The 71,810-nt window shown below is 40.3% G+C and overlaps 1 protein-coding gene across 6 annotated transcripts; it reads left to right on the plus strand.

The window, feature by feature from the left end:
- Nucleotides 1–18,917: 18,917 nt before the first annotated feature.
- SMAD5 (SMAD family member 5) lies at nucleotides 18,918–47,453 on the plus strand. Of its 6 annotated transcripts, none has more exons than XM_068959599.1 (8): nucleotides 18,963–19,070; nucleotides 29,464–29,554; nucleotides 37,287–37,875; nucleotides 38,993–39,244; nucleotides 40,280–40,399; nucleotides 41,057–41,278; nucleotides 43,882–44,138; nucleotides 45,488–47,453. In XM_068959599.1, the coding sequence occupies exons 3-8, from the start codon at nucleotides 37,473–37,475 to the stop codon at nucleotides 45,629–45,631; spliced, it is 1,398 nt and encodes a 465-aa protein (XP_068815700.1). In that variant the 5' UTR covers nucleotides 18,963–19,070; nucleotides 29,464–29,554; nucleotides 37,287–37,472; the 3' UTR covers nucleotides 45,632–47,453. The 6 variants fall into 6 exon arrangements, with proteins under 6 accessions (XP_009668469.1, XP_068815700.1, XP_068815697.1 ...); XM_068959598.1 differs by lacking the exon at nucleotides 18,963–19,070 and adding an exon at nucleotides 27,612–27,739; XM_009670174.2 differs by lacking the exon at nucleotides 29,464–29,554 and having other exon boundaries at nucleotides 18,918–19,070.
- Nucleotides 47,454–71,810: the final 24,357 nt, after the last annotated feature.

Here is a 71,810-nt window from a genome sequence, read left to right on the forward strand (position 1 = left end):
GGAAGCCCGCGGCGTGGGCCAAACCGCCCCTCGCTTGCCTCCGTGAGCAGGGGTCGGGTCCGCGGGGCGAGCTGCCCTCCGCTGTGGCTCCGCGTCCGGTAGCCTTCCCAATTGCAAATCATCTGAAAGCCACAGCAATCTCTTCGCCGTTGAGCAACGTCGTCGCTACCTAGCGCTGGATAAAGGCCAAGTATTGACAGGAACGCTAGAAAGAGAATTTCCTGTTTTGGGACAAGGGGGGAAAAGATGTGAAAGTCACTGCACATGACAACTGGTTAATTTTCCAACAGCCTGCAGCTATTTTAGTTACCGGCTCTTTTAAGGAGATCAACACTGAGGGCAAATTCCTTCCCGGATAAATCATGCTCATTCCACATGCACAAGAAAGTGGGGAATTTTGCTGTTCAAGTGGCTGCTTTGCATGTTTCTTTGGCTGGCTGTTTGCACACCAGTGCCAGTCTGCGTTCGCTGTAGGAATGACATTTGTCACAGTATTTTCACACTCTGGGTGAGGAGGACAGTTCTAGCCTTGTGGTTTGCCTACAGAATAATTTTTCCTGAGATAACACTTTGAAATGGCATAAGATTTTTTTTAAATCCCTTTAGAGAAAGTGTCAGCCACATGTTTTATGTTATCTTTTGTTTTTTTGTTGGCTCTTTTTTTTTTTTTTTTTTTTGCAAAGGAAGGGGAAGAATAGATTCAGGCCACAAGCTGCTTTTTGCTTCACCTTGACAGATTGCGTCCTAAAAACTGGGCAGCTGCAACCTGCTCTGTCCTGCGGATCTGCTGCAACCTTTGAGCTCCCTGCAAGACAGTGCCGCTACCCTTTGGCAGGGTGGAGGCTTCTCATGAAAAGCAATATTATTGGTGCAGTCACCTCCTTTTCCTAGGGCTTAGCCATTTCTGTTGTCCTTTCTGCTGTGGCATTTGTGTTCACCTGACGCTATTCAGACAGCAGTGCAGTTCCTCCGTTAAGCTGCAAGAAGCTCTCAGAGATCCTGGGAGACCAGAGCAATGCAATGGGGTGGCCCATGGGTGCAGCAGGAGGCAGAGCCCACGAGATGGTGTCAGGCAGGGGGTTGAGCACAGCTGTACCTGGCCGGGGCTCTACCCATCGCCTTCCCACATTTGGTAATGACAGAGGATGGAAAGAGTTGGTCTCTCTTTTCTTTTTAGTGTTTCAAGATCTGATAGCACTTCCCACATTGTGGGAAGAGAAGGGAGGGCCTGAAATCTGGTGGACAGACCTTTCCTTACATGTGCATAGGCAGTTGTAGTTGAGCATGGAAGTTTCTTTCTCTCCCGTTTGTTAGCTGCGTTCATGGAAAATAGTGAATGCCCAACTGCACGCACGTATGCTGCTCCACACCTTGCGCTAGGACCATTCATGAAGAAAGCATTTCTCCACTGAGATGCTCAGCTCACATGAACACCCGAAATATCACTGCTGAATCATTGCCACTGCTGAGTTAGAGTTGCAGGCCATTTTATCTAACGATTCCTCTGCCACTTTTTCAGGGCTGAGCCATGAGCTGAGTATTGGCTCTAAATCAGCCAGGAAAAACTGTAAATTTTCCACATGTGTTACTATGAATCAGGAATACTTTATATTAAACAAAAATTCTAAATGCACTAGTTCTCTCAAATACTACTGACCTATATATGTTCTGCAGTTTTGTACTTCTCAAGGAGACCAAACTTTGTTCTTGGATGCTTCTAAAACTGTGATTAGTTTATAAAATCATGGAAAATTGTGTGAAAGGCACTTGGGTAGATCGTCTGGTCTCTTTCACCATCCCAGAGAGGTAGCTAATTTGACTTTCTAGCCAAAGTAGTGGATTGCATACCTATTACAAATTAGAAATGGTCGTCTTACATTTGTGGGTTAAGCTGAATGCTTCTCTGCGGTAGTGGAAAACATGTGGGGGGGGGATTTTTTTTTTCTACTGTGTTTCAGGAACCCTTATGTTTTGTGTGAATCTTTTGCTTCCAGTTAAGAACACCAACCACAACTTTCTAGTCCTTACTGTGGATAACAGTGTTTCTTAAGAGGAAATGCTGCAGTACTGTTCCTGTGTTTTTCAGTAGCTCTTGAGACCCTTAAGCCAGGCATCATTTTGGTAGCTGGCTCCTGTCTCCTGGGGAAGCTGAATAAAAGGGCTAACTGTCTGAGCGAACGTGCTGGTGCTGGTCTGAATCCTGCCTCGAGTCTCTCTCTCATCTGGTTCCGTTCACCTACGAGGTCTGGAAACGAGCTTGCAATGAGCTCTTCTCTGCTCCTGTGAAAGCACTAGGATTTCCTGCTGTGTGTTGTGCATGCTAAACTTCTTGAGCATGCTCTCCTTTGGACGGCATCTGCTTTTCGCAGTTTCAGCCATGATGCAGCCCTGGTATTGTTTTAGAAGAATCTGAAGGCCATGTGTGTTTGTCCCTTCTGTGGATAATGCAGTTTCTGTTAAGAATCATCATGTGATTTTTGTTTTGATCCTTTTCCCATGTGCTTGGGGTCATCTTTGCTGCAAGCTGCAGATCACGTACAGGGCAGTGAATATTTATTTGCCTGATTTCAAGGAAAGTGTTGACTACAGTTGCAATGAGTTATTATCACTCTGCATGAGTGGGTTTGACAACAAACTGTTTCCTTTGCAAATGATTATTGCTGTGGGTTTGCTTTGTCCACAGCAATGGGAGCTTCAAAAATAAGGCATATAGGTTTCTGTTTCATTTAGGCAATTCTGAAAATTATATTTACATGTGCTCGTAGACTAGCCTTTTGTTTTGTTTTTTCTTGAGTTTCCACGTGTGACTATTTCTCGTGTTTCAAATACCAGCAAGAATATGAGACACTGTATGGGACTGGCAATAGTGTTCCTTGCTGGTGCAAATTGTCTCAAAGATAAGGTTTCCGTTGATGTTCTTCACCACTGTGCCTAGATGGGGAGGCACAGACTAAATCTGTGGTGAACTACTGAGGACGTTCGAGTGGGTGGGCTACAGGGAGCCAATTTTGGGGAAATGCTTCCACGCGTCCACATAATCTCTGTCTTTGTTAGTGAGCCAACCTGAGGACACGCTGTGTGAAAAAATCCCCAGTGACAGTTCACACATGACTAGCTATTTAACTAGTGTCAGCTCATCTTTTTCAATAGAAGTCAGAAAAGCTATCAGTATATGAGAATTACTGATACACTTAACTAAACATTTCCTTCATCAGAATTTCTGATAGGAATCGCGATGGTGATTTTCTCCGAACAAACTGCTGGGCAGGGTGTGGGCGAGGCAAGCCTGTGGGTGGCACTTTCCGTAAGTATTTCTGAAAATCTGCAGCTACAGATGTTTTAAACCCCTTCAAAATCAAGCCCTGAAACCCAGCTCCCATTGTTGTTTGAACTCTTCTGCGCTCTTGACAATCTCCCTGTGTATCTTTGAGCCAAATGTTCCAGTGGAGTATTAGTCTGTTCAAGATTTAGTTCAAAGAGGCTGGAAAGAATTTGTAGTATTGCAAAACAGACAGTGCTAGAGTCCAATCACTGTCCTGCCTGTCTGAAAAGTGTCTGTATATACGCTGCCTATGACTGGCTTAAATCCAAGGATGGTAAATTGGTGACTCAAAGCCTTGGTTAGTCACTACTTGACGGGTAATCCAATAAGATGCCTTGGAGGAGTTCACTAGATATGATGTTCTCCAAACATGGCAATGAAAGAGTAGCTAACACAACTGAGAATTCAACGCATGCCTTAATTTAAGCATGCCTTAATCTTCCTAGCAATGTATTACCATGACAACTCCATCCATATTTCGAGAACAATCACTTTCAGCCATTAAACTATCAAGTATGTACTCTGCGTAAGAAAATAATTCATAAACCGATGAACTAAGTGCCAGGAAAAGATGTGATCAAGCAGTCTTATGATGCTCAAGAGAAACACTGTACTGCCTCAATGTGCATTTGAGTTTATTTTTTGTTAAAAATAGATGAGTATGAATGTAAACTGAACACAGTGAATATTTGAGCTAACTTACAATAAAGGCTGGAGGTGGTGAAATTGCAGCATCAGAGGAAAAACACTGTAGGATCTTACAGGATTTGCTAGTAAGATACTGCTTTTCTTGTGGATCACTGAGTTCTAAAAGTTACACTCAAGCAGCGGTCTGGGTCTTAAGAAAATATAGGGTTTGTAGGTACTTTGTAGCTTATATCCCCCTACTCTTTCTCTATATATTTCAATGACTTGTGGCCAAACGACAGCTGACAAAATGAGCTGTTCATCCCGTTGTTTTCACAGCAGGAAGAAGCTAGGATGCTGCATGGTAATTCACATTTGCAAATTCCACTACTAGATACAAATCAGATTCACAACGGGATTGTATGTGTCATTTCATTGCGCTTACTGGACATGTGTGCGGAGGCCTGGTTGCGGAAGTCTTGGCCCTATAGCTTCAACGAGCCCTGTGTATTCCAGGATGACCTTCTGTTTTAATACTTGCAATTTCAGCATGTTCTTTTGCTCTATCCCAAGTGCAGTGAGACAAGTGGATGGTAAAAACCCAGCTGACGCACAAATGCTGTGGTGGTCTCAAACTTAAAGCCACGTTTGCCATTAACAGCAGTGGGGAATAAACTGCGCCACTGAGCTGAGACACTGAGCCCGTGGTTACTTTGCCTTGCAAGTGCAGAATGAAGTGGCAATGTCTGTAGCCCCTTAAAGCAGGACCTACAAATCACAAGGTAGTTTGCAGTTGGTTTCTCAGAAACATATGCTTTTTATTCAAATATCTGGTGGTCTATGCCCAGAAAGCTTGGGACCACTGAATTAGGGCATGGTGGTCAATCTGACCCCCATTTTATTTATTTATTTATTATGATTAGCAAGAATGAACATGGTAGAATTTCTGATGGCTTTTGTAAGCGCTTCATTTGTAGTCTTTAAGCCAGCTTAAGCTCCAGATTTTTTCAGGGCGTCTTTTTCTCCTCTATCTCAGAGTTTGTGCGTTTGCTGGGAGTGTGACTATGCTGAAGGTGCCAGTTCTGTGCTCTGCCCTGCTGAGGAAAAGAGGTCTGGTGCCACCAGGGGCACGCTGGCAGACCCAGATGTCCCACCACCCATGACTGCCCTTAACAGGGCCAAGGGGCAGGCTGCGCCCCACCTCCCGCGCCCGTGCATTCCTGCCTGTAATCCAGAGCGAGACGAACCACCAGATGTCTGACCTTCTCACCCTCCTGGCAACACTGAATGTCCTTTCCTGTAAACTTCTGTGGTGTTTTATTTCCCTTGCTTTTCCCAGTCTCTCTAACGGCTGGTTATTATCATTGTTAAGCATAAATGGCCTCTTTCACACTCAACAAGGCGAGTGTTCCAATAAATAAGGCATAACTACCGCAAAAGAGTTTGCATGATGATACAGCGAGTGAGTGATTCACAGACAGTATCTTGCAATCTTCAGTTTAATAAGAAAATGGAACGTTATTAACCTATCTCATTTTACAGGTAAGCGGGTATTTCCATTTGTTCGGGTCAAGACTGTACGCCATACTTTACATACTGCAAAGGAAAAAAAGGCAGGCAAGATCCTTTCCTTAGGTTAAGGAATCTATTAGAAGCATAATTATTAAGCAGATTTCAAAAACAGAGCGATGTCAAAGTATTACGATCTCCGTTCAACTCACAGTCCAGACGAGCACTTGCTTTTCTGGAGTGGTGAGTTCAATTGCCTAAAAACAGATCTGATAAAGGTCATTCGAGTTCCTGGGGAGAAAAAAAATATATATTTGACATGGAATAGATAGGTATTCCCCTTACGCTGCACTTTTACCTCATCACACAACACGTCTATACGCTAAAGGCAATCTGAATGCAATTATTACTTTTATTCGCATTAAAGGCTGAAAATAGCTGAACGCAGGTTACAGTTACGGGGATGTAGATATCAGAAAGCCTCTAACCGCGTTGTGTTACGATTAATGATCGAGGTTCATACTGTTTCACGCTGTGATGCCCTCAAATATCACAAACTAAGCAGAGTCAAGCAGGATCATTACATGGAGAGGAGACCGCCAAAGACTGCTCGCGTGTTGGCCGCACTCTTCATTCTAAACCGTCACTGAACGAAAACCTGAGCGCAGCAATAGGTCCATCACATCTCATTTGTTCACACGACCTGAGACTGAGATGTAACAGTCTGATTAAAAAAAAAAAAAAAGGAGGGGGGAAATCGTTCTCCTTTCCCTTAGCCATGTTTTAGTGTGTAGATCCTGCGTTCTCTTGCAGGTTCTACAGGATCTTGCAGGATTGAAAGGTCAAGCTGATACATTGCTCTTTTGTTCGTAACAGCAAAATTGTGCAGCTCCTACATGCTGGGAAACAGCCTCTTTGCTCCACTCTAGAGGGAGCTCTATAGATTCAAGTATAACCATCTCTTTTCCAGCTTCTGTGGAGATGTGACCTGTGATACCCTCAGGTGAAGGGCAAAGAGTACACAGTATTGTCATAGGAAGAAAATACTGATGTGCAGCTTTTTTTTTTTTTTAAGGGGAATTGTAAAAGTAACTCCTGTTTGGGAAAGTGCATCCTATGGAAATGTCAAATATAGCATTCAAGTAATTAGAAGGAAGTTCAATCCAACCTCGCAGAGCTGTAACACTGACAAAAATTGGATCCAGAAAAGAAAGGCGAGACCAAGCACACAGCCCAAGCATCTATGCATTGTTGAGTACAGTGATTTCCTTGTGTGTTTTCTAAAAGTCCCAGTTTCTGAGCATGTTTTTTTTCCCCATTTCAAAAATGTTTTGCAGAGGTATCAGGACGCGTTTAATACTTGAAAAAGGCTTGAGCATCATGGTCATTTAGCAAGATTCACCCCCCCTTCCCTTTCCTTTTGTTAAAGTAGAACGAAGCTGGATGGACTCTTGTTTACAGTCTCTTACAGTGGGCTCTTTTACTGCCAATGCCACAAATGATGTCATTTGTTTAGCAGGAGAGTGACTATTAGAAATGCCAAATGTAATTAGGATCTTTACTTTCAATTGCATTTGCCAAACACTCATGGTGAGAAATGGTTCTTACCTTTTGAACTTTTAGACTACCAATCTACTTTTAGACTACCAATCCAAGCAGTGGGAGCTTTCCCCTCAAAGGGTTGTTGGCAAAGGTTTCAGCCTAGAGGGAAAAGAGATTTCACAAAGCATTTGTGATTCTTTGCATTTGGAAAGTTTATAAGCTTTCAGACAAGAGGGCAGTGACGTCACAGAAAATAACTCCTCTCCTGGGTGAAAAAAATAAAATAAAATAACCTCTTGCGATTGCAAAGCTAGGCTAAGGCTCTTCAGGCCCTGCAAGCTGTACAGGAGAAACAGGGGGGGCCGAGAGCGGCCAGATGCTGCCAGCTGGTTTGGAGCCAACATACTGGGATCCTACTCCACCCATGACACTTAGTGAGAAACAAAGGGTGTAAAGGGTGTGTTACGGACAGGAAGAGGCGTGATTCCTTGCGACTGTACTCCAGCTATTCTCCACTGTCAGAAGCCCCCTGAGGGAGAAGGTGGGAGGAGGCAGGGGGAGGAAGGCCAGTAGCAGATGGCATTAATTTAGCACAGCCTAAAGCTGCTGTACAATGTGCTGCTGCTTGGTCCTAGTTTAGAACCGGCCTTAAAACCTGCAGCCTCACGTTTGCAGGCTGCCCTTTTACCCTTGCTGCAAGAAGAGGAAACCTGGGCATCTGAACCCAGTCCTGAAATTCACCCAGCAAAGCTGCAGCTGACATCGGGAGAAAGGTTGTTAGCACAGAGCGAAGCTCTTGGGGCCCATCCCGTTGCTGGCTGACGTCAATGGAAACCTTTCTTTTGACTTCAATAGACTTTGGATAAGGCCTCTGGTTTATAATTGCAAGCATACATGGCTTCTCTCCTTCCTTCTTCTGACCAGAGATGGTAAAAAAGGAGTACATGACATCTGCTCTTCAAAAGCAATGGCTATTCAAGCACCTTTCTTACTCTAACAAAGGGAGCATGTAACTGGAGTAACATGTATGCAGATAATATTCGATGTACGGTATCTGTTTTATTGTGATTTAGTTTCAGCATATTCAGTATGAAGAACGCTACTCTTAATGGCAACCCCTCGAGAAATTCTCAAGCTGCCTCCTTCTGTCCACCTTTGGTGTTTACAGCCCTCCCCTGTTTTCTGCCACATCTTCAGTAGGGTCTCACTTCTCAGCCTGCTGGTGAATTATTAGCTGTAAAATTCTGGTCTAAGTAAACCCGAAGGGTGGATTTTCTTTATTCACCAACCACCATACTTTTCATGCACGTAACTTGTGGGTCCTGTCTGTTCTTTGCGAAAGTTAACCCAGCAGAAAGCCCACCCTGCGATCCAGCAGCTTTATATCGACGTGAGGAAGTTTAATGAAGAGCCCTTCTGCTCCCTCTGATCCTCAGGCGCCTGCTTCCTGTCCTCCAGCAGCGCCTGCTCTCTGTCCCCTTCCGCCTGTCCACTGGGTCCTCGCGAGCCCTCCCACCACGTCTTTCAGTGATTTTAGTGCAGGTTATTTGAGGGGGTGGGTACACAAATGACGATGTGCTGATGCAGCACCTGTGTTTTGACTATACACTGTTTTTTGCTGCTAGTTTTAATATTCTGTAGATTCCCGTGTGATTATTTTTTCTGTGTTGCCTTCCTTTCATTGCGCTTGTGAATGCAAATTAATTCTGGGATGTTATTAATTGTTCTTCTAGCTGATAAAATGCCTGTGAGGCACGAGGGAGCACTAAGTCTTGTCTGTGTCCTTTCAGTACGAGCTACATGCAGCCAGCAACTTTGGCATGCAGTTTAGTTTTAATAAATGGATCAGGAAAGGGTTGTTGATTTTATTTTTAAAGAAGTGGGGAAAAAAAACATTTTCTCAAAATTTTGAGAAAATTGAGACAAAGGTAATTTTTTTTTTCAAAACCTCTTAAAAAGCGGCTTACTTTGTGCTGCTAAATTTACTGCGTTGCTTTTGCAAACTCCAGACACTGTGTGGTATTCCTTAAAAAGGCAGTCTAGATGCACGATGCAGAGCTTTCCAAATTTTTCTCCTCTTTTTGTGTAAATTTGTTATTATGTTGTGGAAACCTTGCTATTGTTCAGACAAAAGCTTCCTTTCAACCTTTCCCGTTATAGTAAATCTATGAAAATTCAGCTCAAGGACAGATCCAAAATTTTTTTGCTGCATATTTAAAGCTTCCCAGTATTATTTTGGTACAATTGCTTTAGTTTACACAGGTACACTGTTGAATCCACACAGCGCTCTATTTAAATCAGTTTTGAATCTTTTTCTGCTGGGTCAGTTGGAAAATACTGTGTTACCATACCCTAAGGATGGTCTTAGCCAATGGTGAAGAAATATTTCCAACCCAGGTCTAGTTATAAGGGGAATATTGTTAATAAATTTCATCTTTAGGACTTGTAAGTCATCACAGGAATAAAGAGATTTAGAGGGAGGGTTCTGATGTTTCCAATAATTGTGGGGGTTGCGTAAGTCCAGGTTCACCATCTTTTTAACAGAGTAATTGACCGATTCAAATTTTTTCCCCTCTGCTTTTTACTTTAGGATGGGAAGATAGGATTTGAAGCTTTTCATTACCCTGTGCCTAGGTGACGTGGTGTCCGTTCTGTGGGCCAGACTGCAGCTGCCACGGTGCATGTGCTGGGAAGCAAAGCTTTTTTTAGGTTTTTTTTTTTTTCCTTTTAGCATGGCGACACGAGACTGCGGATCCCTGGGGTGCATCGTGCAAAGGGCGCACAACCTACTCCTACTATTCCTACCGGCAAGGCACAAGTCAGCACACTGCTAAGGGCTCTGTACTTCATGACCCTGCTTTGTAAGGCTGCTAGCTACCTTTGGCGCAGCATCCTGGTAGCACGGAGGCTGAGTGAAATGGATGAGTGTTGGATACGGGGCTTTAAGCCGGACAGGTCTGGATGAGGTAAGCAGACCCCTGCACCGACTACTCGTGCCAGAAGTAGCATCAAAGAGAGCAGTCCCAGCAGGGCAGCGATGTCCTTTCCCTGGATGTCGGCAGGAAGTGATGTGGCTGCGTGAGCAGTGAACTCCTTTCCTTTCCAGGAGGTTAGCCCGCGATGCCGTGATGGGGCCACCCTTTGTTCCAGGCATAAAACCTGGTGTAGGACCCGCTTCCTGGAGGGAGGGAGGAAGGAAACAGTAAGGAAGGAAGACGAACAACGCTCTGAGTCATGACCTAATTCTCAGCCTGCCTCTGGGCAGCACGTGTCGTGCTGACCATGAGTGGGTTTTAGGGCAAAGCTACAACAGACACCTCTGATAGGGCCTTCTTATGTATCGCAAAGTGATTACTCCGAGGTTTTTAAGTTAATATTTCAGAATTTAGTGTGCAAACTGTTTTTAAGACGGGTAGCTGGGGAGCAGATTAAAAAAAAAAAAAAAAGGCTATTTTTGAAATTTTATGATGAGCAGAGGACAGTGCATAGGTAAGGAAACCCAATGCCATAAAAGCTGTACTACCGCGCTACAATATTGTGCAGGTCTGATCTACTATCTGAGTTGGTGGCTTTAGCTGATCCCAGAGGGCCAGATGTTCACACCAGACATTACTGTCATAACTGGTATTAGGTAGGGTCTGTGCTTACTATCTCCAGAGAGATTTGAAAAGTTAACCCAAAACAGAGTTGGAGCAAGTCTGAGAAACACAGTCAGGTTGAGAAGACATCGTAGAGCTTTTGTGACTTAGACTCATTTTGCCTTGTGGGTATACAAAATCCTTCCATCAGTAACATACTCATTTTAAAAGAGCCTAGGAGCAGTCGGGAATAATCAGTAACTTCTGGCTTGCATGGCACTGTGAGGAGCTTTCAGAGCAGGAAAATGCCCTCTCCTGTTCTCCCTTGCTGATGCTACATCTTTGACCTCAGTCACAGTCCCTTCAAATCCGTGCTACTTGCAAAGGCTAAATGACCTTCATTCATCTGATTTTGTAAAAGATAGGTCGGGGTCAGAGTTTCATGAAAATGAACCCACTGGAGATGTTCGTTAGCCAAAGGTTTGGTATAGTCCATCAGCTGAATGTGGTGATGAGATGTGTTCTAGTAACACGCTAAACAAAAAGGCAAAACTGTCATGTTCTGATGTTGGAAAAGCGGGGGTTGTTGGCGAGACTTTGAGGACAAAGATTGCCTGTACAGGGGGACCAATGGGGAACGCAGACACTGTGGGTTTTGACACTGGTTTGCCCTTTGCTCTACCCATGTAAAGGCTGACAGATTTGGTGCTCAGAGAAATCACAAAGGAGACAAAATGGTCAAATTTAGAGATGCAATCAATACCCAGGTGAAAACAATGCCAATTTCTGAAAACAAGGGCAGCAAAACACTGAATGAAGGTTAAAAACTCCTTGCTAACTTTTGGCTCTCCAGCCTCAGATCCATGGAAAAAATTTTGATAACTTAATACAGAGATGTTCTTGTTTGTTGCTTCTCTCCAATCTTTCACGGTCATGTGAAAATTAAAACAGATCTTCCTCCTCTAAACAGTCGAGTACAGTGAAAGCAGTTTGTTACAAAACATGTTTAAGAATGTTTAAATAAAAATATGTAGCAAAAAGAAGGAACTCGTCATGATGCATCACTACTCTGACAGGCTGTGAAGTTATTTCACCCTTCAACACAACTGCTGAAACATAATGGAATCCCTACCGAGTGTTTTCATGCCTACCAGCACATAAAAAAAACGCATAACAAAATGCCCAGTGTGCCCCTCACTTTAGTGTGGATGAGTAAGGAGGCCAACAGAAAACAGTGGCACTGTGGGAAATATTTGTGGTGAAGGAAGGAAACAATAACTGAAAGGAAAGTGATAAAAATGGATGATTCTCTCACAACCGTGCACCAGCCAGGGAATCACATTGTGCCCCTTGGGACGGAAGACAATCTGCAAGCAGAGCACCAATATACACGAAGTTTTTTTTTTTGCTCTACCACCACAAAGGACTTTAAAGGCCGGATTTAAAAAAGACCTCCAGTAGGGAAAGGAGGCTCTTTCTGGTCCTTTTGGTTACAAAAAGAACCATTCAGCTTACGAGCAAAACTATGTGAAAGATACTTGGAATGCAGCATTTTAATCTATTCTTTTTACTTCTAATTTACTTACCAATGTACAAAAGTGGGGCACTAAAATGGTGCATTAACATAAGGCAGAATTCTGCTGTCATTAATCAGGCCCTATTCAGAGAGTAAGTGAAAAGACCTCTGCCTGCATAAAAAAACTGTATGATTCGGCCTTTAATATATAATAATCTCAATTAAATTTTACTGAACTCATTGAACTTTATGAACTCAGACTTGTTGCACAGGTACAAATTAAAGGTGAATCGGCTGTAAATGATAATTTGCTCCAAAGACGCTATTAATTCTTACTGCTTTTTTTCTCTGATTTGCAGTGGAGATAGAAAGCGCTTCTGAAGCCTTATGTCGTGTTTGATGTTTAAATGTGAGGAACCTAGGAAGGATCGTCTTGAATTATTGCTACTCACAACAAGGAAGTGACCTTTTGTAGAGGTCCAAAAGCATTTTTGTACTCAGAAGCTGGGATGGTTTAACTTTGTTCTCACTTAACGCTGATGTAGATTTGTAACCATCCAACAGGAACTGATGGTTAGAGCGTTGTAAAACTGGTGGAAACAACTGGATTATCTTTGACTCACCACAGGGTTTTCCATGTCAGGAATTTGAATACCCTGAAATCATTCTGCCCCTGGACATTTCCTTCCAGAAGAAAGGACTAAATACTATACTTAAGGCTTATACATGGCATTATGCTCTTTTCAGTGCAAAGCCTGGGAAACTTAAGAGGAAAGAAAAAAAGGCAAGCAGAGGAAGCAACCAATCAAAAGAAGGACCAAAGGCAATTCATCTTCAACTTAAGAGAAAGGTATTTGTCAGTCAGGTGGAGGGTAGGACCTGGGAGAGCCATTCTATTCAGCATTTTTGTTGCCTATAAATTTTAGAGTTACTAACAGCAGTAAAAGTATTTTGTGCTTGGAGAGAACAACCTGACCATTGCAAGCTTCTAATGATCTCTCCTCGTTATCATTCATCCTTGCTTCTTGCAGCAATACAGGCCTGCAGGGGAGGAAGCCCAGTCTTCTTCCACTTCTCCCAGGCTGGAACCTGGGAACATGTGATGTGTGATGTTGAGAGTGACTGCTTTGCATTCCCTGCGGGGGATATTTTTAAAGATTTCTTATACATGCCTTTGTTTCCTCAAACCAGCTGTTTTCTGTGTGATGGCTGCACGTGGCAGTTCAGGTGCTGGCACCCATGGAGCTCTGGTAACACCCACAGGTGCCTTCCAGTTTTTGCATGGATGAGCAGCTGTTGGCAGTTTCTCAGGTCTCCAAGCTGGTCGTGAAGCGTTCAGACCTTTTTCTAAACTCTTGGTTCTGAAGGTACCAGGTTTCCTGTCTAAAGTTCTCCTAATATCCGTTCAGCATTGTTGTTCTTCCGCTAAGAATATTTTTTCCTGTATTTGAAAATAATTGAAGTAGTGTTCACAAGATAAAAATGGAAGTATGCATTTGATGTATTTTTTTATTTCAAGCCTTCATTAATATCTCTATTTGTAGATGTAGCTGCATAGAAAACAGAAATGCTAATTTTATTGGACTTGCTTTTGGTCTGATTCCAAAAACTCTGAAGGTATTAGTAAATTCTGAAAATCTTCTATTTCAGACTAACTGAAGTAACTATTACGACGCAATGCAATTTTTTCCTTTAAAATTGGGTTTTGGTGAAATTGGCATTATTTTATGTTGGATCTCAATTTCCATCAAAAATATTCTAGCCAGTGGTATAAGCTAGTTGATGTCAAATTTTCAACTATGCTTTAACTTCTTTTTAAAATGATGACTTCTCTGGTGAATGGGTCAAACGTTACTGAAATTGGAAAGTATTTTTCTGAGCAATCTAAGACTTAATAAACCCCCCCCTTTTTTTTGTATTTTATTACTTCAGCGGGGAAAAGGTATTAATTAAAAGTACCATGATACAGAAAACTGCTTTTTGGCTCTGCTTACAACCTGGTTTATTCTTCTTGCAAACAATCAGTCCCACTTAATTAGCGGAGCATATAGTACTTACAATACTCGCTACAATCTAGCATTCCCAGGCCTCATAGCTTTATGTCTGTGAAACACTCGCATATTATGGTTTCACCTCATGGTATAGAATCTCTCTATTCAAGTTTATACATGACGTGGAAAGTCTGAGATTTACTCTGAGGTGTAAAATTAGTCTAATTCCAGTGGAATGAAAGAGATGTGCCAATTTATATCAAGTGAAGCTATGGCCCAGGATGTCTCAAAGACATTTGCTTTTGTCTAGCAAACAAGCAAACAAAGTTCTTCATTTTAATGAAAAATAATGACTGTGTCTGTCTTTGCTAATGTATAGAAGTAGATCAAAGATGGCACAATCTCTGTTTGCAAGGCAGTATTTCACTAACAGATAATTAATATGATAGTATCAGGGAAATTAAAATCTATTCTGGGCCTAGGTGCTTCCCCTCGCGGACTGTAAAACTACTTGGTTTATCATTTAGTGTCTTTAGGCAAAAAGGTTACTGTTATTTGCATGTTCGTCAGTTTGTGCTTGAGAGTAAGAGGTTTACTTAAAAACAAGCCCAGCAAGCTAAATGAAATGCCAATGGTCTTATTATCCTGAGAGAGCAAAGCACTTAAGCCCATGATTAAAATGAAGTTAATTGAATTTAAGCGTGCGCTTAAAGTAAAGCATAGCCATAAATGCTCTGCTGAACCAAAAGGAGATTGTTCTCACGCTTAAAGGTAAGCACATGCTTCGGTATTTTGCTAAAACTGAGGCCGGTAGCCTTCTATCAACAGTTCCAACTATGCCACTAATAAAAACTCGCACCAAAGTCAAGGCTTTTCTAATCAAGTTGTTTCACAGAAGGAAGATCAAGGTGCTGCTTATACAATAAATTGGCAGAGTAGATTCGCAACAAGAACACGAATGTTAAAATGTGGGTGTGATGAGTTATGTAAAAGAAAGGCAGGAAAGAGCTTATTTCAAGTTGAATTGTGTGGCTTTCTCAGAAACACATCCTTGGTAATCTAGAATGAAAACACCTACTTTTCCTACCAAAAAAAAAAAAAAAAGTCAGCATCTGGTATGTAGTCAGAACTTCAGTGTAATTATGACTGCTTTGTTTTTAAACTCGAGAACCTCTGTCCGCACCATCAGGCTACTGTTTGGAATTCAGAATTGGGGGTGGAATAAGCAATTTCAGATTCCGAAATTGCCACTGATACATCTGACTGATTTTGGACACATGGCCTTTTCTAGCTGAACTTAATTTTCTTGGCACTTAAAATAGGAATGATAATGCCTTTTTCTTAAACTGTGTAATAAATAAGTATTATGCAGTGTTTTACTGTCCCTTTGAGCTGGACCAAAGAAACTCGGACAAAATTCTGTCCCATTGGAATCTATAAATTTGTAAAAAAATACCTTGTGAAATAACATTGGTTTTACTAGAAGTTTAGGGAAGGAGGAAAATGGAAAAATGGACAAGTCCAGCTGTAATGTCCCATTTCACCACTGTCAAAACAGAAGTTTTAGAAATGACTTATCAATTAGATGTCCTTATATGTGTTACAGTTTTAACAATAAAAATAGCTTTTTTTTTTGGTCAAAACAAAACTTTTCCATTGCCAAATGACCTCCTTCCCTGCTACTATTTTCCCTTCACAGAAAATAGAAAAAAGCAATGCTTTATTCCTGTTTGGAGTGAAGCTGGGTTCCCCAGTCATAAGTAGAACTTTCCCTTTATTGTGTGGCTGTGCTCTCACTCGAAGAGAGGAAGACCAGGTGCACGTTTCAAAGCGTAGTGTTCTTCATTGTACATAATGATACCAAATTGTGGAGGAAAAAATATTATATGGTTAGTTCTATTAATATCTGCATTGGGATATAACCTTTGCATAGCTGAGCTCCAACATACTGAAGCTTCACTAAATTGAAGCTTCTATTTAAATTACCTTTAATGTGGAGTTCTTAATAATGGTCTCTTAATGTAGATTAGAGTAATTAATGCATTTTTGAGTTACGCCGTGAAAACTCATTATTGACTTTTGGAAGTTTTGCTCCTGAAATATACCGAGAAAGCAAGAAAGCTAGAGTAAACAAAAACTATTTCAGAGTTGCCATGACCACGAACAGTTTTATTCCTATTAACAGATGGGTTTATATGTGTAATTTAAAAACACGTAGCAATATTTGTAGAATAGTGGAGAGGTAGAACTGGAGTTACACACAATTTGAACAAAAAACAGGTCAGAATGTGTGATATTTTAGACAATAACATATGACTGCAGTAAGATGTTAGCTAGAGGATGAAATGCAGTTATCAAAAGAGTATATGAAGAGCATAAGTATGACCATACAGGGACAGATGAAAGGTTTGTCTAGCTCAGTATCCTGTCCAGCAGCCATCAACCGTGGATGCCCAGAGGAAAAATATGAGTACAGAGAAAACAATAATTTCACAGAATACTCTCATAGCAGTTTGCAATTTAGGGACTTCCAGAGCCAGAGGTTGGTGTCTTTGTATTTAGTGGCCTTTAATTGATTTTTCTTTCATGAATTTGCCTTGTCACCATTTCTGGGTTTTGAACTCATGCAAACTTTTAGAACTCATCATGTTCTGTGGCTGAGATCTGCACCCTTATTACACTTGGTGTGGAGAACAACCTCGTTTGGCTTCTGAAAAGCCTGCAGCTAAGTTTCTTTTCACCTTCTCCAGAACTGGGAAGGAGACTAAATATTCTCTTATCCTCTCTGTTCCACTTTTGCTTTATAAAGATGTCTATGGTATCCCTTCTCTGTTGGTTCTTTTGCAGACTGAACAGACTATTTACAAGACATTCCTTGTACGGGATCCATTCAATGCTTTGGATCACTTTTTTGCCATTGTCCATACCTCTGCTAGTTTTAGCACTTCTATTTGAAATGGAGGACCAGTACTTTGCGTGGAATTGGAGATGCAGGTGCACTATGAATTCATAGTGTCATAATGATGTTCTTTTTTTTTATTTGCTATTTCTTTCCTAGTAATTCCTGGCATTCAATGCACTTACTGGCTATCGAAAATGCACTCAGTGCTTGCATAGGACGATTATAAAATCTTGTTCCTGAGTAATAATAGATTAGAACACATCACCTTGGATGTGACTGTAGTCCCATGTGAATAACTTTACATTGATATTTACACTGAATTTCATCTTCCATTTTGTTTCCCGCTCAGTATGGTGAACTCCTTCTTCAGTTCTTCATATTCATGTCATCTTTACTATCCTAGACTACTCAGTTATACACAGATTTTGTCAGCTTGGCATTTACTCCCTTCTCCAGATCGCTCAGGAGTACGTTGAGCAGCACCAACACGAGCATGCCTGCCTGTGAAATTCCACTTCCCTCTGCTGTGAAAACCAGTTACTGTTACTCTTTGCTTTTCTTCTTTTGACATATTCTTAGGAGAGCATCACCTCCTTTCCCTGGCAGATTAACTTCCCTGAGAAAGGTGGGAGACACTGTCACCAGTCTTTCAGAAGACCAAGTAGAATACATCAGCGAGAATGTATCTTCCTTACATGTCGGCTGAATCCTTCAACGAAACCCAATAGTGATCTGTTAAGTCTGACTTTTTTTTTCACGAGCCGTGCCGATCCTTCTCCATCGTGCACGTTATGAGGGATGTCAGAACCTTGCTTTTTACCGTCGGCTCCACTACAGCTACATAATTGGAGATCTGGAAAGGGAACTCTAGTTTAAAATGGGAGGGAGAAACAAGGTTTCTTAAGAACAAGAGTTTGAGAGAGTTAAGCCAATCATTTAGCGCCTGCCATCTTCATGAAGATGAATGGCTAATCATTGGTCATAATCATTATTTTCATAATGAATAGTTTGATTCTGCAAGCACCTAATTGCATAAATTTTATTTTCTGTTCCAAGTGTTTCTTCTAGGGTGTGTAGCTGTCAGATTGTTCCTATTAACTGGACTTTGAAACCTCTGTGAGCTCTGTCGTCAACAAGAATAACCAGCTACTATTGTGTTTAGCTCAGTATATTCACAGAGAGAATAAGCTGTCTTTTACAGATATCTAGTCTGATTTTTAAATGTTATTCTTTTTTGGCCATTCTTTGTGCCATTTGTGCACAGAGTGGTAAGGTACAAATTTAGAAGGCCTGGTATGAAGATCATTCATCCTTTCTGATTGTATTTTTTATATGAACAGTGCCAGTATCCATATTTAAATTGGACCATTTTGAGGTGTGTGTATGTGCATACATATACCATCTGAGCACATTAAATGTATGTATACATTTATTTGTCTTTTTACATATTATACACACACACACACACACACACACACACATGCATATATATTCATTTCATGCCTTCAGACTGTAAAAATCTTTGTAATCTTTTTGTGCAGAGAGATCTAATACACAAGAGTCGATACGTTGTGATGGTGGTTGTTCCCATTTTGCAAACAAGAAGAGATACACTAGATAAATTATTCACTGAAAAGGAATGGGTGAGTTCGGGTAAAGGTATGATTTATACCGGTAAAGTGCTTTTTATATGGCTTGTATGAAAGACATAGTATAAAAGATGGCTGCATTGCATTGGATTTAAGAGCGTTATTTCAGGATGAAGGAAGGAAACAAAAATAGACTTGACACACAAGTATTCCAGAAAGTTTCTAAAGTGGGAATTTGAATTCTCTTTCTGCGGCGCGCACACACACAGAGATCTCTCTCAGCTCGCCTGCTTCGGCTTTTTTTTTTTTGCTGTATTTGTTATCTGATACCTCGGTTCTCCCAACAGGCAGGGGGATACTTTGCTCCGGGCTCCACCCCTAGCCTCTCTGTCGCCAGTATGAGAGAAAAAGAGAGAGAAATAGAAATCACTTGGAGGGGAACTAGAGAAAAAATAAAGGGTCCCGAAAATGGAGCTGCAGTAATTTTCTGGAAGGTAAAGATGTGTTCATTTGTTATTGTTTTTCTACGATAGCATGCCTGCCGCTTACTTTGCTAAGCTTTGACGTACGTTTCGGGGCAGAGGGAAAGCGATTTGCTGAGATGGCGTCACTTTATAAAAAGTTTGCAGATTTTACTGAGTTTTTTTGTTTGTTTTCTTTTGTTTATGGGGAGTTTGTGCTATTAATATAGCTGGAAAATGTGGCTGAGATCTAAATATAAGCCTGTGAAAACAGAATCCCTGAGCTAGTGACACTGATGGCAGATACTATTGTTAACTTTTGTGATTCCAATTAAGTCCTGAAATGATAAGGATTTTTTAATAACTGTCCAGACAGCAGGAATTCGGTACAACTACACTGGTGCACTTGGAATAAGGCAGGTTAGGGAGAGAGTTTTTCACTCACCCCTTCCACATCTAAATAGATAAAGACAAACAAGGAATTTGTGCTGAAGTACAGACTGATATGAACATTAAAGAACAACACTTTTCAGCTTTAAGAGTTCTCTCTCAGTTGGGTAAGCAAGCCACGGAGCGTGTATTACTCCATATGTTTAGCTCGCTCTCAACATAACATTCCAAAGTAGAAAACGTGTTACAAAATAATACCTGCTTAATGACAGCTGAAGGAATAGGCCCGTTCTCCAAAGTATCTAAAATTGCCTTGAGAATCCTAAATGTCATTCCCAAGATGTGGTGAACTGTAATTAGGGCTGTGAACTATTTTAGTGACAGTGCCTCACATGGGGCCCATCTAAACAGAGCAAAAAGTCTGGGAACTTTTAACTTGTCCTTGACTATGTCAAATACGAAAGCGGTTTAGACAATAACAGCAATCCCAATTGATTTCAGATTTGCAAAAATGTAACCAAAATTGACAATGTTGTCTCCTTTTTCATTTCCCCACTTGTATTTCTTTTCAAAACCCATGTAACAGAGCAATGCTTAGAGAGTGAGAGCAAGCCCATCAGCAGTATCCCAGTGAATGAAAAGAAATATCATTTTTGATTATTTTCATGAGAAATAACTCAAAAATTATTTAGTGATTTTCTCATCTTATTCTCTTCTCCCGCAAGGGTTTGAATTCTCTTTTAGCAAATGATCCAATTCCATGGCGACATAACAAAAAACAAAGAAAGGAGGAAAAAAAAAAAGACTTCCGTGAAGCATATCTTTAGTGTGAACAGAAGCAATTAGCTTGCAACATGCTGTCCAAAAACTGCATGTGCAAAATTGTGCCCAAAAGCAGTTTCATTTTACTGTAGACATTGTGCTTGTATATGCAGATCTTGATACTATAGAGGAAATATATTTAACTCAATTATTTGGTTATTAGGGTGGCAAAAAAACTTGTGTCCCTAAGCGTGGCATGAAGTTTACATACAAGCTGTAAAGGCCTAGTATCATATAACTTAGGGACTTTGGTAGAAACACACTCAGAAGGAGAAAGTCAGGTCCTGTCAGCTCTTATATGAGAAAGCTTTAATACTCGATGTATTGCCATCACTAACTGTTTCATGTTGTGCAATCCTCAGGTGCTAAAATGCTATTAGATTGTTGTCTTGTGAATAATTGTGAGTATAAGGCTATCTACTAAAATCTGATTTGTTACTCACACACTACATTCATCTGCCATGTCTTCTGTCAAGAAGCAGATAAACTCAGTGTCCTTTCCATTGGTCTAAGCCAAAAGTATCTGCATAATGAAAGGAAAGAGATTTTAGCTATAAGTATTGTTCAGAGATATGTAATGGGATGAATTTTCTTTACTGTATTAATTGCTGTAACAAATCACTAGTATTTCTCTTTTTTCTTTCCTTCCATTTCTTTCCAAAGGAAATGCTGTAGGATGTGTTTATTGCTTCATTTATAAGATTAAAATACTGATTTTCCCCCTTCTGTATATCCATTTTAGAGTATTTCTGTTTATTGCTTTCAGGTTTCTCCACAGAGTAGGTGTAACTGGGAGAAGAATTTGGCCCATTATGTGAGCTAAATTTTCAGTGCTTCCACTATTTAGAGCTCCGCTGTGCTAAAAATAGTTTTCCTGTGGTTTTGGCCATGGAGTGACAAATACAAGTTTTCAGTGCGTACTTATTGTGGATGTTAGTCCTAACTCTATGGCTACAAGAAATGGAATTCCAACTCATGACCGTGTCAACAGATGATTATGTTGAATGTGAGGCTGCATGTTAGATCTTCTTACTGTCCCAAACAGAGAATGTGTCCCACCCAAATGCCGATCACCTTCAAAACAGAGCATGCTCATAAGGAGGCACTTGGGCTTGGGGACGAAGAGCCTTGGGAGATCGACAGTCTGTGCAGGCAATAACTTTGAAGGCTGTGCACAGGAGGCTCCCAGTCTTGTGGGCTCTTGGGGAAAGGCTCTTGGCTTGCCTTTCCCTCCTCTGATCTGCAAACAATGTAGAATATCGAACAAGCGGTGGGGAAGTGAGTAAATCCTTAAAAAAGAAAATAAAACACAATTTTGTTCAAGGCTAATTTTGAGCAGAGTTCACATAAAAGAAAAAACTCCTAATGATCACATGGTAACGATAAGTGGGAGGATGTTAACTGTGATGTTAGACTGATTCTCTTCCTGTATGACCTTTTCTATCCCATCTCTTTTACAATGCAGCTTACCTGTTGTCTACAGGGTTTTGCTCTGATTGTTCCCAACAGCTTTTAGGAGGCAGGGGCTATTTTCGTCTGAGCTTAGCATTCGGTGTCACTCCCCAGAAAGTGTTCTTAGAATGTAAGGTCATGTTATGGGACTAGCTGAAAATCACTGATTTAGAAGAATGGAAGTGAGAGTACTACATGTTTCTGTACTACTGAAGCGATGGTGCCTGCAAGCTGGAGGATGCTCTGGAAAAATAGCAACGTTGGTGGAATATTCAAAGGAATTCTGTGTTATTTTTGGTTTTCTTTTTTAGTGTTTCCTCTGTGAGAACAGTGTATTATTTTGTATTAATCCACTGGGACATTTTTTCCATTCCTCCAGGAAGGTCTCCATCCCTCCTATACCTCCTCTGATATTGCTCTGATCAGAATCTTTTCACAGGTTTTAATGAAAGAGGGTTTACACTCTGATATGGACTTTGCAACAGTTTTCAGGTTCTCAGAAAAATAATTCCCTTATTTATTATATATCGGAATTTTCCTATAGCATCCTTCTCCCTTCCTAGGATTTTGATTTTTTTGTCTGTGCATTAGACATTAGCGTCTTTTGTATTCTGTCAAATGGGACATACCATCTCTAATATATTAATTTTTTTTATTCTATAGAGTGTGAAAAGATAGGGTTGAGCTGAACTGGTAAAACCTTTACATAATGTCTTTGTTTACAAGATCTTCATAGATTATATCAGTATTTAGTTACCTGTTTGACCTCATTTATTCTTGCAGCCTATTAAGAAAAGTTTGCAGCTTTAAACTTATTTGGAAGTATTCCTTTGGCTTGCCTTTCCCTCCTCTGATTTGCAATTTCATTTTAACGTCTTATATCTGTAGCTTCAGGACATGAGTATTCTTCCCCCTCTTCTGTACTGCTATGTGAGCTGTGAGTAATATAAGATATCCAGAAGTGTGGCTACAAAAATAATAGGGTATATTATTTATTCTCCTAGAATTCAAAGGCTGTGAGCCAGAGAGTGTATCATCGTAGTAAACCACATGACCAGGAACCTTGTAGATAAACACTTTAATATATTTCCTCCAGACACTAAACAATCTTTTTCATTCGGATTTAACTGTCTTACATGTGTGATGTGGTGTACATAATACACTTGTATTGCTTTCTTGTTGTGAGGCAGCCACTTATCATCTATTGTGCTTGTTCTCATCATGCTGTAAATTGCGGGGTTATTTAAGAAGACCAAACGGCCAGAATGAATGCCACCTCTTTTTCCACTTGCTGAACTCTACTCAAAAGTAACATTGTTTTTCTGCCTCAAAAATACATGTAAAGGTATGTATAGTATGTTAGCCCCTCCTTAGCCTTTCCCACCCTGAAACTTTTCAAATAGGGATGGCATGTTCCTCTTCTCACTGCCAAAAAAAAAAAAAAAAATCCTTTCTCAGCGTTTCCCCCTTCCCCCATTTCTTCTCAGCTAACAGCTGTGAAAGTGTAACTTTCATGAGATATCCTATCCATTTCCCCCAATTCTGTTTTTAAGCTGGATTTGGTTTAAATATGCAAGCCATCTCCCACACTACAGGAATTTTTTAAACATGCTTGTAAAGTGGCTTTGCAAGTGTTTAATGTGGGTACAAACATGGTAACTGTTTTTATTCTATTTTTTAAAAAAAATTTTCCCCTTACCAGCAATTTAGAAAGTTGATAGGGAATTCAGGTGAACAGTACGGTCTTTTTAGAAGTCACAGGAAGGCCAAAGTTTCATAATAAAGCAACTTTTTTCAAGACTATTTCCTTATAATTCAAACAATCTATTTAATTTTCAAACTATTCATTTCCAGCTAAACAAAAATCTCATTAAGAAATGCAGGGATCATATTCAAAATCTGGAGAGAAAATCAAAATAGTATAATGTGAGATATGTATATTGCTTGTCAACCATTTAAGGTCCAAAACAGTGGTAATTTTTCTGTTGATTGCTCTGTACTTTGGTTAGACTGTACGGTTCTAGCTATCTCCAACATAAAGTAAACTTCAGCAATAGCATAGGTTTATGAGAAGACGGTTTTCTTTCTTCACTGCCGTAACACTGTGTGCAGAGGAATCCGAGATAGGTAGTTGTGCTCTAGTTGACTTTTCAAGGCAGGACCAAATGTATAAACAGATGTGCATTGACTCTGCAGAATCGGAACACACAATACTTAAAATATTCAGGTAACTGGAAGGTTTTCTATTTATTTTTCTTTAGATAATCACAGTTGCATGCCTACATTTTGAAAAATCTAGGCCTGTTTGTAAAAGAGGATTGATTTCTGTTCACTATGCTCAGGATGACTTGAGTCTACTGGTTGCAAGCTTTTTATTGAACTTGTTGTGCTATTACAGTGGATCTACTGAAGCATGGCACTAGAGAGCAGCTCTGTTTTAAGTGATGGAAAACAAGCATGAACTAGACAGTTGTGTAAGTGGTGTCAATTTTTTTGTGACCTTAAGGATGTACAGACCTGAATCATCAGGTATCACATGCCATTTACTCTGTCCTTTACTCTATCCCATTGACTAGAAGGAGATGTCTTGGTGTGTACATTTGGTCTTTGGACATTCAACGTAAGACAAAGAATAAGTTTGTAACAAAACAGCCAAAAAGAGGAAAACTATTTTTCATCTGGAAGATAATATTCATTATTTCCCTGCACCAAAATAGGCTGCATATTGTGCTTTTTGAGGACTGGTGTGTTGCAAACAGACATAGCTATCTTGTCTGTAGTTTTAAATCGAGAACTTTGTACAAATTAGAGTTTTGTTATCCCTTGTCCTCTGCCATATACTTGCATAAACACCTTTAGCTTTATTCATCATTAGATCTCTAACACCTCTGTAGGAAGAAGCACATAGTACCTCTGGGTTGCAGCTTCATTTGACAACACACAACTGTTTTGTAACTTCTCAATACAGGAACATTTTGTTTCGTAAGAGACATGATGGTTGGCACATGAACAACACCTGAAATGCCTGCTGCCAATTTGTTGTTTGTTACTTGGTTTATTAATTAAGCTACACAAAAGATTTGGAAAAATACCAACAGGTTTTTTTTGTCCCATATTTTGGACTGCCTGGCCAAAGTAAAACAATTGCTGGTGCAGAGGTGCATAGGAGTCCCCAAAGGGTGTTAGCTCCGTTCTTTGACTAAACTACACCAAAGCCTTGCTCTTTCACAATTGTCATAAACCTAGTACAGATTCACTGCTGGCTGGGCTGCTAATTGACCTCTGTATAGATCTGATCACACTACACTGGTGTTGAAAACTTCTGTTTACAATAAAAGTAATCAAGGGACACACAGTTTTGAGCCAGAAGCAAATTTCTCCAACGTTCAAACATATCTGAAATGAAAACTTCAGTTTGGCACGATGGGTATTTTGCCTGTTTCTACAAGTTTTATGTTGCTTTTTCTTGTTTTGTTTTTCATAGTTGTTTCAACCTTAATTTACGCAAATAAAACATGGTTTCTTTTGGCTTAATTATATATATATATATATATGTGTGTGTGTGTGTGTGTGTATATATACACACACACACTTATCATTATTTTCCATTAGATTTCCCTGTTTCTAATTTTTTTCCAAAAATGAAATTTAATAGTTTCAATTGGTGTGCCAGACACAATTGGTATGCCCGATTTTTAACTGCTGCAAGTCGGTATCGTTATCTATCTTACAATAGAGATACGTATTTTTTGGAAACGATGATTTGGCCCAGTATATCTGTTCCCACATGGTATTTCTGGCAGAGGAAGAAACTCTTCTGTAGATATTTCCATAGTGGATCAGACTAGGATTCAGTTTAGTTCAGTGGTGTGTCTGAAAAGGGCTACTGCCAGCCGCCTCAGAGGAAGACACCTTTTGGATTATGAAATGATCAGGCTGTAGAGAAAGTTTCCTCTTATTTTGTGGGCTGAAGCGTGAAATACTTTCCCCTTATTGTGGATGTTCTTGTTACCCATGTAAAAATAACTTTTTTCATTGCTATCAGAGTTCTGGCCTCAGCTGTACCTCGCGGTGAGGAATTCCACCGGCTTCTGAACTAAGGGAACATTCATTTCCTTTGAGTTTTAAATTTGCCACCATCCAGTTTACTTCACAGCAGAGCCTAGTCAGACGTAGCATTCATTATTCTAAATTATGTTGTCTTTTGTAAGGGAAATAAGACTTTTTTCAGTTCTTCCTTATTATGAGATGCTTTTACATGGTCAAGTTACTCTAGTTATTAATTTCAGCAGAAGTATACACATTCTTCAAGTTTAGCTGAAATTTATGGAGTTCTAAATGTTGTATATTTAGGCAACTTTCAAAAACAAGGGCATTCTAATGTCAAGTCATGAAACTATATTCAAGGCTGGAAACCTGAATCTTCTTTAATTTACCTTCCTATCAATTGATTTACATATTGAAAAAGAAAAGACATGAAATGAACAATCATGAGTGCAGCATGCTTAATCAAGATTAGGCATTGTTGTGGCATGCAGGAGGCGGTTTTGGCCTAATACTTCTGTGCATACGCTTTTATGTCTTTCCAGCAGTAGCTTGGAGGAAACTAACAGTCACTTCCAATCCATGGCATAAGGATGGCTGCGAGGAAAGCACAAGTTTGTCCCATACTAGTATTAGCTCAGTATGAAAATCGTAACGCGGACGACCCGCTGGAGAATTGCTCCTTCCTAACTGTTTTTTGGAAGCTTTTCCAAGTAACAGAAAATAAGAATCAGTTGTCCCCAGGATGTTAGCTGTACCTCAGCACGGCAGATAAAAACCACCCGCCACAGACACACCACCACCACAGAACCAACCCCGTAATCGCCAGCTGGGGGCACACTGGGGCCCTACTGGGCTTTTCCATCCAGGCGCCATTACAGCGCTTGCGCCCGCCAGGGCCCCGAAGCCCCACGAGCAGGGAGGGATTCCTCAGGGAAAGCAAAGCTCTTTTTAACTTCTCCATCTTGTGGTGGATTAATTCGCCGTCAAAAAAGCCGCACTGCCCCGCCCCGACTCCGATTTGCCACAGGGGCTGGTGGGGGGAAGGGGGGGGACTCCTCCAAGGCGGGCCGGCGGCGCGGCCCCCCCCCCATCCCGTCCCCTCCCCCCTCTCCACAGCCCAGCGCGCCTCTTCCCGCCCGGGCCGCTTCCTCCCGGCCGCGCGGGCACGGGACGGCGCGCATGCGCATTGCGTCGGGGGGCGCGCGCGCTCCCACCCCCTCCCGCCCCGGCCTCGCCGCCTCCTGGCGCGTACATCCGGGTCCCGGCGCGCTGGCCCCGCCGCCGCCGTCGCCGCGCCGTTGTCCCCCTCGGCGGGCTGCGAATAAAGTTTTGTTGAGAGCGGGCGGCTGCGGCCCGGCCGGCGCCTCGAGCCTAGCGGACGGCCCGCGCGCGGTGCCCGCCAGCGGCGGGGGAGGCCGCCTCGCCTCGCCTGGCTGCGCCGTGCCGCGTCGGGTGGGTCGGGGAGCGCGGCGGCGGCGGGAGGCTGCGCGGCGGGGCCGGTGCGCGGCGGGGGAGGGGGCGCGAGGCCGCTGCTGCCGCCGCTGCGGTTTGGCTTTTCCCTGAGGGGAAAGTTCCGGGGCCTTTCTTGGAAACTTTTTTTTTTGGTCTTTTTTTTTTTTTTTGCCTTTTCTTCCCTTTTCTGCCTTCCCTCCCCTGGAGGAGGGGGCGAGGCCCCTCCCGCCGCCGCGCGGGTGGCTGGCACGGGCCGCGCGAGGTGAGTCACGGCTCGGCGGTGACAGCGTTTCGGTGGTTCGGGCCTGGCGGCGGCGGCCGGGCCGGGCCGGGCCGCGCGGGGCAGCGCGGAGGCCTCCCGCGGGCGGCGGGGCCGGAGCGCGGCTCGGCGCGGGGGAGGGGGCCGGGGCCGCGGCCGCGGCTGCGGCGCCGCCGCGCTGCCACCGTGTAACGCGGGCTCGGCGGGACGGTGCTGTTAAAACATGCTGCGTGCTGGTAAAAATAGGTCTGTGCACGTAACCGTAGAAGCCGCCTGAATGGTAATAAGAGTTTTCTTGTTGCCTTTTTTTTTTTTTTTTGGCGAGGAGGAACTCAGCTGCTCTTGCACGGCCCGTGGCCTAAACAAACGAAAAGGGGAGAGTAATAAATCCACATGTTTCGAGGACGCTGATAAAGAGGCGCTTTCTTGCGGACGTAGTGTTAGGGCACGCTTGTCCGTCTTGGCCTTTCTTGTCTCCATCCAGTAGTGACAGCTGCTTGAGAACAGATGGACCACTGAGCTGGTTTTAGAATGGCAATTTTTGTTTTCTGTGGCTTGTAAACTTAATAGAGGGAATATAGTCCTGTGGTTAGAGCACAAGACTAGAAATCAAGTGATCCATGTTCTGTTCCAGCTGTGGAGTTTCTGGTGTGCTTTTTAATCTAATTAACTGAATGTATTTCTCTGTAAAATGAGGTAGGGAAGAACTGATTTCCCAAGGTTCATTAATGGTTGTTAAATCTTGAGGTGGAATCTCTGTGATTTTAGAGACATTATTTAGCAAATAACTTAGGCTAGCTACTTTAACAAAACCTCCCAGGAATAACTGTCAAAATTTGCATTAGCTTATAAGTTTTATCTTCTCATGGGAAATTAGATCTGCATAGTGTGTTGGTTATAGATAAAATCTCTTACTGGTTTTCATGTCTTTATTGATTTCAGACAGCTCTTCTTCTAAGGATGGGTTTAAAAGACTGAAAGTTGAAACAAGTGTTGTTCTGTACAAAGTTTTCTGTAATTGAGATGTACCCTGAAGATCCTTCTGACTTTCTGAAGGACTCTAGAATTTGACTGAAGAGAAGGAGAGGGGAAAAAACAGTACAAATGTACTTCCCGGTTATGTGCAAATGCTTTTCAAAAGCCATAGTACTTTACGAAGTTGGTGTCTGGTGGCAGCAGAAGTTAATAGAAGAAGCAAATAACTTAGTTGAAGATGTTTTATAATTAGCATGCTGTAATTTTTGAGAGCGTACCGTCTGTGTTGGGTGCTGCTGGATTTATTGTCTTAATCCTTACTGTTTGATAGTGATTGACTCTTACCTCTGATAGTAAAATTGTGTTCACTTGGCCAGGAAATTGCTGTTAAGTGTTCTATGGCATTTACTTTTGAAAAAAATATTGTTTCTGTTTATTGGGGCACCTGCCTTTGTGAAACACTTCTCCGTTCAAGTATGGAGAAAATACACTTTAGTGAGGGAGGAATTATCTTTTTTTTCTGAAAAGAAAACTTTCTTCTTAGTAAAAGCCCAGGAGATGCTCAAGATAAACAATCAGGATGGAGATGAGAGATGGAAAAGGAAAAAGAAATGCTTCCTGTGCTTTTCTTTCTCTTGATGGCAACAAAGGGGGGTGATGCTATGATGCTCCGTGCAGCTATGCTAGATTTTTTTGTTTGATCGATCTTTGGAATTTTAATACATGATCAGACCTGATGGAGCTGTTACTGTGGACCCCATACTTCTCCATTCTTGTTCTGAAGTCAGATTCTTAAACTCGCAACTTGACTGGATGATCTCCCTTTTAAGTTCTCCTTTAAAGCTCTCATAGTAGAGTATTACCTGTGTCTGAGGAAATTCCATCTCACGATAGAATACAGATGCTTCATTAAATGTAGTATACGTTTCCACACTTGTCTGAATAGTCTTTGTAAATTATGTTGTAATCTTAAATATTCCAGAGGACTTTTTTAATTGCAAGAAGATGTTCTCTGTATTTTCTTCACAGTTGTCTGAAGGAAAATCTAAGAAGTCTTTTGTTTTGTTGCTCTTGGCTGAATTACATACCTGCAGAAATGCTGCTTCTATGGCAATTTTATGTAAGTCCCCATTTCTTCTTTCCCCACCAGTTTAAAGTTTCATGTTGATTAAAAAGCAGGTTTCTCTTCATGTCCGTGATAGCTTCATCAAAATATTTTAATATGTTAATGTTTGTTTTTAAAAGACCTTTATATAATCTTTTGTGGCAGCAAGTTCAGCTCACCGAAAACAGGAGAGCAGCTCATACTCAGAATTCAAAGGTATTTATTCTTGTGCGAGCTGAGGTGTTTCATGGCTAACACTGATAAACAACTCATTGAAAACAAGCAGAACAGTAATGTAATATTTTTGCAGATATCATTAGTCTTGATGTAGGTTGCTACATTGCTTTCTGGAAACACTTTTAGCTCTGTTCCTGTGACCACGTAGAAGAGTTTGGCTAGGACTTCGGTGCGCTTGACCAGTGTGGGCTGGCAAGGTGCAGAATGCCGTCTGCCAAGTCTGTATCCCTACTGACCTACCACCAAGGTATAGCCTGCCAGGACTGTCATCCTTGACAGAGAATCTTTGTCAGAATAGCTGCTACTGATCCACCAGCTATGAGGTAGTGTCTCTGAATTCTGGGTCAGTGGATGTCACAAACTGACAAATTTAGAATACTTTGCCATTCATTCATTCTGTGCAAGGGAAAAAAAGGCTTAGTGAATTACTATTGTCAGTGTTCCTTCCAAACTCTGTAGCTTTTATAAAGTTGTCACAGTTTTAATGTAAGGGGAATGTTTGTATGTGTACACACATATATGTGTACTTTTTTTTCCTTGCCCTTCTCTTTTAAAGCTTTATGAAAGTCTGTACAGTCCTTGCTTTCAGGTTACACTTTTTCTTGCCAGTTCACGTTTTAATGGCCATCCTTAGGATCTTATTCTTTAATGATTGTCTTTCACGTGAGCAGCTTAATTTTTGGAAGACTTTATCTACTTTTTAATTTTTTAATGTATTTTAAGGCTTGTGAAAAATAGAGGCTTGACAAAGTGAAGGATGTCCTCAATGTTCTCAGTTTTCCTGCAGGTGTAGGGTTGAGATACAATTACGTAACCTTTGCTATATCTTTATTTTGATGGATTCCCGTTGTCCGTGAGGGCAGTTCATTCTAACCGTCCAGTTGCTTGTCCATATCCTCTGAACTGTCACTGGAAGCATAGGTTTTTGGTTTTGTTCAGTGAAATTGGCTGATGTTGTATGTAATTTAAATGCCAGTTCATATCCATTTCTTAATCAATCTGCTGTGGTTTGAGAAGGTACTGAGGTTTTAGGACTGATGTTCAGAAGTGCTAAGTAGAGTTGATAGCATTTTTCAGCTTAAAACTTTTGCTGATAAATGCCAATTTGTTTGAAATAGTGTGAGGAAAATGCCCAGTTCTGACAAAATGCTTATGGAAGAGAGATTTTGGTTCTTGGGTGAAATTTGTAGTTTTTGAGAGCTTCTAAAAAGCTAATCACTCAGTAATTAGAGTAGTTGCAGAGACAAGGGACATGTGAACATGGTATTTTCATGTTTTAAGTGGATGTCTTAAGAAGTAAGTAGATGGTAGCTTTTTTTTGAAGTTTGATTTTCCCCCCCCCCTCCCCTCCCCCATATCACAGACAAACTGAGTTTGTCATGACGCAGAACAAATCCAAAATTATTTTTGTTCTTTGGTCACGCTTTTTGCTGAGCTCTTCTTGGCAGTAGTTGGAAGTGAGGATCCTCTTGAAAGAGGATTGGAGCTCTATTAGTGAGCTTCTGGGACCTCTTTCATAAATCATTACCACTTGTGTGTGTGTGTGTCTGTTGTTTTTTTTTTTTTTCTTGTGACTCTTGCAAAGACTCTTTAAGAAAAAACAGAGGCATTGCTTTTGCATCGTTAAACTTCTATGGCTAGCTGAGTTATATAGCTTTTGTGATAACAGTTCTTCCTGTAGGATGTCTTACTTGCTTCTTGTGCTTGGCCTCAAAGTTTTTGTTATGTTTCTTTTAAGAGAGTGCTAGTTAGATACTTCTCAGATAACAGAGTTATATACTTAATTTTTTTAACTGTTTTAGATGACGCACAGATGCGGAAGTAAAAAGAACAAGTATTACATTGGAAAGCAGGGTTTGAAGTTTTTAAAAACTTTTTTTTGTTATTTGAAGAGCAGTTCCAGTTGGTAAAATTTTTGAAGATGTTAGTCTTTTTTTTCCCTGTTCTTATATGCATGTATTATTTAGTCAGAATGCTTTGCTTCAAGCATGCCTGTAAGGCAACGTAAAGAAATACAGTGCTAGTGTAAAAGCAGCTATTGCAGGTTTCAGTCAACTTGGTGTCCATTTAGATATCCAGCCCTATTTTGATGAAACTGCCCTGAATTGCTAATTGATATCCTGCAGCAGGTCTCCTTTCATCTTTTACTTACCTTAAGGGGAGGTGGGAACCGTTTAGCTAAACAAATCATTGATGGCATTCTTCATGAATAAGATGTGGAGTGGCATATTTTGAGGAAAAACCTTTTCTATTCAAAGACTGTGGCAACGGTAAGGAACATGTAGGTTTCCTTTTATCAGCCCCTCAAGTTCTTCAGTCATAGTCTAAGTGAGAAGGATGGTATCTTAATTTATTTGTGCATGGAAAATCTATAGAGCTAACACATCTTCTATATTTATCCTGAAGAAAAGACTCTCGTAAACGCCATTGAGTGGAAGCATACGCTAGACTGCAGTGTAACATGGAGAAGAATGTGTATGTATGTAGTGTTTAGTAATTTTAAAAGGAGTTGGAAAAACGGTAATAAGAAAACAAGTATCGTGCACAGTTCCTGTCAGGAAATTTATAAGGAAAGAGAGTTTAATAACATCAGGTAAAGCTAATATGCAGTAAAGTTGTAGTTAAACAAAAAAAAAAATATATTGTATAATATGCTGTAACTGAGCTTCTGAGCTTTCTGTGTGAATATATACTGTGTTAACATGCGTATGGAGCAGACTTCAGCATTTCTAAGTTTTAAAGGGCAATAAAGTTATGCGCAAGTGCTGACTGCAAAACACTTCTTAACTGGCAAGTCTGAAGCGACTCTAATGAACTGCCAATTGTGTAGATAGTTATAAGGGTGGTTTGTTTATTTTATGAAGCTGAATCTCAAAGCAGCTTCTGATCTTGAGCAGCGAAGTTCCTTGTTTCAGATTGGGTATGATGCTACAGGAAGCTCTCCTCGTTTGCAAGCAAGTAAATTAAGCAGGAAAAGAACAGTGCTTATACATTTGAAATACGAGCTCAGTGTTTACAGTACGAAACGATGAGGATCGTGTAGTTGTTACTTATTTTACTCTTATAATTCTGAAAAACGTTTGTTTTTATGCTGCATGGAGTGATGTGTTGCTTGGGTAACGGTGTTTTAGATTTAGATTTCTGCTGATAGGAAATTCAGAGTTTGGAGTCAGCGGCAGAATACGTATGAAAAGTGTATCTATCTTACCGAAAGAAATGCACCATGTGAAGTCTCATATTGATTTGTTCTGGCCTGAGTTCCTCTCAAGCCCCTTTAGATGTGGAGCCAAGGTAATCTGCTAGATTTACCAATTTCATACAATAGGTTAAAAGTCTCATAAGAGGACCAAAAGTTAGTTGAATTCTTAGTATTTGCGGTGATAAATAAGAGACAGTTTCTTTCCTCCCTGCCCTCCCCAAATGAAATTTAATTTGAGAGTTCTGCTGTTAACTAACTTTGTTTATGTGTAGCTGGGTTGATGAGGTGTTAAGAAGGGGTTTAAACAATGGACTTGTTCACACAACTTATTTCCTTCCATTTGCTGTAATTGTTAGCAAGAACTTTAAATGTACAAGTAGTGTTTGCCTCAAAGTCTAGTTTTGATACAGAGATTACTTCCTCTTATGTTAATCCACTAAAATACTTTTTTGCCATCTAATGCAATGCATTAAGCTCATTTTATAAAGAGCATTTGTAACTAATTGCTTTTAAAAATGTAATGATATGTTTTTCAGCCTATGTTGTCCTTAGCTCACTTGAAAAGTTACTGAATAAAAGAAGGTAATGCATGGCAGTCTTCCTCTTAAGGAAATTTGAGAGCTTTTTTTTCCCCATGAAAGTTCTTACCTGCTGCTTCTGGAGAGGTACAACGCTGTGGAAGGTGTTTGCTTAAAGCCTCAGAAGGAGTTGCCTCTAAATTTAGATGGTCTGTTCAAGCTATTCTCAATATTTTGATGCAGAAATTACATAAAATTCAAATAAATGTTACAAATACATTGTGCAGCTCATTCGGAAATTTTAAAACTGTGGAAGAACTGCAGTTTCTATGAAAGCGTTTAATTTCTGTTCATAAATACCTAAACCTACTGCTTCATGACTTTCTGTAGCTTCCAAAAGAAAACACTTTTGTTCTACAAATCATATTTGAACCTTTTTAATTGTGCCTGTTTTCTGAAGAAAAAGAGAAGACTTTAAACTCTCAATATTTTTGCCCTTCAAAGTGAACTTCCAGAAGGCCTACAATGGAAGAAATCCAGTGTCATTTGTACAGCTGAGAACCTATTGGTAGTTTGTAGCAAGGTTTTCTTTCCCTTGCTCTTTTTTGACAGTAAAAATCCACTTCAGTGGAAAAGTCTTGGAAGCCTCACAGGTGACCAGAATGGCTTTATAATAAATGTGATTAATGTTTTCAACTTCAACAGTCTCATTTTTCAGTTCTAGAAGCATAACCTTCTTTTTAGAAGAAGTCGAAACGGATTCGATCCATCTGTTCTGGTGCTTCAGCAGTACTTATACTAGTACTAGGTTTTGCATTTGTTAGCAGGTACTGAAACTAATCTGAAGTTTTTAGAGTTGATTAACATGTTATTTACTCTATAGTTTTTTCTAAAGTCATGTTTTATGGCACAGAGTGACTTATCAAACTTTCTTGACACTTACTCTGCAAATATTAGTTGCTATAGAGGTCACTTTTAGTAGAATTGTTCCTGCTTTCTTTGGTTTTAGTCAGTTTGTTTAATCTAACAGTATACCTACTGTTAAATGATGCTGGAGTAACATAATAAAAATAGTAACAACTGGTAAAATTTCACTCCTAGTTGTTGCATGTTACTGTTGTGTTTGAAATGCTGGAAAAATACACATGATCATAGAATGGAATTATTTAATGATCTGTAAACTTAATTTTGTATGATATATGAGGCTTATTGTGGTGGAATAGTTTAGGGGGGCAACAGCCAAAAGGCATTTCTTGAAGGCTCTTTTGAGCTAGACTTAACTATAGGGATTTCTAGTTTAGGTGTGTGCTGTAATAATCCATTATAAATATTTATAAATATAAATATATATAAATATGTGCACTTTTCTGCTTTTGGTGCTAGCAAAAAAAAGTCTTATCTTTTCAAAATAATTTAAAACAGAATGGTTTTGCCTTCAATTAAGTTTTTTTTCGAGAACGTCACTGAGAAATAGAAATATTAATTGTTTTCTCCGTGTTCTAAGGTTCTAGGTGGATTCATTTCCTTTTTCAGGGGTGTGAGCAACTACTGAAATCTTGTAGCTATTGAATGTTCCCAAGTGAAAGTAGGTTATTTGTGACTATAAACAGCTTTTACTTTTCAGAACGCTAAACTTTTATCCTCAATAAAAGAATAAAATTAGTCTGTGTTCATAGCCAAGTTTATCTCCCTTTATATATTTCCTGTTCCTTTGAAGGATGCAAAGGTTTTCATACGTTTAATTGTGTTGGGAAACCAAACTTACACTTGAGGTGCAGGCATGTTCCAAAGAGCTGGTGATGGCTTTTTTTTCCCTATTTTTCTTTTTTTTGCGGTACCTTCTTATAAGTGCTTACTGAGGCAGTGAGAGACCTCTGCCCATTTCATTCTTCTTTTTTTTTTCATTTTGCTTTTATGAGAATTTAGGAACAAATAAGACGTTTAACCAGTATTTCTGTTCACTTTTCTTTTTCCAGTTTTTGCCATATTGCTGAAACCAGGCTGAATCATCAAGGAAGTATTAACAGGGTTAAGCTACTGGGAGAAATAAATGTAGTGACAGGGTCCCTCCCTAACCCCCCCGCCCCCCCCCTTTTTTTTTTCCCCCCAACTTCTGCTTTCTTCATAGCAGAGTGTCTTTGGGTCTGTTCCTTCCTTCCCTCACCATCCCCCCTGCCCCCAGCAGAAAATCTAAATTGATTACATATGGGGCATTATAAATGCTTCGAGTAGGGATATTTGCTGCTCATCTTTGGCTGATGATGCTTCATATATGACTTGGTGTAGGCTTAAGCATTTATGAGAGTTGAGTGCTGAAATGCACTAAGTCTCTCGGGTTCCTGAAAGCTATTTTTTGGTTGTTAAATTGGTTATTATAGGAGAGTACCCCTGTATCTAAGTGTGTTTTTCTAAATGTGTCTAAAGGCTTGTAAAAGCCTTTTTTATGTTAATCAAAGGTGAGAGTTAAAAAGATCCCCTTGATTAAAGGTAGTGACGTGAGAGAACCAGCACAGGGGGACTTAAGTCTTCATTTCTTTTTTTTTCTCTTATGTGCACATTTAGTGTCCTAGGGCATGTTAGGTGTTCTAATTCACCGCCGTTTATCAAAAGTTGAGAGACAATGTTGTTTGGCAGTCTCTGTAGCAAGAAAGGAAGCGTCTTTTGTTGTGGACATCCTTTCTCTTAGCTCTGCTCTTGCTTTTTGCCAGCTGCTCATTGTCTATACTTGCTTATTTAGTATTCACAAGGGATTTTATAAGTTCTTATCAGTTTGTTGCCACAGCACATCATTTCCTCTTGTCATCGTTAGTTCTTAATTTGAGGGGGAAAAAAACCCAACAGATTTGCATTAGAACTGGTGAGTGGTTTTAAAAAAAAAAAAAAAACCATTCATGAGCACTGTTGAGTTGCACAGCATTGTTTTGTTCGTTCTCTCCTTTCTAACGCAGTTTGTAGTAAAGGTCTCACTTCTAGTACTTACTCTGCTATGCCTTCCCCCCGCCCCCTTCTTTTCTGAGGAGAGGAAAACAATTTTTTTGCCAAAGGCTAAAAATATCCAGTGCTTCAGATAATCCTCCTAGAAGATACAAGGAAGTTCAGCATAAAAATAGTGGTAGCTGAAAAGATTGACCCCCCTCTCTGAATGGCTGAAGGGAGGTTGTTTTGGCGGGTTGGTTTTTTGGGGACTTCTTATTTCACTATCTACAGTTTCTTCCTCATCTTTTTATACTCAAAGACATGTAGATGCTTTAGTGTGCTCTCCTTTTGAGAAATAAGGATGGATTTGAGAAGCTGAATATTTCTCTGGCTTATTGGCTGTGGAACTGTTGGTTCCACCTTACCTCTTTATTTCTTAACAGCACGTTTAAATCTTCCGGTGAATAATTATTTGCCTAATATCTGAGTTTTACTAGACAATTTTAAAGCATATTTGAAAATCCAGTCTTCAGAACTGTTTGTTAATTCCAATCTCAGTTGATCATTTTGTTAGGAGATTCATGGTTTTACAGAATTGTCGGAAAACTCTGTTAACAGAACAGGGCTGTTCCTTTGGTCCCTTCACTCTCCTTTTTCCACTAATCAATAATGAGATAACTGGGGACTCTGTTTTATATTCATCCAGCTTGGGGGAGAGGTTCTAAGAGTTTCTAGATTTTTTTGTTTGTTTGTTTCTAAACAAAATTAGGCATAATGGCAAGGTTTGAAACAGTCATTCTGTTCACATCGGACTTTGTTGTACCTTTTTCTTATTTACTAATCACTTGTTAATTCATCCTTTTCCTTTTTTTAACAGAACTAAATTGGAAGAATCGTTATTGATGTGAAGACTTCATCACTGACATCTATATGTTCAGTTGTTAGCCTCCAAGAAATAATAACAGCTCATCACTTGCAATAAGTGCTTTTTTATACACTGACGTTTATTTGCAAAAAAAAAAAAAAAAAAACACTGAACAAACCTTTTGAAGACTTGTGTCAAATGACGTCAATGGCCAGTTTGTTCTCCTTTACTAGCCCAGCTGTGAAGCGTTTGTTGGGCTGGAAGCAAGGAGATGAAGAGGAAAAATGGGCAGAAAAAGCTGTTGACGCTTTGGTAAAAAAGCTGAAAAAGAAAAAGGGTGCTATGGAAGAATTGGAGAAAGCCTTGAGCAGTCCAGGACAGCCCAGCAAGTGTGTTACTATCCCCCGTTCTTTAGATGGGCGACTTCAAGTTTCTCATAGAAAAGGCCTTCCCCATGTTATTTACTGTCGTGTTTGGCGTTGGCCTGATCTACAAAGCCATCATGAGCTGAAGCCATTGGATATTTGTGAATTTCCTTTTGGATCTAAACAGAAGGAAGTCTGCATCAATCCATACCACTATAAGAGGGTGGAAAGCCCAGGTATGTTTGAATATGACTGTCTGAATGCTGAACAAAATCTCCAGAAACGACCTCCTCTTGACTTCTTCCTTCTCCAGTACTACCTAGTGAATTAAATTCAGTGTATGAGGGCGTTTGGAAGAGTAATGTTCGAAGTGTAGTTTTCTTGTGGGTTAGGGGGAAGGTCATACCTTCTGCACACAGCTATTTCTTTGTGGTAAAACGTATTTTTTTCACCAGATCTCTTAGGCGTGCTTCCCATAAAGTTAGTGGCAAAATTCTAATTTAGAGTAAAATAGGAAAGAAATAGTCAGAAGACTTCAGATTCTTTGGGAAACTTGTTTGTGAAGCTCAGTCCTTGTGAGGAGGTTGGTAGCGTTCTTTCAGGGACTTAATACTTCATCAGTTAGTGATATAAAACAAGGAAGAAAGCTCCCTGCTTGACTTCCCATTATCAGGCCAGCAGAGTTGAGTGGAACTAAGAGCGATCAGTTAGAGCAAATTGCGTACCAAAATGTGTTTGGTAATGAGTCTGCTGTTAAGGCACGTTGCCATGGGAGAAGGTGAGGAGGATCATGGTTATGAGTGGGAGAGAAGAATTATGTTACTCTGGAAAGTATAGTGAAAAGTTGCTGCCTTTGTTCCACGCAGTAGGATGTGCTCTACTTGAATTCCCTACTTTAGAATACTTGAATTTAAAAATTAAAACTCCATTTTGGCAATAGCTGTTTATTTGTCATATAGATTTTGTATGTCTTCGATGTAAAATACTATGTACCGATCTAGCTGGACTATTACTTACGGTAATACTGACTCTGGCTTTCCTTTTGCATTGATTTGATAGTATACACTGATTTTTATGCTTCCAGTTATGTGAAATATGAGTTTACTTTTGCTCTTTCTTGCAAGAGTAATGTTTCCGTTTTCCATGAAGTATAATTTAAAAGAATGAAAGACGAAAAAAAGGGGCAGAGGGAAGGCAGTTGGATCCTCTGCTCTTTTCCTTCCTCTTGCCACCCCAATTGGTGTTGAAATTATCATGGTGAGCAGAAATAACACGTTTGTATCCTGTTCCTTCTATCTCTATTTTTAATCTAAACTTTTGTTTTTTTGTTTTTGTTTTTTTATTTTGTTTTAGTTCTACCTCCAGTGTTAGTGCCTAGACATAGTGAATTCAATCCACAGCACAGCCTACTTGTTCAGTTCAGGAACCTAAGCCACAATGAACCACATATGCCACATAATGCGACATTTCCAGATTCTTTTCAACAACCCAACAACACTCCGTTTTCCATTTCGCCAAACAGTCCCTATCCACCTTCTCCAGCCAGCAGCACTTATCCAAGTTCCCCAGCTAGTTCCGGACCATCTAGTCCATTTCAGCTACCAGGTAAGTATAGCCTAAACATGGGCTTGCTAAAAATAATTGAAATAATTTACTGTAATGCTAAAATCTATTGCGACTTCTTTATGAATTTGTGATACTTAACAATAAATTATTTTGCCGTTTGTATTTTAGGGTTTTTTCTTTGTTACTGGTTGGAGTTCCCTCTTCTGCTAGTTTTGTTTTTCCAAACGCTTTTCCTCACAGATACTGTACAAGTGAGTTATTCTGCACAGCTTCAATGTGCAGTCATTGGTGAATACTTTAAAATAACACCTAGCAATGAAAAGAAGGCAGATGTAACTGACTGATCAAGAAATGTATCTGTGTCTCTGAAGCAAAATACTGAAAAGTGATATTTAACTGGAAAAATCGGGTGTGAATTTTCAGTAGAAGAATCGTAAATGATTTGGGTGAAAATAGAAGGAAAAAAAACCCCAAACTGAAAGAGTCAAAGGGAAGAAGCCAGTGAGAAGCCAGTAAGAAGAATGTATTCATGGCATCTGCACGGGGTTTCTGAAATGGGGAACAGCAGGGTGTTGATACACATACTGCTCTATAGAATGGAAGAATAGAGACATCCACACTTGTGTAATGAACTCAGCCTACAGAAGCAGCAAAAAAAAAAAAAAAAAGTCATCTGGTTTAGACCTTCATTGTCCTATGTGAAAGAGGGCTAGCATTGTTCCCTCCTCCTTTCTTTCTTTTGGAACATGGAGAAAAGAAGGAGAAAAGAGTGGACAAGAGAGCTAATGTTTGCATTACAGAAATGGGAACTGCAGTCACCCTGCCCAGTTGCAGAAGTGCAGTTTAAAAAAAACCCTATCTCAGATTTTCTCATGTATGTAATCTTGTTACTGAGTTCCTGTAGGTGAGAATACAGCTGTTGATGGAGACAACTGTAAAGAGCATTGTCTGGGTCGTCTTCAGACTGCTTTGAAAGTGAATCCCAGTATTTAATGTTTCTCGCAAAAGAGCGTTATTTGTTTGGCAACCCAAAGTTGTTTGGGTTTATTCAGTTTTATTTTTTCTTGTTTGTAGCTGATACTCCACCTCCTGCGTATATGCCCCCTGATGATCAGATGGGGCAGGATAATTCTCAGTCTATGGACACAAGCAATACCATGATCCCTCAAATCATGCCAAATATATCTACCAGAGGTAAGTTATAAAGTACAGTGTAAAATTAACTTCATTTGGGTTCTTAATACTAATGGCCAGTTGATTGAATAATTTCAAATGGTGCAATAAACCTGTGCTGATAAGTGGACGCAATCCAAGACAAACTGGAAGCAAACCAAAAAAGAAGAACTGAGAAACAGAACTTGTGCTGCTCATTTGTTTGATTTCTGGTTATCTCAGCTTTTAAAGTATTACATAGTATTGCTTATGACAAGTTGAACTTTTTTTTCATTTCTCAGAATTATGGAGTGTTTTACGGCTACCTTTTGCATGCTATTGGAAATGTATAGACTGGAAGGCTCTGAAAACTGAGTCCCAAAACATCTGTTATTAAAAGGGGACAGAAAAATCGTATTTCACTTAATATCACAGTCATCTATATAATTTTTGTTTATGTAGTTTTTTTTACTTAATATCATGTTTAAAATAGGAAAATAATTGTAAACATTGATGGAATAGTTGAAATGCATGAAAGTTAAAATTGTCAAGATCTTAATCAGTAAGGATTGATCTTGCCCATCATGTATTGACTAAATATTAGATATTTATTGATATTTTGTAGGGCTTGCTTTACAGTTCTGGATTTAATATTTTAACATTCATATAAACTGGTATTTCCATTTTGCTTATTTTCAGATGTTCAACCTGTTGCCTATGAAGAACCCAAACACTGGTGTTCAATTGTGTATTACGAATTAAATAATCGTGTTGGGGAGGCTTTTCATGCATCTTCCACAAGTGTCTTAGTAGATGGGTTTACAGATCCCTCCAATAATAAAAACAGGTTCTGCTTAGGTTTGCTCTCAAACGTTAATCGCAACTCAACAATTGAGAACACTAGACGACATATCGGAAAAGGTAAAACTTAATTGTGTTATGCATTATTAAGAAGTTAAGGGCAGTAGGAGTGAAACCAAGGATTTTTGTGAGCATAGTGACTACGTTGTTGCACAGTACAGAAATTGAAGTAATCTGCGTTATATTGCCTACCTTTCCGGTATCCAAAGACAACTCACATAGGCATGGTTTAACACGCTAATTGCATATGTTTTTGCTTGGCACTAATTTAGAAGATTAAATATTACCTTTTCCTTACTGAGTTGTATTGTCATATGGGCTTGTTTGTTATGGTTAATGATAGTCTGTGTGTAGAACTTTCTGTTTCAGCACTAAGAAAGTTATTGCAGGACTTCGGAAGTTACATGTTAGAGCTGCTTCTTAGAGTAAATTCTTCATAACTACTTTACAGTATATCCAAGGTTTTTTTGTTGTTTTTTGGTTTGTGCAGGATATTACACTGCTGTCTCTAGCATATTCAAATATCTTGCATGAGTTGGAGCAGGACTTTGAAGTGCTAATGCAAAACTGCGAGGGCTCATTTGTCTGGGTGAATCCATGGGGTGTGTATATGTGTGGGAGGGATTCTTGAGGACAGCAGGTTTAGCAAGATCTACTAGTTTTCCCGTAGTGTTTGGCAGATAGCACATACAGATGCATGGTTTTCATCTATGCTGATGGAAAGTGCTTGGATTATCTTAAAATGTAGTATTCTTTTTCTGAAAATATCCTTTTTTGCAATTAACTAATCAAGTCTTGAGAAGAAAACCCCTTTTCTGTTGCACTTGTCCTGAGGTCTTTTTAGCACATGAAATAATTTAGTGCCGTTGGTCTTGAGTTTTTTGCTGCAAGCCACTCTCAGCTTTTAGTACATCACAAGACCCATCCTGTCCCTTATCAATCTTTTAATTAATAATTAGAAGCTACTATAAACATGGCAAAATTTTGCAGTGAATTTGGAAATCATAGATATCTTAGTGTCTGTTAGAAACATGGCTCTCCATCTCTATCATCAGAGAAAAGTTAATGTAACAAAAAGAGAACAGCTGATTTGGGGAGGAGGAGAGGAGGGAGCATGAGGGTCGTCTTGTTTCGGAGTACCCCTTTTACCTCTGCTGGTGCCATCAAAAAGGGTATCTTATGCGTCTGTCTAAGATCAGAAATGTAACAAGGATCCAAGATCATTTTGTAGAGTAGATGGTAGTGACTGCAACTATATCTTCAGCTTTAAAATGTCTACATCTTTAATACTTGGCATTAAACTAAAAATTTGCTTTATGGCAACGGTTCTGAGAACATTTAAGGCAGTTTTTGGATAAAGTATTACTCGTTTATGGCTTTTACTTAGTCTTGGGTTTTGCCTCCTTTAAAACTACCTAGTTGTATTTGCTAAACTTTTTTTTTTTTCTGTAGAAGTATTGCGTTGCAAGCATAAGTGATTTGTAATCAGTGGATTATTTTTTGAAGTATCTTGTTCTTGTTCTTTTCAGCCTGTTAAATTATCCATCTTCCTTCTTCAAAGATCTCTCACTAGGTCTTTATGCAAAAGAATTCAGCTAGCAACTAGTAGTCCCTGTTCTTTTAAATAAATAAGATTTTATGGTGGAAATGTGTTCTTGCCCACGCACAATTTTCTGACGGTTGCCAATGATTCCTCTGGGTAAACTTCATCCTTCCGTAGTCCCAAGTGGATTCAGCAGCGTGCACAGCAGTTGTTGCTGTCTGAAAGATTAACTTGCATTTGTTGACTTGCTACAGCCTCACCTGGCAAACCACAGGATAGTCTGTAATGGTTTCTCAGATTATTTCAAGGAAGATTTACCAAACTGAACTGCATCCCAACCCATTTAACAGTGACGGTTGGGGGAAAGGAGGAAGACTGGGGAGAAGGAAGGCAGGAATCTCAAAGTGGCAGTGAAATCTGGTTTTAGTTGCTCTTAGGTGTTAATTTTTAGTCTATTGTTTATTTGGTAGAATGTGAAAGACGTAGTTGTTACAAGCTTCAGAACGTACAGGGGAATCACTTATTTGCATAGGGGAATCCAGGCAAGTCGGATAAATCTAAGGAATCTCTTGATCTTAAGGTCTGTGAAGCCTGATCGTGTTTAAATTGTACAGGTAATTGGACTTTTCTTTCCCTTTGATCAGATATGATAAAAATCTGAGCAGATTATAGATATACTTTCCCATTTGCATCTATCACTGTGTCGTCTCCTAAGGTTGTTTTTTTTTTTTTAAACTCCAATCTGAATTTCCATAAGCAGAGGCTGCTGGTTTATAAAACTGGAGTGTTAGTTTCCTAGATAAATTCAGTGCATTTTATCTTGAAATAATTGTTGGCACTGTTTCGTTTTGGTGGGGTTTTTTTTTGTTTTTAATTCTATTCTGTAATTGATGAGAGAAGGACATCTAGCGGCTGATGTATAATGAAGCCTACCATATTTTGAAATGAGAAAGTATGTTGTACTGCGAGCATAAGACTTAGGGCGCAAAAGAAGTTTTTCTGAAAAGCTCTTCAAATGAAAAGTCTGCTTTGTTGTTCTCCGAGTTCAAGGGGGTTGTGTAAGTGCTAAATTTTTGGAAAAAGTAACTTGAAACCACTTTTATCTAACTTTGTTTTTAAGGAGTTCATCTCTACTATGTTGGTGGGGAAGTCTATGCTGAGTGTTTAAGTGACAGCAGCATATTTGTACAAAGCAGGAACTGCAACTACCACCATGGCTTTCATCCGACAACTGTATGCAAGATTCCTAGTGGCTGCAGTCTAAAAATTTTTAACAATCAGGAGTTTGCTCAGCTGTTAGCTCAGTCTGTCAACCATGGATTTGAAGCAGTATATGAGCTCACCAAAATGTGCACCATTCGAATGAGTTTTGTAAAGGTAAACAAATTGTTTTAGAGCATTTAAACTTTTTAAACTTACTGTGGACTTTGAGGTACTCAACAATAATTACATTAGCAGTGTAGCAAAGCTATTTTGAGGTGGTATGATTCTTACTTTTCATTTTAAATGTGTTGAAAAATGATTAATTTGGGGAGGGGAGAGAGAAATGGATGGAAGGAGGGAAAAGCACAGAGTGGCCGTGTTGAAAGGTGGCTATGTGTTTTGTTACTTCAGTATTCAGGACAGGGACTTAATCGTTATAGCTACTGTAGTCTTATTAAAGGAGACTTGAGCTTATGCTCTAGATTTGAATTAAGTGGCAAGAATAAAGTGAACTGCAAGACCACTAAAAGAATGTGACTAGAGAGGAGCATAGGTAATTGCAGAAAAATGTGCAACTCCTTCAAACAGATTAACTAATTTTTTTTTTAAACTTCATTATTATGTTACTTTGGTGACATGGTTTAAATTAGTGAAGTCACTATGCTATTATTCTCATGGTAATATTTCCACATCATTGTTCAATCAAAAAACTGTCCGTTTCAGATTTAGCTCGGAGCGTAGACTTGTGCCACGTGGTTTCTTTGTATCTTGTTCAAAAAGAAATCTTAGTATGATATATTTAAGGTTAAAATAAAATGCATTAGGAAAACTTTGTTCCACAGAAATAGACTTGTTAAAATCCAGTGGATGTGTGTGCAGATCTTCCCTGAAAGATATTTGTGTACTCATAGAACTACTGTAATTGTCATTTGCCCTGAGTTAAAAAAGATGGTAGGACTCCATGTTCCTCCTTCAAATCGGCTGGATTATATACACTGTATTACATGCATTGTTTGCTGTTTTCTACCCCCTCACCCTTCCCCTTTAGATATATGCTGTGGTGGTGCCTACAGATCCAGCTGAGCCTCATCTAGTTAAATACCAGCCAAACATAGGATAAGACACTTCTCTGAGGAGCTTAAAATTGTTTGTGTTGTCAGTTATGATAAAAGAAATACTAGTCAATTTGTTTAGGATGTGGAGGATAGGAAGCAAGGACGAGAAGTGAACGATAGGTGTAGCCTTAGCCAGGAGTCGTTCCTGAGGCAGCAGTCTGTTTCAAGGGGGAGCATGGATAGTCATTCCAAAGCCATAGCAGGGAGGACTTGATTTCGGCTGCTGAGCGCAGCCTTCACCATCCCTCCTTCCCAACTTTTTTTTTTTTTCCTTCAATAAAAACTTGATCATGAATTACCTTTAGATGAATATCTTAGAACATGACTTTGTACTCCTTGTTAGTACGGTTATTTCAAAACACAAGTATATTCTCATCCTAATTGGTAATGTTTTGTTCGTTTTTATAGGGCTGGGGAGCTGAATATCACCGACAAGATGTCACGAGCACCCCATGCTGGATAGAAATTCATCTTCATGGGCCTCTGCAGTGGCTGGATAAAGTACTTACGCAAATGGGTTCTCCTCTTAACCCCATCTCGTCTGTTTCATAGTGCTGAGATACTATCTTCAACCTTATTTTTAGTGAACTTATTCTAATTTTAGAGAAACTTCCAGTGTGGATACTGTGAGCTATATGGAGAATGGATCTTACAGTTTAACTTTTTTTTTTAATCCCTTTGTGACCAATTCCATTGTGTATAGCTGATCGATTTTACATTTCAGTCTGTTCTTGTGATGCTTAAGTGACAGTTGAGCCCTAAGGGAAAAAAGTCTATTGAAAAATTCAGAACACTTTTCCCCTCCCTCAAGTAGAACTTAAACAGGCATATGTCTTAACTGGAAATTTTTTTTTTCTTTTTGAATGGTAGGGACAGGAATTATGAAGACTGATTTCAGAAAATAAATACATATCATAGTTTGGGTTTTTTTTAACGTTTTTAAAACTGAACACGTGCAGCTCCAGCTAGCAAACTGTATTTTTAGGGTAGTTGCTTAACATCTTAAAATTGACATCTGTCATAAGCAAAATTAGACTTATTAAAGTGAATTTGCCTCAGATTGAACAATGTGATTTTTTTTAAGTGTACACATAAAATATACTTTTTACAAATATTGGAGTGGTGTAAAAACACTTGTATTGTCTATTGGAAAATGCTGTCATAAACACACTGTATATTAATGCAGAATAGCAAATCTTAGCCTTTTCCCACTTCAGTTTTGTAATACTGCTTTTAACCACCATTTTAAGTAGTAATTGATACAAGGTAAACATCTGGCACGTTTCTGGAGTAGTAATTCTTATTTTGCTTTGATTTACACTCATGCCATTTGGATGTGGTTGCCAAGGCCTTTTTCTTTTTAGGTACCCTTCTCTATTTTAACAAAAACACTACTGTTTGTAAATGACAGTTCTTACTACTTTTTGGATGGAATAAGTTTTTTTTTTTTTTCTTTTTGGTGTTCTAGCTGTTTGTTTTACCTGTCTGGAATTGATCTGTGTTAAGCCTTTTGATCTCTCAGTAGACATTATGCAGTATTAGTGATTACACTGTATTTAATTCACTTTCAGTATGAGTTTGAGTCTCTTTCAAGACTGAGTGGCTTAGCAAATTAGTAACTGAATGCAGAAGCTTTTACTTATAGATGGTGTAATTTAATACAGAGGTGTTGGTGATGACCAAAAGTAATCACTTTTTTGTAGTCTACGTGAAACAGTGGTCTCGATCCTGTCCCTATTGGCAGGGGTTCAATCAGAAGACTCATAACTGTAATTGGCAGCTTTAGGGAATTGAAGGACTGACTGCATTAATATGGTGATGAAATTACTCTCTCACATATAAAGAATCCTATTACCTGTGCTGTTGTACTACACAGTAGAGGATTTAAACACTGTACAAAACACTAAAAGAAACGAGCTAAATAACATATGCATAGTTTTCCCCTTGAAATAAAAAAAAGGAGGCTGAAAGAAATGTTCTAAGAGAATTCAAAGTGAATTATGTACAAGATTTCTTTGCATGCAGAAAAAGCCCTGTTGTATTTTTTTTTAAACTCCTTATTGTCGTATTTCTTTTTCCCAAACACCTTTTCAGAAAGGGCTCAGTGTTTGGGGGAGGAGAGACTGAAAACTCTAAAATGCAAATACTTATTAAAAGATACGTTGCAGTTAACTACTGCAATCCTGAGACATCATTTGCTTACACAAGTTCTTGTGTCTCCTGTTGAATGACAGAGTTTCTACTCAAATGTGGAAATCGTGCATCATATGGTACCTAAGTAACAAATCATCTTAAAGGAATAAAATTGTTTACGTGTCAATAAAATGTTTCTTATGAAATGCCTTAATGGAATAAAGATGAACTGTTAACACTTTTTCAGAACCCTAATGCTCTCTCATACAGGAATTAATATATCACTTTTTAAAAGCAGTTTCTCCAGTGTGTTTAAAAACAAAGTACATCTTCAGGAAAAGGGGAATAATATCATATGCCACTCACTTTTGGGGTCTTCTCTTTCATTCTTTGGAAGTACAATCCACAAATGGTTCTGTTGATTGAATGAGATGCAAAGTCAGCTGCCCACAGGATCAGGCTTCCGTTTTCCTCTCCCCAGGCCTGACCTTTGTCGAGTTGCTGAATATATATGTATTTGACACTACAGCATTTTTTTTCTTGATTAGCTTTTATTATAAATGTCATGGCACATTGAATTAAGGAGAGATCCCAGTTGTAGGTACAAGGTTTTACTTCATCCAAAATATATTTCATCTGGCTTCATCTCTGTATGTTCAGATGTGGCCAACTGATTCAAGAATGGGTGCTGAAGTGGGTATTCATGAGCCAGAGCTGGTGCTTAGCACTAGTATTGTGGTTAGGTTGGCTACCCATGCACTGAACCATAATTTCTGCAACGCTATCCAGTTAACCCACTTCTGATGCTGTCATTAAGTACTAAAGTACTCTGACTGGCATTTCTCTGCTTGTGTACATATTTTTGAACTGTAACGTATGCAGTGCTGGGGATATCCTTGTGACTGCTAATTTTGCCAGGGCAGATTTGCAGGGGCAGTCCCAGTAAGATTTGTCCACGTGCTGCTTTTCTGTTTCTTTAAGTAGAACTTTTTGAGAGCTTTCTAGTTAGCAAATTTTGTGTGCTGCTGGTTCATGGTGTTCCTAATCATGTTTAGTTTATCCGTGCTGCTGATAAATTCAGATATCAGTGCGCAGATGGGTTGGATGAGAACTTTGACACTAATTATGCTTTAAATATAGTGATAAGAGAGATTGCTGCTTCTGTTACAGTATACTTGTGCTTAAGTCACTTCTTGATCTAGATGGAAGGATGGAGAAACTGGGTCAGCCAGTAGTTTTGTTAATGGAAGATGGAGCCTTTCCAGTATAGTCCAGCTTAGACTGAATGTTACTCTTCAATGAAAGCTATTTTGCCTTTTGTAGTGTAAATATATTCTTCCATTTGGGCATTTTTCTATTTTGCACCAACCACGGCACTAATTAACAGCTTTGGCAATACCAGCAAAGAGCCTAGAACAGGCATGTACTGAAGTTCTTTCTGGGCTTGCTTTATAGTCACTAAGACATGGTAGTAGCTTGGATTTTCCTCTTCTGAGGACTTCAGTCTTGCTGGCAGTCAATCCAGCACCTTGCGTATTACGTTCATTTAATTGTTTTAGGCATGAAGTAGTTGTACATGAAGGGATGACATTGGGTTATAGTATCTATAGGACCAAAATAAAACTTTCTAGTATGACGGACAGCTGAGAGAAGTCTAACAAAACAGCCCAGTAGTCAAAATAACAATGGAACAGCCTACGGGTTGTGATGAGTATAGAATTTTTTTAAAATATTGGTGATCTTTTATTTTTTACCTGAAGCTGAAATCTTTTTTCCACAGTATTACAGTCTAAAAGTTGTCTACTCTTGGGCAGGTCTAGAGAAACATTAAAACGTGTCATGATTTTCCCTAGCTTGAAATAATTGTTTTTTTCAGGATACTGTTTTAGCTGCCCAAAGTGTTGCTAGTAACAGTCTTTTAAAAATAAATAAATAAATGTTTTGCTTCAAAAGACAGTAGTGACTAACGTTTTCTTATAGTTGTGAAGTTTCTCTAGGAAGGAAACCCATTCTGAATTCAAACCAATAGACCAAGCCATCAGATTACAACATAATTTTGCTTTATTGTGCTGCTCCATAAACCTGCTTCTGTGTTTGTTGCAAGCATAACCTTTATGCTTTTGTTTACATTGTAGGAAACACAGCTCTAGCAATGAGTTTTTTCATTTAACTCTGAACATCCTTTTATTTTGTTAATTTTAAAATTATTAGGTTTTGCTATGTTATGTTTTTAAAGATATTTTTTGCATACTGCTGCTCATATTTCAATAAACAAAAAAAAAAACCCACAGATTTTTCTGATTTTCTTTATCTGTAACTCAGTGTGTGTCTCAAACAGATTTGTGTTCAAGGGTTGACTAATGAACTCTCCTCGTAACACTGCTGATGTCTTGCGCTGTACGTACTCCTCCACATACCCGTGTGAGCTAGTTATGTTTAAATGGTTTTCCACAGCCTTTTGGTAACACGAGCTGTAGTGCGCTCAGAAACAGAGATTAATTATTTTGTTAATTTAATGTGTTCTTTTTAGTTGGCCTTGTAGAATGCAACCAAGCAAAAACTTGGTTCCCGTTAACAACATCAATTTTCTGGTGCTGGCAAAAAGAGTTAAAGCAGTAATACAAAGAACATGCAAGACTTTAGGCTAAACTCTCTTGCTACGTGTTTTGGGAGTGGCTGGGAGTTTTTATGTTGTGGCTAAGCCACTTTTATATTCTTCTAAACAAACAATCACCACGTGTGTAGTACTTCAAACTGATGATTGATAGCTTTTTCATTGAAATGAAGGCTATGTTGAAGCAGCTACTGTTACAGTAAAATGGAAGTTTAGGACCATTTTAGTGAGCTGCTCTTTTACTACCTATTATCCTAACTTTTTCTTGCTTATCTAGATCTTACAGAAATAAGTAGAGGATGAAATGGTCATTTTTTTAAGGAAGGAGAACACCAGTTAAGAGAAATTCCTTCTTTTTTTGCAGAATGAGTACAGAAATATTGAATTTTGTGGTTTTTAATTTTGTTTATGTTGGTGATGGGATTGGTTGTGCCAGAGAGATCTTATATATTCACTGTGAACTCTTCCCAGCAAATGCAAGGTAAGGAAGGGCACAACATGGAGTCAATTATCTGCTGAAATTCATCTAGAAACCAATACTGAGTTACTTCTGAAACGGGATACTTTATAAAAGAGCTTGCTCATGTGTTATTTTCTAAAAAAATCAAATGACAAATCTGTCATCTGCGGTTTCTATTTGTATTTGTGGAACGCACAAAATTGCAGAAGAAATAATAAATTGCTTTAGTTCCTAAGAATTCCTAAGCAATAATCAATTGCTTTAGTTACACAGGGCTCCATTTCCACAGAGATCTGCCAGTCCATGTAAGAGCAACAGCAAGGACAAATTATTTGATTAATTAGTGCAAAGCTGAAACAAAAAAGATGTTACAAGATGACTGATATTGACTGTGCTTCCTGTTTTGGGGCTTAATTTGGATGGTAGACTATCGGCTTGTAGTAATACTGCATATAGTTTGGTTTTTTTTTCTCCATAATATCTCTATAATTCTTCCTGTGAATGTGTGACCGTACTACTTTACTGAGGATCTAGTCGCTTAGGTAGAGAAGGCTCAGATGTTTTTGCCGTTCTCGGTGTGCTGTTTTGAAAAATAGTTCAAGGATAACACAGCAATTGCTTCTTGCTGTTAGCAAACACTGTCCGGTTAATATACATCAAAGCAGTTTTCAGTTCAAAAAATATGCTATGAATGGACCTATTTAAAGAAGTTTAGTATTTATGGTTCTTCCAAGTGATGATTCTTTCATATTAAATTTTTGAGATGATGTGGATTAGGATCAGGAAGATCTTCCCAGAGAACATGAAGCGTAATGATAACGAAGTTATCCCAGACTGTTCAGTCGCCTGCTTATGCTAAGTGCTGTAGGACAGTGTCACACCTTAAAAATTACAATTTCTCTCCATCTTGAAGCTGGGAAATGTTCTGCTCTCCTTCCTTTCCTTTCTAAAACTCTTTTCTTTTAAACTGTGTATGTTTACCTGTATGTAAGCAATTTTTTTTCTCCAATGGTTTGCCTGGTTCTGGATGAGATGCGAGATGCAAGGGAGAAAGAAAGGAAAGAAATAATGATGACCCCCCCGCCCCACCCCGATACTGTGTTTGGATATTCTTGCTTCCAAAACGGTGATTGCCGTGGTAGGTTCAAATAAGACTTACTATAACAATGCTGCCTAGACGATACAGACTTATTTGCAAGTGAGTAACGTCTCGACAATGCTGCAGCGGCTTGTTGGCTTTCCATCTGCTTGTCGTCATTTGAAAGTACAACACAGCTGAATATTTCAATTTCAAAGAGTAAAATTACTAGGTTACTTTCTCCTGGACATACTAATAAACTTGAAATTCCTTAATGCACCTTTTGGGAGGAGTAAAGATCGAGGTTCCCTGCAGCATTTTTTTTTTTTTTTGGTGATAGCTCAATCCAGGGAAGAAGGTTATTTAGGTTACTTTAAATTTAACCCATGCATTTTAAATATAGATCGGGAGCACTGGAATGATGGCTAACTCTTTTTTTTTTTTTAAATAACAATTACCGTTTCTTTTGCTGTTGTTTAACCAGAATTTCGACTGAAGGGTTGGGTGTTTGGGGTTTGATCCAGAAGTTTTACGTGGCCCTGTGTTAATTAACATGACAAGTCCTGTACCCTGTGGCTAGAGAAATCAGTCGTTCTTGTTCTGGAAGGTGCCTTATCCTAGCTGAGGAAAATTTGGAAAAATATTTTTGCTATAAATACTCTGGTCTGATTGGTGCAGTCTGTGCGTGGATAAATCCAGTGGGATGTTGGTGATAGTCTGGAATGTCAAGTCAGTGCAGTATTTCAGGCTTTTCGGAATAGGTTTTGTTAAGTGAGCACTTTGTGACATGGAAATACTGAGTTTCCATTCAACCTGGCAAATTCAGTATTTTTGCCTATATAACTTAAAGCTTAACCGACCAAAAAAAAAAAAAATTACTCCCTGCCCCCTCCCCTTAATCAGCATCCAAAAAGTTTTTTTTACAAAAGCTAAATAATAACTTATTAATGAATTTTTGTCTAGGGAGCTCATGTCTTTAATTGCATACTCATATCACTGAATTTGTCCCGTAAAGCCTGTGGTCTGAGGAATGGAGAGGAGTGGTGTCGCGTGTTACTGTGCTAAGTTTTGAAAGAGCACTGGCCGTACGATGGGAGATGTGACCAGTCAGTGCAGAATCCGGGTTCTGACTTATTCCATCCTGCATTATTACAAAGCTACACTGTAAACTCAGGATGCCTTCCAGATTCTCGCTGCCATAAAAAAAAAATAGGACCACCTCTGTGTAGATAAGACACATACACCCCCTACCCACACATGCACACGAAAGGACAAGCCCTAAAAAATTTGACTATTCCTGCAGAGATAAGAGATGAAGGGATTCAGTGGTGAGGTCTGGTTTCATTGATACCGAGTAACTTTTCATTCTGACAAAACACTTGTTAGGGTTATTTGCTGCTGTTTTGTGTTCCTGCTCCTTACAGGATGTCACGTTGGTAAACTCTTGACCACTCACTTGGGTAGAGTGGCAACGTTTCTGGCAGGTTTAGATTTTAGGTTTTGCTTTTTTTTGCTTCTATCAGTCATTGGCTTCAGTAAACAAGAAGAGCGAGCCTGACTCCTTGTCAGCCTTTCAGGGTTGGTAGCGGTGGTAGTGCAGCGTGCGAGGCATACTCGTAGGCTTGTGTCTTGAAAGACGGGGAAGCCAGGTGCTGACACCTCCTTCTTCCATAAAACACTTTAACACATTTTTAAGTTGCCAGCTATTTTGTTCTAAGGGCAGTTCTGTATTGTTCGTTATAAACAACTGTTTTCTGTTCTCTTTTTGAAATTGCAAATCCGTTATTGTAACCAACGTAATTATTTCCAGTACTGCTTAACACGTTGAGCTGCTGTGTAATCCCATCGTTTGTGCGAAATCTTTTTGTGAAATCTCTTAGGTCTAGAAACTACTCTCAGCGAACTCATGAGCCTGTCAAAGAAGTTCTGGGAGATGATTTAGACTTTAGATTTGGAGTGGGGACGTTTTAAAGAAAATGCAAGATAAAATAGGCATGTTTCTGTAAGAGCCAAATGGAGACTTGTACCCTGAGACTTGTTGTGAGAAGCTTGTCCTGAAATCTCTTGGCTGTGAGATTTCAAGGCTCTGGTGAACAGTCTCACACCAAAAATGGTTTTTATCCGAAGAAATCTTCTTAAGGGTCCAAGAAGATAAGTGGTCCTATACCACCATAAGCCTGAAACCACCAGCTTCCAGGAATGAACAGATTGTGTCTGCAGAGATTATTCACTGATGAAACTACAGTTACTTTCTGCACAAATGCTCAGTACCGCAGAGAGGATTTTCAGACAGCGATACCAGAAGGGTAAAAATAGGGGGAGGGAAAACTGCAGAGACTTGACAGTGTGTAACTTGCCGCCCAGGAGACTTCTGCGTGGATTTGGACTAAATCTCTTTGCATATGCCTATAGTTTATGTACTTGTTTCGGGACACGCAAGTTAAGACTCGAAAGGAAGGAAAGACAAACTCTTAAAGCCAAACGCATTGTAAACACAGTGCGGTTGTGTCTTCCTTTCATCTTTTCAATCTCACGTATCTGTTGGTGTTTTCAATGTTCCAAATACTGGGTATATAAAGCTATTGTTTTTCAAAAGGTTTAGCAAAACGAGGGCCGTGGTCAGAGCAGCACTCGGGGAGGGACGTTGTTTTGTGTGTCGGTGGAGCAGCACCGAACACCTCCCACCAAGGTGTCAGCGTCCGGTTTGACCCCGCGCCCCCCCCGCGTGACGCCAGGTCCAGCTGTACCGTGTGTCACAGGGAGATCGGGACTCTCCTCTGTCTTGGCTTCTCCAGCTGCTGCTCCTTGAAATCGCTCTTTGCGTGGCTGCAAGGCCAGAAGACGGTCCGGAGGCGCACCGTTCAGAAGTGACCGACTGCTCACTTTGTTTTTTAGTTCACTAACCAGTTTAGGTAAGTGTCCAACCGCCCTCCTTTGCTCTCTTTTCTTAATGAAAACTGAGCGGTGGAGGAGCCTTCGTCTTGCTGATTCCTGTTGTGAAGTGGTGTCCTGGGATAAGCGCTTTTCATTTCTTTTGTAAGGTGCTACTAGAAGAGAACTCATAAGAGCAAGTGCGGTTGCAATCTGCTGTGGCTCCTCTGGTTTGACACCCGTTCTGAGAGCAGGATCAGAGCTCGGCTTTGTCTTCTGCTTTTCTGTACAGGGCTAGTGCACTTACCAGCCTGAGGCATGCCAAATAGAAATTAAATATTTAGCTTTTTCTTATTATTCTTTGCCTGTTGCCTTGCCGTGTAGTTTATGACAGACTTGAGTCCTACAGATGACTCTTCTCTTCCAGGCGTCAGCTGTGAAGGCCACGTGGCACTCTCACCCTAGTGGCAGAAAACATTCAACTTTTTCTTTTGGTTTTTGCTTGGCGGGGGGAGAAAGAGAAATGCAGAAAGGCAAATGACTGACCGTTAAAGAAACCCACCACAACCCACCAAAAGCTCAGGGAACGGCATTGCAAACAGTCTATTGCTGAAAAGCTTAAAACCAACAGCTTAAAATTAGCTCAAGCTTGCTAGAAACTTGCACAGACCAGAGCGTCGACCTAATCTGTTTTTGGTGAGCTACTCCTCTTTGCGCGGCGAGCTTGACCGTACTGGTGTAGCCGCAGCTTCTGCATGATGCCGTGGTGCAGCCCCAGAAAGAGCGTGTTACAGTGATCTAACGTGGTGGAAGCAAATGTAGGTAACTGGTGGTAAGAGCCACATTAGGTGGAAGAGGTCACATTACTTCAAGGTAGAAGTAATGAGTTGTTTTTGTGGCTCAGAGGAAGAAGTATGGTGACCTTATTTAACACACACATCCTGATTGAGGAGAGCATGTAGATGTGTTTAAGCGTATGAGCGTTCTCCGAAGCATTATAGGAGCTACTCATCCTTCAAAAGCACGCATATAATTAAGAGAGCCTCTGAATCGGGCCACATCAGTTCTCACAGCTTTGTGTCCTAGATTTCTGGTGTTTAACTTGTCCTTCACGTTTTAGCATACCGACCTCAAGTCTGCATCGAAGAGAAGCCATCATGCAGGGGGCTGTTGCAAGACTGAGTGTGTCTCAGCTATTTGAAAGGCTGATAGAGAAAGTGGGGTTTACTCACCTAGGGCAAACATTTGACTTGCAGAAGGTGAGGAGAAGGGGAGAAGTTTGCATTTGGGAACCCACATATGGCATGCACCTAATAAAGCAGTTGCAATACGTGGAAAAAAATGTCTGGTCAGGAAGTGGATTTTACAGTCGGCTTCTATTTTGTCCATTGTTAATGCCCTGCCTGAACTTTGGGCCTGATAAAAGAGAATGTATCTCATGTTTTCCACACATACGTTTCATACTGTGGTTAAAATGTCATGAGTAGAATTTTCTTCTGAAATAAGTGATTTAGGGTATTGATGAGAGCAACATGGGACTTGCGTAAATGCTTTCCTGATAAATCAGGTAGCACAGTAAGCGTGACAGGTTCTTTTGGTGTGTTGCTCCAACTATCAGACCCTGGTGAAAAATAGGATCAGTCCATAGTTATTCTTATTAAAGTAACATTTTAATAAAGTACAGTACAGTGCAACGTATGTTTTCTAATGCTTTTGCCAGTAGAAGTCCTTAGACTAAACTCATTATGGCTGATAGCTGAAAGCAAGCTGTCATTATTTAAAAATAAATAAGAATTGCCTGATTTGATAAAACTTGATTTATTCAAAATGGGCTGAGCTAAACATAGCCTTAATTTATTCTTTGTTTATACATTAGAGTAATTACTTGACATTACATCAGTTAAGTTTGGTTTAGATGAAATTTAAAAATTGGTTACCTATTGAGAAATAAGAAAAGCTTGTTTCATAGAAGCTTAACGTATTTGAGCATAATAAAATATGGTAACCAAGACAATAACATTAAAGTATATCAACTATGTAAGCTCTTTCCATGTAAAAGAGCTTGCAAACAGGGTTCTACGTATCTACGTTTTGGCTGTGTGTTTGGGTGCAAGCCTGTTTGTGCGCATGGTTGCATTGTAAAATCTTCTCGTTTGGATTAAAAAGGTTATATGCATAGATACACACAGCATTTCTGCTGTACTCTGCATACTAAGAATGGAGTAAGGGGCACAGCCGCTGATATGACTCAAACACGCTTCTTTTGATGGATCATCCGCTTGCATGGATCTTATAGATTGGAGCAAAAATTGTTTTTTGGACTGTGTGCCTGTATATGTATGTGACTATCTACAGTTCAGCTTAGGGAGAGCCATGGTGGAGGAAGAGGGCCTTTGCCCACTGACTGTGGGAAATACGAGCACAGTTCTGCTATTCGTGCAGTTTGTGGAATTATGGTACCGTAACTGAGAGTTTCCAAAAATCTACTTTCTATATAGTAGCATGTCAGCTAACAAGGTTAAGCAGACCTTTTTGTATAGATTTTGGAGCAACACTGGATTGCTAATTAATCTAAAGCAGTGTTTTGTCAGCAATGGTCAATGCTGAATAAATCAAGCTACTTCCCTATCCATGAAGCTTGCTTCTAATTGATCTAGATTTGTGCAAAGAGCAAGGAGTGGAAATACTGTTCATTGAGAACTACTCTTATTGTCTGACTCGCAGTGTCCACAAGTTATCCAGCTCTGCATGAAGCTCAAGGCACTCTGTTCTCCCCTTCCATTACTTTACATACTATTAATAATGTTTATTTTCTCTCCTTCCTTCTCTCCACCCTGCTTGTTTTGGTTTGGTGCCTTGGTGAATAATTGCCTTTGTAGCTTAAGAAAGTAGAAAACAAAGTTCCTTAAGTATTTAATGATTCACGTAACTGGTAACTTAAAACCTGATTGAAGATGCAATAAAACATGACAAACGCTCTTAACAGTCAAAAGTCTAAATAAACATTTTTATTTTTCTCTCTCTACCAGGCATGGCTCCCATTACATTACCATGCATTTTCAGCAGCAGTTGAGAGAAATGGGTCTGGAAAGTAAACTAATATTCTCAGTGTGGTGCCGTTAGGTAAATACACTGTGTTTTTACGTTTGATGTTATGGTTTCATAAACATGGGTACAAGTTCCACCAGATGCACAAATCAAAGATTGTTGCTAATGCAAATATCCTTGTATGGACACTGAATAGGTTGATGATGACATTTGCATACATATAGAGCTTAACAGAGCTTTCTTCTATCTGGAATCATGGGGTGTTTTTTTTTTTTGCATGAAACTATACATAAATTTGATAATGCTTTATCTCTCTAGTTCATAATAGAGCTCTTTATTTACAGCTATTCTGATCTGCATACAGCATTTTTTTTTTCAGCAATTTTTTTCTGCGATGCAACCTATGATTTTTTAAAGAGGATTGAATCCACTCACTGACATATGGAAGTAACATCTTATTGCACAGGTTTCTGGTTCATGCTACTGCTGTGTATCAGCGCACACCCTCGTAAGACATTGCTTCTCTCTCTAGCGCTAGACAGTTTGTGCCTTCCACGGACTCCTTGCTTCTCTGAGTGATCTGTCGTAAGGAAGAGTAGCAAAAAAAGAATTTTTCAACTGACAGTTTATGAAGAGCACAATGAGCGTCACAGTCAAGAGCAGAAAGAAAAACAAAACGATGTAAGTCACCAGATCTGGCTTATTTATCTCCCCTTCTTTTAACACCCTGGCTGTTGACATGTAAAAAGCTGAGGAGCTCACTGGTCTCTGTGTGCTGCTTAGGTAGGGTGTGTTGGTCTGAATGATTAGGTGAGCTTCAGTGGCACTGGTTGAATTTAGCAATTCGCTATACATGTTCCTGCTTAAATTTCCTCCACAGCAGAAGTAAAGAAGGAGAGCAAACACAGTCAGTCTTTGGTATAGGAAGGGAATGTTCCCTCTTGTAACGGGCTGAAAACCAGCCGCATCTTGTAAAAAAAGTAAAAGCAAATTAATTCACTTGCATGGCTCAGTAAGTTTTTTTTAAATCTTCTTGGATCATATTTACAGCATTCATCCACAAATAGTAATCAAAAATGATACAGGTACCTCGTGTTCTGGCACTTGTTCTTCCAGCACGCCTGCTTTTGCAAAATGCGGTGCCTCATCTGCTGGTCACTTAGGATGAGTTGGTAAGATCTCCTTAATTCTCCTGGAAGCACGGCGCAGCAGCTTCACGTGCAAAGCCGAGCAGGCTCTCCTCTTTAATCGGCTCTCGGTACAGTAAATCAAGCAGAGAGGAGCAGACGCTTTGGCTGGCAGCACTCACTTTCTGCGAAGGGAAGGCACGGCAGATCTCCAGATGATTTTTTAGAAGTGGGATGCACACGAATCCAGGGTTAAATAAGATCCGCGGGAAAAGGCAGCTGCTTCTTTGACATCCTGCTGAATTTCCCGTCACAGTTTTCTCCCTCAGGAGACTCCTTGCTGCTGAAATCCTGGTGCGGAGTGAAGCATTAGTTGACTTTCTTAATCGTAGTTAACCGTGTGCTATGTATCCAACAATAAGAGGCTTAGCTTTCTGCTTTGGCTTTTCAGGCACTCCTTTCGGTTGCTTTGAGAAAAATAATAACAATAAAAAAATCGGACCAGTGTCCCTTTGTTTAGAAAAACAGAAGAGGGGAGGGGGGAAAAAAAAACCTTAAGTTGGGAGGGGGGAGTTAGTTCTTTGGAAACCTCGTCTCTGCCCTTGACTCAGCCAAGCCGCAAAGTGGAACTGTGCATAATTATGTCAAACATGACTTTTTCTTCCTGTTAGAAGCTCCACCGCAGCGTCACTTGCTACAATGTGAAGGGAAGAGTTACATGGTGGTGCTGAATGTTTCTGAAGCTCGTGATATCTGGCAGTGGCATGATGCTAAAAAGGAAGAGATCTTCTGATAAATCCTTGTGAGTGTCTCAGGCTGTGGCTACAGGTTTGGAGGTGGGGGCGGGTAACAGAGAATGGGACGAAATAGAAGAATACTGCATCGAAACCTTTCTTTTTTCCCTTAGACCTTTATTCTTACAACGGGTCGCTCCAGCATAAACAGAAAGCGTCGTCTTTTATTTCCGCACGGTCCCCAGAACCCTCTCCAGCCTGACAATTAGCATGTTAATTCTTTTTCATCAAATTGCTTTTATGCTGCTATTAGCTGCTGGCTGCTTGCCAGCTCTCGTTCACAGCCTCCCGCTCCCGTGCATCAGATAAGCATGGCTAATACTTTATTTTAACACATTGCAACCTGAAAAGGGGAAGGGGGCAAGGGCGGGGGTGGAGAGGAGGAAGAAAGCAAAGATCGCTTGGTAACTTGACAGAAGAAAGCATGAACCGCTTTCTCCATTCCCAGGATACTGATCCAAGCAAACAGTAACGCTGTTTATGACAAGATATTGTAGCCAGCAGTCCTAGGTGGTTAAACATTTCAATTAACATCATAAACATTTCAGCCTTGAGAGAGGGAATGAAAAGAAAGAAATCCTATGGTTGCAATCAGTTGTAAATAAAACATAAAAACCTCAACGCTAGAAAGCAACGTCCTCTGAGGAGGCCTTGTTCAGCATGTTCTCACTCTTCTGCCAAACGCTGAGCACCTGAATTAAACCCCTTTTGCCTTCGGTAAATCTATTGAGGCGCTTAACAGTGGTCATGTGCTTACACCTCCTTGTCCTTGTTCTTCCGCTTCTGGAACTGCCAGTCGGCAGGCAGTCGTTACCTGCGCGTCCACCTCCGCGTCTCAAGTAAGGACTTCTCCGATTTCACAGGAAAAGTTAAATCTAGCCCTGCACTAGGGCCTTTTTTTTTTTTTTTTTGGCTTTCTTTTCTTTCTTCCCTCTCCCCTTTCCCGATAACTTCCAGACATGGTGCTCTCGAAAGAGGCTGGGTTTCCTTCGCCGTCTGTACTGCTTGCGATGGGCAGTCTAGGAGGCAAGGCTCCTCCTAGGGCCATTTCTCCTGCCCTCCAAGCGACCGCAGCTGTGAGAACAGGACGAAGAGGCAGGCAGCCAGCAAGGTGCTTGGGAAACAGCGGAGATGTAAGAAAACTGCTATAGTTTGCACGGGTTTTGTCAATCATGCCTCCCTGCAATCAGAGAGAAGCAGAGATTTTTTTTTTTTTGAGTGGCGGCAGGACACTGTTGTCTTCCCAGGACTATCCCGTCTTCAGCTTTCTCCTCCTTGAGCTTTTCTGAGTTTAATCAAATTTTGCATCCCTTTTCGTTTGTTTATTTCAAGGCATTTTATTAGCCTGTAGATAAAGCAGACGGGCAGCTGGGGACTGAGTTCTTTACATAGCGTGGATACAGTTTCAGTGTTTCACATACTTTAAAAAGAAAAAAAGAAGTTACTTATAAATAGCTTCTTTGCAAACGTTACCAACTCTGCAAGGGGGCAGGAGGGAGGGTGGGGAAACCCCGCAGAAGACGTGCGTAAACGTCACGGTCGCGGAAAGCCAAGAGCTGGATGCGTTTTTCTCCCAGCGCCGAAACGCGCCGCGTTATTGCCCAGGAGCTGAGCCGAGGTGGGCAAGGGACGCGGGCACAAACAGGGGCTTCGCTGGGGTGACTCCTCGGTCACCCCAGCTGCGCGCTCCTCCTCTCCCTCGCTCCCTCTGCCCGGCCCGCAGCATCGCGTTGCCCTACCGAGCCCCGCGGGGACCCGCGTGATGAGCGCCCCGGGGGGGGACGGACCCCTCTGCCCCGGCACGCAGGCGTGGAGCAGCCGACGTTTTCCCTTTTGCTCCTACCAAACGTTATCTCGCTCTCCCGGAAGGTTTATTTTCTGCCCTGAAGGCGCAGCGGTTCAGCTCGGGTGCTAACGGCTTGGATCGAGGACCGTTGCTAATTGTCATGGTCCAGCTACGACGGAATAAATCCCCTGCGTGTTTTACAAGTGCCCTGTGCACATGGAGGCTCTGGAGCGTATAAAACTCCCCCTGCTCTTTGGCTGTCTGTCTGAATCTGATACGGAAACTGATGAGAAGCCCTGGGAGTAAATCAGACGTGTTTTCCGCCGCGCTGTATGCAGGCTTAATCTCCAAAAAACTAATTTGCCATAAATAATACCTTAATTACAAAAATAAGAGCTCTTCTTTTCCCTTTGTTTTCTTTTATTTAGAAGATCATTTAAAATCTTCAGTTGCTTGTAATTTTTCCTCGTTAACTTATTTTTCACTTGGTAGGCTTTGTTTGTTGTTATTTTTCAGTTAGTTTCTTTTCCCCCAGCATTTAATGACTTGTTTTAGTAGGGTTTTTAACGTGCCTTGGGAATGATGCTGTAAGGACAAACGCGGAGCCTCTAACATTGCGCAAGTTTAATAAAAATAAGCTTTTCGGTGTTCAAGCTTCGTGGTGCCCTCGGAAGCCGGACGAGGGCCGCTGGGTGGTGGCTGGGAGGGGAAGCCCTCGCTCTGGGCCAGCGGGGGCAAGGCAAGGCTCAGCACCGGTTGTGTGCTGCAAAAGTGACTCTATTTCTTCTTCGTGCCAGTGTCCGTGCCAGCCGCGTCCTACCACTTCCTACCGCTCTTGGTTGCCTCTGCTGAAATGGATGGGAGGTGCAATGCAAGGAAGCACAGGGGCACCAGCAGCGGTAAGAGTAGACTCGGTAATGAGTATTTGTTCCTCTAGCGATGCTCAAGGGCAAGATGCGGACAGAGAAGATATTTTGTCTCCAAGCTGTTGGAGCCTCCTCGAGGAGTGTGGAGCAACGCCCGAGCTTCTCTCCCGTGGCTGGTGCTTGGAGACTAGGCGCTGAGCAAGCAGCGAAGTGGACAGTCCTGCCGGATTCAGCGTTCCTGCACGTGACTAGTTGTCGGTGAAAGCACGTGTGTCTGCGTGAAGGTCAGGGAAGAGAACGTCCTTGGGGAAGTCTGACCCCAAGTCATGGTGACTCGGTGGCAGTTCTGGCAAGGGCTTGGTCCAGTCTGGCCATTGTCTGAAATAAATACTAGCATAAATTATTCATAGCTGAAAGAAGGGGAAGCAGTAATTGCTTGTGAACCTCAGCCCTGGTCAGCTGGATGCTCTACAGGCTGGCAGAGGGACAGTATTTGCTTCAACAATCATTCAGCCAAGCTACAAATAAACAGGATGCAAATTTTCACGGGTAAGAATTGCTTAGGATTTGGTCCCACTGTGAAAGGCTGGGGGTCTTTTCCCATTCCCAGACTGGTAAAGAATACATGATCTATCTTTTATATGCTTACACAACCCCTACCATGACAAACATCACCCGAGGGAAACGAAAGCAGAAAGAAATATTATCTTTCTCAGTAATGTAACCGTTTACAGTCTGTGTTACGATCCTTCTGCTCTTAAGAGTAAACGACAGACGGGGGGAATTATTTCTATTAGCAGACCAGAACGTAACAAATCACGTACTGTAACTTTCCAGTGCCACATAAAAGCGACCTTAAAGCTTTTTAAAGGAAAGAAAATAAAATACAGAAATTGCTCTCTTAATCACTCTAAATGAAAACATTTATTACCAGGTGTCTGAGAAACAAATACTGAGGTTCATATTTTCAAATCTAGGGTCTTAAAACTAAGCACTATATCCCTGATCAGAGAATCTTGCATTCTAGGGCTTAAATATAGATCTGGATGCCTGAAGAAGTTGGCCTAAGTACAGAGCAGCCTCAAAATCTTTTGTTTTATGAGGGTTTGTGTGTGATATTTAAAATGAAGTTCTAACATTAGGTTTCTTGAGGCGTCTTTTCAGCAATTGAAGGAAAGGCATTCAGAAAGCTTCTAAACAATCTGTGCACCTCATGGACAAGGAAGCTCGTGTGCATTTTATTGGGGCAGAAATTCCTTCCAGTGCAGGAGGCTGTTGCTCTGCCAAATCTTTCCCTTTTCCCTCGGCTGTGAAGAGCCTTGTAATTCAGCAAGACAAGCTTGCTTTAAGCTCCATTTGAGAAAACAGCGCTGGCAATAAACATCCTGCGCTTCCTGCAATCTAGATAAGCTTTTCTGGTTGCCCCTTGCTCAAGCGGGTGTGGGGAAATAACTCAAGCTGTTTATTGAACAGTGGCAGCACCGTTTTTCTATTCTGTCCCAGCGCTCCTTGCCCTGCCATCTTCCATCCAGCATGTTGTAGCAGGTTGATAGAGCTTCCGAGAAGCTCGTGTGGGATTTTTCAATTCTAGAAACTTCATTCAGAGCAAAAGGTTTTGTTATGTTTGTGTGGTAGAAATGGATTACCCGTGTCCTGAAAAACAAACAAACAAAAAACAAACTCATTTTCCACTTACAATAACTTGCCAGGTGTGTGTAAAAGAGAAAGCACAATCAATGCTGTTCTATGTAGTGGAAAGCGCGTAGAAGGCCATCCCGTGATGCAGCAGTGGATTAGAAAATCCATACATATAGCGTATGAGCAGTAGTGCTGGGAATTAAAACAAAAGGTGTAATTCATTCTTAGGGAAATGATTCCTGGTCATGAGGCTCCTTGGCTTTTGCAGGTTCCATGCAGAAGGTAACAGGTCTCTGGGCAGGAGGAAAGGCCGTTGAGGTGGTGGTGCTGTGACCTTGCCGCAATATGTGTCACTTCGGTCCTCAGAGGCACACAAGCTGCTTCGATGTGTTAGCATGTGACTGCTTTTGTCCTGTCTTTCCAGCATGATGCTCATTTTCTTCCCTAAGGCTTCGCTAGCCAGTATTCATCAGTCTGTCTCTGGTCAGGGACATATGTCAAAGAACAGGTATCTGCATTGAAAGGGCTACACGTCTAACTGGCTATAGGCAGTGTCCGTATTCCTAACCCCAAACCATCCTGAAATAACGTCAATTGAATTTTGGTTAAGGAAAGAAGGGATGATGTGCTACATCTCACTGTCAGGTTTTAGTTTTGAATATATTTTTCTTCTGATGACAAAGATCCCTTATGAATCTGGGGGATGACCAAAGGGCAGCGTCTGTCCCATCCCGAATGTGTTCTGTAGGGATCATAAATGGGCTTGGGGAGGTTGTGGGGAATAGTGCTTTTTAATCTACTTCCTACTCAAACCCCTTTTCAAGGGAAGTAGAATGAGTCTTTCTCCATACTGCTGCACAAAACGCATCCCACATATATATAACCAGCCTCCCGCATGTTCTATTGTTATGCATTCAAATTTTGTATTTAACTATAACATTAGTGTCATTGTAGGGAATTTCAGTCAGTGAGGATGAGGGTACTTGATCTTTTGAGAAAACTCTCAGAAGTTCTCTTTCTTTGGCATTGCCCTACTCCATTTTTGCCAGCATTAGGCATTTGGGTGAGAGAAGCATTACTAGGGAGGCTTTACAGATCATCACAGAGTTGTTTTATTAGTGGAACCTGTCTTCTGTCTTTGCCTCTTGCTCGTACAACTCATCTGCCTGGTATCAGACAATTAAGCTTCTTTATTTTAGACAAGCTCCGTCACCTGGGCATGGTATGTCACTGTTTGGATGCTGGGGCTTTTTTTTTACCAGACAGCGGATGATAGGTTGAGTAGAGCGGGTTTTCCTCCCTTTCTCGTTATTGGTTTTTGCTTTTCTTTTAACACCCATGTTGAATGCACATTTTAAGGAGAGTTAACATCAACTGATGAGGGTGAGTTATTACACTTAGATGATCCTCTAGACAGAGATGGAAGTTTCTTGTACCGATAAACGACACCCCCACTTCCCTGCACACATACCAAGCCTGTACATCTCTCAGATTACACTGTGTGCGACGAGTTGTCTATTTTGCCACCAAGTCCTCAGTTTGAAGAGCAGGTTGGATAGTACCTCCTTACCGTAGAGGGGTGGGGTCAGGAGGATCAGTCCCTGAAGGCTGCAAGGTGCTCTGATGTATGTGTGTTTGGGGGGGAGAAAATAAAGAAGCATCTGAAATAGTGTGGAAGAGATGCTGCCCCGCACTGAGAACAATGGATCTAAATCTTAATAAATGTCAACACTCTTTAGACAGTTAAATCTTCGTTTCCGCTGCCAAGTCACCGTCACTCTAATGCAGCACCTCTTCCCCAACAAGGAAACACTTTCCATCGGGAAGTATTAGGGTTTGCTGTATGCGTGCTTCCCTGCTTACGTACGTTAATAGAGCACATCTATTGCTCAAAGTCAACTATTTATTATTGGTCTCAACGTGAGCTAAGCCTGCTTGCAGAGCTAGCTCAGAGGCAGTGCGTTCACGTAAACAGCGGTAACAGAGATGCTCGTGTGTCTGTCTAGTAGGAACAGCAGATCAGATCAAAGAGAGTAGCGCGCAACCTTTTCCAGAGTGGGCATAAATGTTAGCGTTTTAGATAAACCTTATTTCAGAAAGATGGCATGGTCTCTGTGTGGTTGGCTACCACTTTAAGGCATGTTTTCATCTATGACTGAAAAGAAATGTAAGAAAAATTCAATATAGAGTTTCTCAGCAGGCCAGGAAAGAGCTCTGGTGTTTAATTGTTTGTGCGCTGCTCGATAAAAAGGAACGGTTTTATAATTTCTAATTTATCTTTCGTAACAGTTTGACTCAACAAATCAAATTTGCTGATTCTTTTAAACTCTTTTCAGTGCTAAGGATAAAAGCCTTATGTCAAACACAGAGAGGGCAGCCAGCTGAAGACAGAAGATGTGCCTCCTCCTCAGAGGAGCCAAGGTTTTCATTAGCCGAACTCTTGTGTCTGAAGCTCTCAAGCTAAAGTCAGTCACCCATAGGATGACAGACTAAATTGATTTGTTTCAATTTTTTTAAACAAAATCCTTCATGAAGAAAAACAACTCATTCCTTTCTTTCCTTTCCAGAAAGGCCTGCAGAAATACAAGAAAAGTACTGATGCGAGGTTTGAGGGAAAAGCTGTAGTTTCGATTACGACAGCAGAGCTGAGCTGAAAGAAAAAGAAAGTTGCATTCCTCTACAGATGTTCCTGAAGTTCTTTCCTTTTTTTCCTTAGGCAGCTGTATGGCTGCTTGGTCTGAGACTTGTGGGGAAACTGCAAAATTATTGCCTTGCATATGCCATTACTAATACAGCTATAATCTCTTGCAGGGCGGATTGGATGGGATCAGGGACGGAGCTGTGACGGCATTGTGCACAACGCTTTGATGTCCCCCGTTTTGAAAGGGACTATGTCCCCTCATCGTTTTGATGGGATGGACTCTGATGTCGTTTCTGCCAGTTAGGAGGAGGGGATGAGTGTGCTGTGTTCTCCTAGGTTTTGAATATTTTGGGATACTTGGGAAGGATTGTCTCAGGGAGTCAAAGAAAAGGAGACCTGGATTTTGTTTACCCCGTTCACAGAGCGGATTGCCCCGAAAGGGGGTGGGGAGGTAGGGGTTCAGGGGAGGGCTCGTAGGTCTGTAGGTCAAGCGTCTGTGTCAGTTTAGTCTTTCTTTTGTGGTAGAGTCTGAATTCTGGAGAGGGGCTTGATATGTGTTATCAATGCTCTACATTTAGCCCTATTTAATTATATAAGTGACGATGCAGTGTCCCTGACCGGAGCAGGCCAAGGCTTGAATCAGAACTTTTAGTGTTCCAGATTTACACGGTTCTCTGTTAAACCAAGGACAACTGCCTCCTTACTTTTATGGGAGGTCGCTGGACAGGCCTTTTCTGCCTTTTAAAGTAAGCTTTGGTTTAGGCTCTTTCTGCTTTTTTATTTTTTTTAATTTTAGTTTTTTTTTTTTTTTTTAAGCTAGAAGAAAGAAGAAAGCCCAGGTGCCAGACAGAGATGAGAGAAGAGACCTATGTCAGGTAAGTCCAGCTGGCAAAGTCTGCTGGAAAGGAAACCCTTCTTGCCTTCTCAGTTTTCCCATTAGCATGACTTAACCTTTGTAAGTCCTGACTCTTCTCTGTCTTCATTAACTTTGGTGGCTCAGTGTCTCTGGCTCTGCGACTCTCATAGCCAAAGACTGTGATTACTATTAGTCAAGGGAGGTGCCAGCAGTTGCCAGGTGGGCTCCTTTGACGTGTCCCTATCATACACATTATTAGCTGGGTGTCAATACTGAGCTACTTTGGAAGACTGTGGCGGAGACGGCTCAGGCTTGAAGAGGCTGTTGCGCTACAGGGTGGTGACTCATCGGTGAAGCACTCGGGATTATGCAGCATGTTGGTATTCGCTAGCCATCGCCTAGGAGAAATTGTAAAATGCCCTCAGCAAAGATGGTGTGAAAGTTATGTTTATTGAATCTACTTACACAGAGCGAAAATCTATGAACCCGTGACAGGGATTACTGTAACAGTCCGAAGTCTTATTGCTTCTGGAACAATTGCTCTTTTGTGGAGCAAATTAAATTGGTTTCAATTTCATTGCCATAACTGCATGGAAATGGATTTCAGAAGTGCAGTAACTAATATTAGTTAGGATAATAATATTAGCTTATTCACATCTGTAATAGCGAACATAAAAGGAAAGCTGCATGAAATATAAAGCCAGGAGAAATATCTCAACTCTCAGCCCTTTGAAATATTTGCCACTAACGTCCCTCCATAGTAGAAAAAAACTTCCCATGACATTTAAATTTGATGATGAAAGCAGTGTTATCACTGCTTTCATTTTGAGGCTATGCAATAAGCTATTATTATTCAGTATATAACGTTTCTTAGTAATAAGAAACATTTTCCTATGCATAGGCAAATAAATTTTAGTCATATTTTAATTAGTTTTGAACTCATGCCTGTGAGAAATATAGCATAGTACTGTTATTAAAATTTGTGCTGTATAATAATTAGTACAGTTAACACAGTCTCTGAGAACTGCAAACTGGGGGACTATTAACTTCAGTTAATAGTGGAACTATCAAACCCTTGCTATCAGTTAACCCATTGCTAAATTGTTAAATAGGTGGCGTAAAGAGAAAGGTTGTGATCATTCTCAAATTAGTTTTTTCCCCAGGCTACAGCAAGCCAGCCATTAATTATGAATACTCATTAACTTTAACTGATTATGTCTGCCATAAAATCTCTTTAATTGAATTTTTTAGTTTTACAGTAGCGCAATTTTGGGAAACATAGGAGGAACTGCCCCTCCTAAAATGTTGATTTTTTTTTTAAATCTTTCCTGGAATGTGTGTTTAAAATTGAGCAAAATGACTAATAAAGTGAGTCATTCTTCAGAATATGCAAGTCACCAAATTCTGTGGATTACCTTTGAGACAAAAGTATGAAATATAGCTAAGATATTTTCCCCTGTGACTTTTTGGCTTAGTTTTAAAACTCTCTAATTGTCCCACATGATAATCTCCCTTCGTATTTTGCTGTAAATTAGTTTGCTGGACTGTCAGGAACCTAAAGAAAAAAAAAAATAGCAAAGTAAACACCTAGCATCTTGCAAGAGCAACTTTAAAAGCACATATTCCTTTTGTGAACCAACTTAACACCTCTTTCTCCTCTTTCTCGCATAGCTGTTATGAAGCTTAGATGGCTGACTTCAGTTGTGCTAGTCAATATTTATGCGAGAGTTCAACAATGTGAAGCTGCTTTGCACACTGTTGTTCACAAATGAAAACGGCATATTTATTTTAGCATATACTATGATTAATCAGGAAGCTTCTTGATACTGTGCACGTCTGGCCTCTGCCCTAAACAGTGGCTGAGAGCATTCGTGCTAGCTGAGTGCCAAGATATGCAGCATCTAACCATTTATAGCGGCATTAAGGTGAAGATACTCTTCTCCTGTAGTGCTAGCTTCAGATTCTGAAGGGGAGGCTCTCAAAAAGTGAATGAAGCTTTAAAAAATCCCAATACAACCTATTTGGTGCGATAGGGAGTTTTACTGGCATTAGAGTATACAAAATCCAAGTTCATAGAAAGGGGGAAATGAATCTTTTTTTTTTTTTTGGTTAGCATTTATTTCTGCCTTAGCTTTTCCTTTTTTGTGGTTCAGTACTCTTCACTGAATGTTTATAGCATCCATTTCAGCTGGTCCTTCATATTTCCTGAAATTGTTCAAAGCAGCCTTCCCAAACATATTTTTGGGTCCCCACCCAGCTTTGGGGTCCAGGAGGAATCCTGAGATCCAGCACCCCAGCAGCATGATGAGGGACTGGGGATGATCAGCAGGTCATGTTCAGACTTGCAGCCCTGGAGTTGGGTGTGCAGATGTCTCATGTTGTTGCTGCAGCCTCTGGAAGATGGTTTGGGGCGTCTATGGTGGCCACTGGATGCACTGGGGAGGCTCAGAGCATCGTACAGAATCCTGGGTCCGAATTCAGACACCTAAGGCAGAAACCTAAAATCAGGCGGTGCAAATGCCCTTCCTTCTGCTTTAAGGAAGAATATGTACAACCAGTGATAATTGCACGATAACAATACAAACAAGTTTGTCCTTACTTTTTAACTAGTTTCGGCTGGAGTTTTTAACTCCAGTGCCACGTTATTCCTAGAACCACTAGTATTTTTGGCCCTGTCTAGTATTACCTATGACTGTAACTTCATACATATGTGTGATACCTGTTCTAGAGCCCGGAGACACACATCTTCCTCTCAATTACTGAAAATTTCAATAGATGTATTTTTCATTTTGATATTTGAGAATGATGGTATAGAGATCTAATGTATATTTTAGTAGGATGAAAAGGTTGCATCAGTATTCTTAATGGTTATTTAGAGATCTAAGTGTTTGGACATGTTTGAAAATACCACTAGGTGCCCATTTGCATGTGTAGGTGCCTAAATATCTGAAAAAAACCCAACCATCTGGTGTCTCTGGACCAGATCCTCAGAAAATACGTAGATTGCTGATTGAATAGGATTTAGGTACCTACCTTTGTTTTGATGATTTATTCAACTCTTAATTTCTCTACCTCGCAGAGATAGGGTGAGGAAGACTATACAGAAGAATGATATTTCTCTGATATTTCTAAAATGTCTGCATGTGTTTTACAGATAAAAGTATGGAAGATTAACAGTGAGAAAGTGTGTTAGTTTTGTACACATATTCTGCCCTCCACTCCTAAAATGCATTTGAGCTCTTCTTACTTTATAGAAGAAACAATTGCTTACATGGTGCCTAAATAGTATTATCAATATTTCAAAGTCTAGATCTTAAATAATGTTGAGCTACCCTAAGGCTACTTTCCAACCGTAAATTTTTTTCTTCCATCCTTTTCTAATAGAATTTCAGGTTTGGTCTCTTAACTTATGTGAAATTCCTGGGTTAGCTGTGAGTGTTCTGCCTCAATGGGCCAGAGTGCAAGTCATTGCACTGTTTTCTTTCTCTCTGACGCCATCAGAAGCACATGACACATCCTGTAGATCATGTGAAAGAAAATCAGATATTCCTCTCCTTTTCACTCCAGTGGGGGAGAAAAAAAAAGAAAGATTCTCAACTGTATAATTGTTTCCTCTAAAATAAATTACTTTGTCTGTCTTAATACTGTCACACTTGAGTTCTCCAGTGATCTACTTTTTCCATCTGTATGCATAACTGTAATCTTCTCTACACCTACTCTATGTACTTTCAAGTGTCAAAATCTAGCCTCAGTCATTCCTGTCATTAGTCTCTTGTTCCTGACGGGATAGTGGGCAAAATATCACAGTTCCTAAGACCTCTTTTGATAATGTCTGTGCTCACTTTTCAGAGCTTATTTGAGCTATAAGAAATAAAAGGTGACCGAGTTTTGGTTTGGTTCGATGTTTGTCACCTTTGATTTTCCACTTACTACTTTTGAAACCACTGGGTATTTTTACTGCATTCCACGTCTTGTTTCCATCACCACAGTTGCTACAGCTAGGCATAACTTCAGGAGATATCCACATTACCCAAATTCCGTTGAAGTTCTACTCTTATTGAGTTACTCTACATGACTCATGCTTTACTCTGTGATACAATTTCTTTTTTTATACTCATTTGCAGAGTATTGTTCAAAAAATTGAGCTTACTTGCCAAAATCACAATCTTTTGTAATGAGAGAGTGCAATCGCTTTCCTCTTTCACAAAGCTGTTGTAAGAACAACAGACTGACCCATAAATTATGACTATCTTGTCTTGCTTAAAATACGAATTCTACTTGGCTAACTGAAATAACTGCAGGAAGAAAGACACCCTCTCAGAAGCTACGGGTCTTCATAGTTTAATTTGACAACGTGCCTCTCCCGCTGAGCCGTGACCTACTTTGCTCATAAAATTTTCTCGTTGCCCTCCCCCATGCATGAGACTTGCAGAGCCACAGGAATCCTTCAGCTCGGGATCTGCAATTGCAAGGTCTCAAGCAGTAATGGGGGATCCTGTAATGGTTTCCATGTGAATCATTCGGTCAGGAACTGTGCTGCTTTTTGCGTGTCCTATAATATCTGATCTTCTCACACAGTTATTGTTTGTACCATTACTTGTCTCTGTTTCAATTTCCAGATTGCCTTTAGCAATTACCTCTCAAAATCAGAGCTGCATGAATTTTGCCCTCTCATGAGAGATTTTGATAATTTTTTTGGATTGGATTGATTTTTGGATTGGCTCAATTAAAATATTTTGCTCTGCTAGTTCAAAACATTTCCTTCTTTTCTAATATATTCTTTTCTTTTTCGTTGTTATTTAAAAGGGTTCATTTTCCT

Source organism: Struthio camelus, chromosome 13 (genome assembly GCF_040807025.1).
Source record: "Struthio camelus isolate bStrCam1 chromosome 13, bStrCam1.hap1, whole genome shotgun sequence".
Classification (NCBI taxonomy): domain Eukaryota; kingdom Metazoa; phylum Chordata; class Aves; order Struthioniformes; family Struthionidae; genus Struthio; species Struthio camelus.

What these genes read in the sequence shown, in the direction of transcription:
- SMAD5 (XM_009670174.2), top strand. Translation starts at nt 37,473, where the DNA reads ATGACGTCAATGGCCAGTTTGTTCTCCTTTACTAGCCCAGCTGTGAAG. An exon ending in TAGACGACATATCGGAAAAG is followed by an intron (nt 41,279 to 43,881) that starts GTAAAACTTAAT and finishes TTTGTTTTTAAG; the next exon opens with GAGTTCATCTCTACTATGTT. An exon ending in TTCGAATGAGTTTTGTAAAG is followed by an intron (nt 44,139 to 45,487) that starts GTAAACAAATTG and finishes TCGTTTTTATAG; the next exon opens with GGCTGGGGAGCTGAATATCA.